Here is a 72089-nt window from a genome sequence, read left to right on the forward strand (position 1 = left end):
TTTTCTGAAATTTCAACAACCAATATAGAAATTTGATTTGGTGACATATAATTGAGGGAAACTACCATAGGAACTTGCTAGAGTACTAATCATGCATCAAAACTAGTTTCTACCACTTAGAACAAGCATGCAAGCTCACTAAACATGTTACCTACAGCAGCAAAATATTCAAGATATACTCAACCAAACGAAATTCTACTTGGATGGGTGGAGGAGTCACATACCGAAGAGCAAATGTGCCAAATTTCAGACAGAAATCTGGGCTGAGCAAAGAGATCGAAAAATCTGGAGTTCTGAAGCAAAAACGCGAGAGAGAGGAACTTGGTACGAGTTTTTTCGGGAGAGAGACTGTTCTGGGCGAAAGAGATGACAAAGTGGGGCAGAGGGGGACCCACACCACATGGTGGCGCGGCCACCTCCTTGGCCGCGCCGGCCTGTGGTCTGGCCCCCTCTGGTGCCCCACAGGTCATCCTCTGGTGCTCCCAGGTGCCTCGTCGAAAAATAGGACCAACGGTATAATTTTTGTGAATTTTTGAAAACTTTGAAAAATGCACATTTCTGGGTATTTAGTTTATTATTACTGGCCAGGAAAAATTTTGAAATCTTCAAATAACTAAGGGACTTTGCAAATTAAAAGTGCTACAGCAACTAGAGCAAGTGGAGGAAGAAAGAGATGTTGTTTACCCCCCTCTATGCATATAAAAGGTATTCGTTAACAAGGTTGATCAAGTCTTGTCACCAAATAAATTTTACATAGCATAAGAAGAAATAAACCTCAAATCAATCATGTTACCTTGAATTGTATTGATATGGATCCAATCACGAGAGTTTGATATTCTTCTTTAGGCTCATATATAGGACAATCAATAGTTCCCACTTTGATAGTTCTCACATTAGAAATAGTATTAACTCCACACGCTTTCTCAATCCTCTTGGGAAAATAAACGGTATGCTCCCTATCATCAACATTGAAAGTAACCTTTCCTTTATTGCAATCAATAACAGCCCCTGCGGTGTTAAGAAAAGGTCTCCCAAGAATAATAGACATATTATCATCTTCCGGCATTTCCAACACAACAAAATCAGTTAATATCAAGCAGTTAGTAGTAACTTGAACAGGAACATTCTCACATATACCAACAGGAATAGCAGTAGATTTATCAGCCATTTGCAAAGATATATCAGTAGGTATCAACTTATCTAAGTAAAGTCTCTTATAAAGAGAAAAAGGCATAACACTAACACCAGCTCCCAAATCACATAGAGCAGTTTTAACATAATTATTCTTAATAGAACAAGGAATAGTAGGTATACCTGGGTCGCCCAACTTCTTCGGAACTTTGCCATTGAAAGAGTAATTAGCAAGCATAGTGGAAATTTCCTCATTGGGGATTTTCCTTTTGTTAGTAACAATATCTTTCATATACTTTGAATAAGGTGGCAATTTAATAGCATCAGTCAAAGGGATTTGCAAGAATAAAGGTTTCATCCAATCGCAAAATTTATTATAGTGTTCTTCTTCCTTTGATTTTAATTTCTTAGCAGGAAAAGGCATTTGCTTTTGCACCCAAGGTTCTCTTTCATTACCATGTTTCTCAGCAATAAAATCTTCTTTAGTGTACTTTTTATTTTTAGCATGCTTTTCAGGTTCTTCTTCAACCTCTTCTTTATCAGGAGTATCATTCTTATCATTATCATTATCATTATCATGTTCATTACCACTTTCAGTTTCAGCATCAGAAATAGAAATACTATTTGGATCATTAACAGGTTCAGAGGATTCTACAACATTTTTATGTTTCTTCTTCTTTTTCTTCCTAGAATGAGCACTAGGTTCAATGCGTTGAGAATCTTGTTCAACTCTTTTGGGATGCCCTTCAGGATATAGAGGATCCTGTGTAGAGACACCACCTCTAGTTGTTACTTCATAAGCATGTTTCTCTTTAGAATTATTCCCTAACAAGTCATTTTGCACTTTAGTGAGTTGATCAATTTGAGTTTGAATCATTTGAAAATGTTTAACAAGCATCTTAACATCATTGGAGGTTCTCTCCACAATATCATGCAATTCACTAATAGCTTGAGAATTTTCCATTAAATGATTCTCTACTCTCATATTAAAATTTTCTTGCTTAACAATATAATTATCAAACTCATCTAAGCATTGTGCAGGAGGTTTCGAATACGGAATATCTTCCCTAGTAAAGCGTTGAAGGGAGTTTACCTCAATCATGGATGAAGGGGAATTATCTCACATATATCTTCAATAGGAGGTAGATTCTTCACATCTTCAGATTTAATACCTTTCTCCTTGAGAGACTTCTTGGCTTCCCTCATATCTTCATCATTCAATTTAATTAAACCCCGCTTCTTCAATATTGGAGTTGGAGTCGGTTCAGGCGTAGTCCAATCATCATGATTCCGGCTTATTTTAGCCAATAATTCTTCAGCGTCGTCTGGAGTTCTTTTCCTGAAAACACAACCAGCACAACTATCCAGGTATGCCCTAGACTCAATGGTTAGTCCACTATAAAATATATCAAGTAAATCATGCTTTTCCAAATCATGCTCAGGTCGAGCTCTAATAAGAGAGCAGAATCTCGACCAAGCCTCGTGCAATTTCTCTTCATCTCCCGATTAAAATTATAAATTCTCTGCAAAGCAATATGTTGAGCACTAGCAGTGAAAGTATTTGCGGAAGAAAACATCAAGCAATTCTTTCGGACTTTTAATAGAATTAGGTGGCAAATTATTATACCAAGTTTTAGCGTCATCCTTTAATGAGAATGGAAATATTTTAGCAACAAAGTAAGTACGCATCTTAACATCATCAGAAAACAAGCTACTAAGAGTAGATAGCTCAGTCATGTGTTCAACAACACTTTCTTTTTCAGTACCACAAAAGGGTGTTTTCTCAACAATAGCTATATGAGATAGATCAAGAGAAAAATCATAATATTTATCCCTAATGTTTATAGGAGATGTGGCAAACTTAGGATCAGGAGACAGTTTATATCTAATAAAGATGTTCTGCAAGCAACTTTTTAATTTTTCTTGCATCTGTAGTAGCATTGCATTTTTCAATAAAATCATCATTAAGCTCCACATAATCTTCCTCAGGATCATCACTAAAATAACCAAGTTCAGGTGAACTAACAGGTGTAGTAGCATTAGGAGTTTCAGTATTTTCAATTTGTCTAGACCTAGCAATTGTAGCATCTAGAAAAGATCCCAATGAACCACTATCATCAAGCACAGCAGAAACATTATCAATATTATGAGAGTGTTCAGATTCAGCAGATGTACCCGCATGCGAAGCATGTGGCGGTGAAACAAGTTTATCAATCACAGGTGGTGAATCAAGAGCAGCAGAGGTATTCAGAATTGTACCTTTTCTTGTAGTGGATGGTAATATGGCGATCTTAGTATCGCGAGGTTTACCCATGATGGAGAATTTGCAGCGAACAATATTAATCCAAGTGAACTTCCAAATAAAGCTATGCTCCCCGGCAACGGCGCAGAAAATAGTCTTGATGACCCACAAGTATAGGGGATCGCAGTCTTCGAGGGAAGTAAAACCCAATTTATTGATTCGACACAAGGGGAGACAAAGAACACTTGGAAGCCTTAACAACGGAGTTGTCAATTCAGTTGCACTGGAAACAGACTTGCTCGCAAGGGTTTATCGAGTAACAGGTTTATAGCGATAGCGATAGTGAAATAACAGCAGCAGAGTAACAGAGACAAAGCAGTAGTGATTTTAGTAAACAGCAGAGATTAAAATATCTGTAGGCACGGGGACGGATGACGGGCGTTGCATGGATGAGAGAAACTCATGTAACAATCATAGCAGGGCATTTGCAGATAATAATAAAACGGTGTCCAAGTACAAAGCAATCAATAGGCATGTGTTCCATATATAGTCGTGCGTGCTCGCAATGAGAAACTTGCACAACATCTTTTGTCCTACCAGCCGGTGGCAGCCGGGCCTCAAGGGAAACTACTGGATATTAAGGTACTCCTTTTAATAGAGTACCGGAGCAAAGCATTAACACTCCGTGAACACATGTGATCCTCACATCGCTACCATTCCCTCCGGTTGTCCCGATTTCTGTCACTTCGGGGCCATCGGTTCCGGACAGCGACATGTGTATACAACTTATAGGTAAGACCATAAACAATGATTATCTTGATGAAACAATAACATGTTCAGATCTGAGATCATGGCACTCGGGCCCTAGTGACAAGCATTAAGCATAACAAGTTGCAACAATATCATCAAAGTACCAATTACGGACACTAGGCACTATGCCCTAACAATCTTATGCTATTACATGACCAATCTCATCCAATCCCTACCATCCCCTTCGGCCTACAGCGGGGGAATTACTCACACATGGATGGGGGAAACATGGCTGGTTGATGTAGAGGCGTTGGCGGTGATGGCGGCGATGATCTCCTCCAATTCCCCGTCCCGGCGGAGTGCCAGAACGGAGACTTCTGGCTCCCGCGACGGAGTTTCGCGATGTGGCGGCGTTCTGGAGGGTTTCTGGCGACTTCGACCTCTCCCCTGACGTTTTTAGGTCGAGGCCGATAAATAGTCCAAAGGAGGGCGTCGGAGGCCGGCCGAGGGGGCCACACCACAGGGCCGCGCGGGCCCCCCCTGGGCCGCGCCGCCCTATGGTGTGGGGCCCTCGGGCCTCCACTTCAATTGCCCTTCTGGCTCCGTTAGTTTCCTGGGAAAATAGGGCCTTCTGCATAAATTCCGAGGTTTTTCCCGAAAGTTGGATTTCTGCACAAAAACGAGACACCAGAGCAGTTCTGCTGAAAACAGCGTTAGTCCGTGTTAGTTGCATCCAAAACACACAAATTAGAGGCAAAACAATAGCAAAAGTGTTCGGGAAAGTAGATACGTTTTGGACGTATCAGTCATCCTTGAGGAAAATTCTTCGGGTCCTCCTTGACGAAAAATTCTCCGGGTCCTCCTTGAGGAAAATTTGTCGGGTCCTCCTTGAGGAAAATTCGTCGAGTCCTCCTTGAGGAAAATTCGTCGAGTTCTCTTTTAAAAACAGTTTCGCCGGGTTCCTCCCTGAAGAAGATTTTGTCGGGTTCATCTTTGAAGACAATTTCATCAGGTTTATCCTTGAAGAGATTTTTGTAGGCGTAGTTCTTCTTTTGTGAACCTGAGATGCACAGTGAAGAAGTATGGCACAGCCCCCGAGTGTCGGGTGCGGCGAAAGTAAATGATAATCAACTTTGTGTAAAATAAAGGAACACTTAGCTTATTGGGCACAATGTTGTCGATGCGATGAAGTCTTCGAGTGCGGGGAAGAAGTCGAGCCGAAGTAGAAACCACCAAATAGCGAAAGTAGAAGCCGCCATATTATTTGATGAAGAAATAGCCAAGCCCCCGAACACTGCTGGGGTGATGTCATGATTGTTGCTTTAGACGTCGTGTCACAATTGTTACTCGTGGCGAAGTCGTTGTTGAGCCCCCGAGTATTATCCGTGTCGCCGAAAGAAGGCCATTAAGGATGAAATACTGAAGATGAAATCTAAGATGAAGTACTTGGGATGAATCCATATTAAAGATTACACCATCAAATATGAATCATATATTGAAGATGAATCCGCCTATATCATAGAGGATAAATCCATTGACCCGAAGAATCCGGTAATAACCATAGAAGATGAATCTGTTGATATTATAGAGGATGAATCCATTGACCCGAAGAAAATAGTTCCAGTAATAACCATGGAAGATGAATCCATTGATCCGGAAACTCATCGAGTAATATTGTATAAGTGAACCAATTATTAACCAGAGAAAACAAATCCAGTAATCCGAAGAAACTAAATCCACTGAGCCGAAGAAGATAAGGCCACTAAGTCGAAGAAAATAATTCCACTGAGCCAAATAAAAATAAGTTCACTGAGCCGGAGAAGATATATCCAGAGCCGAAGAAAAGAAATTCACCAAGTAACCAAGTATATTTATGGTAACGAAGTAATGGCGCAGCCCCAGTGTTTGGGTATATTTTATTGTAAAGATGTTATAACGCAGCCCCCGAGTATTTGGATGTGGCGAAATTAAATAATAGTTAACTTTTGAAGGAGGAAAACTTAGCTTTATTATCGGATGCGGCGGAGCCAACGTAAAAGCAGGTCGTGTGGTGGACGCGGTCGATGAAGTTGCGCGGCGTCTGACCGGAAGTAGTTGATGAAGAGAGCGCAGTCAAAACAGTTTCTCCGCCAAAGATAGTCCATGCGGCGGGCGTAGTCGAAATAATTTCGCCACCAGAGATTGTTCATGCGGCGGGTGACATAGGCATCCCCAATGGGCCTGCCGAAGATAGTACCCGGGATTTACTGAAGGCCCATGACTCGAAGAATAAGAAGAATCGGAAGCCCAAGTTGTTGTTAAGGAAAGCTAGAGTTGTATTAGGAGATAATATTTGTAATCTTGCGGGATGAGTTGGAAACCCTCCCGGACTCTATAACTTGTACAATACGAATCCCTCGGCTCCACCTCCTATATAAGGGGGAGTCGAGGGACAAGGAGAGCATCGAATCATTGTCTCACAAACCCTAGTTTTCATATCATCGAGTACTTTTCGGCTGAAACCTTCGAGATCTACTAGCCCTCTACTTCCAACTAAACCCTAGTCTACAACCCGTAGGCATTGACAAGTTAATCCCTTGTCAATTGGTGCCGTCTGTGGGAATTAGAGGCGTCAAGGATCTGATTTCGATGGCACGTTCAAAATCGTCGACTTCATCAACAGCAAGCAACACGATGGATCGAGGTAAACAGATCGCAACTGGTCCTGTTGATTTTGTTCCTCACCCGCCCTCCCGTTTGGATGCATATGCGTATCTGGAGGAGCCTATGGAGATGACGTTCGGAAGATTCCACTTTCGCGTCGATAAAGAGGGAACGTATCGTCTCGAAATTCCGATCTCATCGGGATTGTCGGCGGTCGATTCCGATTTTTCGAGCTCAACATCGTCAATCGAGTCAGGCGAAGAGGAGACTTCATCGCCACGCTTCATCAGCACCAGGGCAAGCGAAAAGCTTGCCAAGATCTTCAGCGACATGTCCTTCGAGTCATCCGCGGACTCCTATATAAGCGATGACTCGAGCAGTGTCGACAGCTTTAACTTCATCGACAAATCCACTACAGTGGGCAAGGTCTTCACCAATCTTTATGATGGTGTCACCAAACCCAGCACCGATCTGAATACAAAATACCATCAGATTTATGCCATCGGAGAGCCAAGCCACGATCAGGAGGAAACGTCTGAGGCTTTCGACGATTTGGGAAATCCATACGTCGATCCCTCTGATTTACGACGAGGTCTAGGCAACAAATATGTCGGACCTACGCCTCGTGTCAGGGTTCAACTCACGCAAGCAGCATGGGATAGAGCCGCAAGAGCTATGGATGGCTCAGAACCAATGGCCACAACAGCCACGCCAGAAGAGTTGCAAGCCTATCAATATAGGCTCGCACGAGCTGCATGGGAATTGGAAAAATAGACAGCTGCCCTGAACAGAAGAAAGGAGGCAGCCTCCGCGTCAAGCAGGCGAAGGGCAGAGCTGAGTCGACAATCTGGAACCTCGGGAGATAGCCACAGGGAAGCTCGGAACAGAGCAAGATCAAGGTTGCAACATATACCTGAAGGAGAAAGAGAGCACTTGGTTCAAAACCTCGACATGTCTTTTATGTCGATAGACACGAGAGAGAATATTATCCCCAAGACACCAGAAGCTGGGTATATGGCGACACAGGCCTTTATCCTTGCATCCAGGCCACCTCCAGGAGATCCAAGGGAGGCACTGTACAACATGGCAATGGCAGGAGTCGGAGCCATGGGAACGGCGTTTGCATCAACACCTCCGGAAGGAACAGCTAGGCAAAATAGTCCACGACCTGCGGCAGCAGCAGCGGTTCCCAAAGGAACAAGCGGAGCAAGAGACACGGTAGCGCAGGCAAGGGTGGACAGAGCACGGAAAGTAGAAGGGAACATCGGCATTACCCAGAACTAAACGACGAGGACATGTGCGGTCTGCCATGCTTCACGAGGAGAGTCCGAAAAACTCGAGTCCCTTCAGGGTTTAAACTGCCTGATAACTTCAAAAAATTCGACGGTCTGCAAGATCCAGAGGATTGGCTAGTTGATTACCTCGAGACGGTGAAGCTTACAGGAGGAACCAGAGCAACAGCTATGCAAAGCATCCAGGTGCATTTAAGTGGAGCCGCGCGATCTTGGATAAAAAAGCTTCCTCCAGGATCTATCGACAGCTGGGATAGCTTCGAGGACGTGTTCGTCAAGAATTTCCGGTCCACCTGCAAAAAACCTGCATCGCTAGAGGAATTGAGGGCGTGTCGACAAAATCCAGATGAATCAATGAGGAAATACATCCAATGGTGGAATATCATTAAAAACTCGGCAGAGAATATATCTGACGAGAGAGCGATAGATGCGTTTGTCGCAGGAATCAGGCGAGGAGATTTTGTCGAGGATTTGGGGAGAACCAATCCAAAGACAGTATCCGCATTAATGGAGATAGCAAACAGATGGGCAGATGGAGAAGATGCTGTTCACAACAAACGGCATAGGTCACCAGAGGAGGACCGCGGCCGAAATTATCAAAATAGACGATAATTTCCTCGACAGTACTCGGGCTATGACGCTCCTGGACAAATTTCGGCTGGCTTCCGAGCAAGCGCCAGAGGAAACAATAGAGATGATTATCAGAGGAGCAGCGAGCAGCGAGGCGACAACAGAGATGACTCTCGAAACAACAGGCAAAATACAGGGTCAAGGTTTCAGAGACCTTTCGTGTCTCCCGAGGAGATGATGAACGGGCCGTGTCAGATGCATTTTTATCTCGACAATAACAGAAAAAGACAGTCAGGACACTTGCAAAAGGATTGCCGAAATTTCTAGGCAATGTTAAGGTGGGCAGGGCATGCCAATGCTCAGGCAGCGCCCAGAAATCCTCAAGGACCCAGGAGTGAGATTCACCTGCCACCTCCTTCCGCAATTACGGACGATAATCGACATCAGCTCAGAATTGTGGCAGCACCTGCACCACCGCCTTATGTTGATCCCAATTCCAACGGAGCGGTCTCGATGATTCAGAAAGGCAGGCCACCAAATAGAGCTCAGAAAGTAATCTCGCGACAGGTGTTCATGGCAGAGAAGATGCCTCCACCAACGGTTGAGTATCTAAATTGGTCAGGGCAAGATATTGGATTCACAATAGCGGATCATCCACAACAAGTTCCTCGACCAGGGCAATCAGCACTTATCTTACCAGCAGTAATTGCAGGATTCGAGGTATCTCGAGTGTTCATAGATGGCGGCAGCAGTTTGAACCTTATGTATGCAGATACATTAAGGAAGATGAATATATCCCTAGCAAACCTGAAACCAACCGACACGCGATTCCACGGTATTACACCGGAGAAGCCAAGTTATCCGCTGGGGAAGATTAATATCGATGTCCAGTTTGGGACCCGAGAAAACTACAGAATAGAGAAGCTGGAATTTGAAGTCGTGGATTTCCCATCACAATACCACGCTTTGTTGGGGCGCCCAGCATATGCTAGGTTTATGGCGGTACCACATTATACGTACCTGTTATGGAGGATGCCTGGACCTAAGGGACCAATCACAGTCAAAGGAAGCTTTGCGCTAGCCGATAAGTGTGATAAGGATTTTCATCGACTGTCAGAAACCTTCGGGATGCAAGCAGAGTACATGGCGTCAAGGCTCATGACTGACTATGATGTGTTGCCAGATGTAGGAAGGCCAAATAAAGAATCAACTTTCAACACTGAGAAAAATTCTAAGGAGGTGCAGATCCACCCGACAGACCCGAAAAAGACGATGTCCATTGCAAACGACATGGACCTCGCATAGGAAAGCGCGCTCCTCGAGTTCCTCCGTGAGCACTGGAAAATCTTCGCATTGTGTCCAGCTGACATGCCAGGAGTACCCAAGGAACTTGCCGAGCACCACCTAAACTTGGATCCATTAGCGAGACCAATCAAACAACCCTTGCGGCGTTTTTCGGAGCCAAACCGCAGAGCTATGCTGTCAGAAATCGATCGACTAAGAGAAGCTGGTTTTATCAAGGAGCTGCATACAGAGGCCACATGGGTGGCAAATCCAGTGTTGGTGCCGAAGAAAAACACTAAAGTCCTTCGCATGTGCGTCGATTTTACGTGTCTGAATAAACATTGTCCAAAGGATCACTTTCCCCTCCCGAGGATCGATCAAATTATCGACTCCACGGCAGGATGTGAACGTCTTTCCTTCCTGGATGCATATTCTGGTTACAACCAGATCATATTGAAAGAAGAAGATGAAGTCAAAACAGTGTTCATCACACCTTATGGCATGTTTTGCTATAAAACAATGTCTTTTGGTCTGAAAAACGCGGGAGCAACATACCAGAGGATGATGCAGAAGTGCTTAGCAACACAGATTGGGAAAAATGTGCAAGTATACATCGACGATGTCGTCATAACATCAAAAAAGGGGACAACGCTAATCGAGGATCTGAAGGAAACTTTCGAAAACCTCGACAAGTTTTGCCTCAAATTGAACCCGACGAAGTGTTCTTTTGGTGTCCCTGCAGGAGAACTTCTTGGGTTTCTAGTTTCAGCAAGAGGGATTGAAGAAAATCCCAAAAAAATCCAAGCTATCGTAACAATGAGGAAGCCAACAAAGTTGAAGGAAATACAGAAGTTAACTGGGCGAGTCGCAGCTTTAAGCAGATTTGTCGCCAGACTGGGAGAAAAAGCGTTACCGTTCTATGCTTTAATCAAGCAAGGAGAGAAATTCCAGTGGAACGAAGAGGCCGATAGAGCCTTCGAGGATTTGAAGCGCACAATTTCGACACCACCAATCTTGGTGGCGCCGAAAGAAAAGGAACCTCTCCTATTATACATCGCAGCCACACCTCAGGTGGTTAGCACGGCGCTAGTCGTCGAAAGAGAAGAAGAAGGGAAACTCCATGGAGTGCAAAGGCCGGTATATTTTATCAGTGAAGTTTTATCGCCTTCCAAACAGCGGTACCCGCAGTACCATAAGTTAGCATATGGAGTATTCACGACAGCAAGAAAATTGCGCCACTATTTTTCGGCACACCCGATAATAGTGGTCAATGAAGCACCTCTATCACATATACTGAACAATCCAGAAGCTACAGGGTGTGTCTCCCTTTGGGGAATAGAACTTTCCCCTCGGGACATCACGTGTGAAAAAAGAAAAGCAATCAAGTCGCAAATTCTGCCAGATTTCATTGCAGAGTGGATGGAGCTACAAAATACAGGACCCCCAGATTTGTCGAGAACTTGGACCATGAACTTCGATGGATCCAAGAGAGTAGAAGGAGCTGGTGCAGGAGTGATACTCATATCACCTGAAGGCGACAAATTAAAGTATGTCCTACGGATGACGTTCCCAAACGCATCTAACAATGAAGCAGAATATGAAGCTCTTATACACGGGATAAAGATGGCGAAAGCTTGTGGTGCAACTCGACTAAAAATCTTTGGCGACTCACAATTGGTAGCTCAACAGGTTATGAACCAATGTGATGCAGTCAATGATAGCATGGTCGCATACAAGGAAGTGTACAACGAGCTTGAGAAGCTGTTTGATGGATGCGAAGTAAATCACATCAGTAGGCTGAGCAACGATGAAGCCGATGTTCTTGCAAACATCGGGTCGCAGTGCCTTGCAATCCCGCCAGGTGTGTTCTGGGAAGAGATAGCTGAGAGATCTACAAAGCCAAAGAAGGCGCAGAAGAAGAAGAAGGAGGAGAAAACTTCGGCGCCTCTCAACGAAGCCCCAGACGAAGAAGAGGACCAGGAGCTGGTGATGATGGTAGAAGTCCCATGGATGCAAGCGTACATATCGTATATCCTAAGGAAAGAAATACCTGACGACCCAGACGAAGCAAGGCGAGTTATTCGACGATCCAAAGCCTTCACAGTGGTCAAAGGGGAGTTATACAAGCGAAGTATTTCGGGCGTGCTGCAAAGGTGCGTTACACCCGAAGAAGGAAGGATAATCTTAAAAGATGTACACGAAGGAATATGTGGTCACCACGCGAGCAGTCGAGCTATTGTGGCCAAGGTTTTTCGAGCTGGATTTTACTGGTTAACAACAATCGAGGATGCAAAATAAATAGTACAGACCTGCGACGCGTGCCAGAGATTCGCTGCAAGACCCCACTCTCCAGCAGCAGAGCTGATGCCAATACCATTGTCTTGGCCCTTTGACCAATGGGGTCTCGATATGGTGGGAAAGTTACACAAGGCTTCGCCAGGAGGATACGAGTACATGTTGGTTGCTGTCGAAAAATTCACCAAGTGGATAGAAGCAAAGCTGATAAATTCACCAGATGCAGCATCAGCAATAAAATTCGTGAAGGGCATCGTTTTTCGATTTGGAGTATCTCACATCATCGTCACAGACAATGGTAGTAACTTTACGTCCAAGGAGTTCAAGGCATACTGCACAGAAGTAGGCATCAAATTACACTTCGCGTCAGTTGGGCACCCGCAAACCAACGGCCAAGTCGAGAAAGCCAATGGTATCATCTGCAACGGTATTAAAAAGCGCCTGCTAGGACCCCTTGAAAAGGCTCGGCATACCTGGCCAGAAGAATTGCCAAGTGTCCTGTGGAGTATTCGAACAACACCAAATACGGCGACGCAAGAAACTCCGTTCTTTTTAGTCCATGGAGCTGAGGCAGTACTACCGATCGAAATAGAGCATGACTCCCCAAGAGTCACAGAGTATGACGAAGAAATGTCAAGAAGAGCTTTGGAGGACGACGTGGATGCACTCGACGAAGCTCGAGATGAAGTACTCTCACGAGTCACCAAGTACCAGCAAGACCTAAAAAACTACCGCAGTCGACGATTGCGGCCAAGATCTTTCCAGGTCGGAGATTTGGTTCTACGGCTCAATCAACAAAGTACTGAAAAGCTCGAGTCACCATGGCTGGGCCCTTACGTCGTCACCGAAGTAATCGAAGGAGGAGCGTACAGGATCAAGGACAAGAAGATAGGGGTTCCCGAGAAAAACCCCTGGAACGTGGCGCAGCTCAGGCGTTTCTACGCTTAGAGCCGAAATATAGTCCTCCTTTGTAAAAATACAATGTACTGAAACGCCCGCGAGTTTTCAGACGCACTATTTTCCTTTTCAGGGCACCGAGTGGGGCTAGAAAGGTTTTTAACGAGGCGGGCTCGCGGTGCTGCAATATAATAAAAGATAGTGATGAGATACATCTTTTTTCTTCGACACGCTCGGGGGCTAACGCCTTCGAGGGTACAAAATATACACAACATAGATGAACTCAACTTGCAAAAAATATTTCGCCTTGGTACAAAACACCTCGCCAAATAAAAAGAAGATCAGGGGCTAACACCCATAAATATAGTATACTCAATTGCCTTGGTTTAAAACCTCGCAAAAAACAATATAGAAAAGTCGCCACCAAAACACTCGGGGGCTTGACGATCAAAAATAAAAAATACATATACATATTTGGCGGCTTTACAATATAGATTATGCTCACAACATACAAGACGCAACAATGGAGAAAGTACAACAAGATAAAAGAAAAATCCTCAGTGGATGCCTAGCACATGATCTATGGTTATTCGCTCATTTGTAGCACGAGTACTATGCTCAGCATAGCTACCCTTCACGAAGAACTCAGCATCCATCCGAAGAAGTTCATCCATCATATCTTCTGCTACAGGAGTCACAATGTCAGGCCATGGATCGGCCGTGACTGGGAGAGGAGAGCGAGCAAGGAGGAAGAAGGGGGCTAGCGAGGCCCAGACGCCGCCGTGAGCTTGCGAAGGAAGAAGTATACAGTGAAATATAAATTATATTATTGCTTGGTTTCCACCCATCCACCCCTACCTGTCTCTTATAGCCACGAGACAGGCCCAAGCAAGTTCATTACAAGAGATAAGGTTTAATTAGAGACAACAAGCTTAAGCTAATGACTAAGGAACGTGGCCCTCGTCAGGCCGTTGGATGTGCTCGCAATGGTCAGGCCTGACAGAGCCCCCCCTTGAGACAAGACTTCAAGGCTTGAATTCTGGAAATGCCTTCTGCATGAACGAGACATCCTCCCAGGTGGCTTCTGTTGTTGTCATGTTTTCCCAGTGTACTAACCATTGTGGTACTGGTACCTCATAATCGCCATCCGGAGAAGGACCTGGGACAATTCGTCTCTCCAAGACAGCTAGTGGGGCTAGTTTAACCTTGCCATCTGGAGTAACCAAAGGAAGTTTGTCATGAGGGACTGCCTTGCTTCCCAAATGCTTCTTTAGCTGTCTGACGTGGAAAACATCGTGGATCTTTGCTGTTTCTGGAAGTAGTAACTGATAGGAACCTTTGCCTACAATTTTCAACACTCGAAAGGGGCCATACCACTTGGAGGATAACTTGATTGGGTTTCCTCTGCCCAGAGCGTTCTCTCTGAAGGGTTGCATCTTCAGGTAGACAAATTCACCCACTGTGAAGGATCGTTCTGTTCGATTTGCATCAGCATATTTTTTCATCCGTTGTTGTGCCTTTGCCAGATTCTTGTGTAACAGAGAGAGCATGGTTTCCTTCTCAGTTTCCAACGTAGAGGTGTCCTCAGTAGTGGAGAGAGGCAATGGAATCTGTTGGAGTAGTGGAGGAGGATATTCATACAATGCCTGGAACGGTGTCATTTGGATGGATGTATGGAAAGAGCACTTATACCACCACTCTGCTGCTGGCAACCGTACACTCCATTTCTTAGGTTGATGGAAAACCATACACCTGAGATATTGCTCTAGGCACTGGTTCACTCGCTCTGTTTGGCCATCAGTTTCAGGATGATGGGCAGTACTGTAATTGAGTTGGATGTTGAAAGCAGAGAAGATTTCCTTCCATAGCTTGCTAGTGAATATTACATCCCTGTCACTAGTGATACTGGCTGGTGGACCATCCAACTTGACAATATTTGCCATGAATATGTCAGCAATGGTTTGAACTGTGTAAGGGTGAGAGAGGGAAATGAAGTGTGCATATTTTGTCAATCTGTCCACCACGACTAGTATGACATTCTTTCCCTTTGATTTGGGTAAACCCTCAACAAAGTCCATGCTGATGTCTGTCCATTTCTGTTGTGGTGTTGGCAGTGGGTTGAGTAGGCCAGGGTATGGGAGCTTCTCTGTTTTGGATATTTGGCATATGGGACAGGATGCTATCTGTTCTGTTGTGAACTGGAGTAGTTTTGGCCAGAAGAAAGCTTGCTTGATCTTGTGGTAAGTTACCTTAACTCCAGAATGGCCACCAAATAGGGAGGAGTGGAAGGTGTCAAATATTTTACTTCTCAGAGTGGTGGAAGAGCCAATATAAATCTTCCCCTTGTACCTGAGGATTCCTTCCTGGAGAGTGTAGTTGTTGTGGCTGTTAGCATCGATTGCTATCTCTTGTAGTAGCTTAGTGCAGTGGGCATCATTTTCATAAGAAGCAGATACCTCAGTTAACCAAGTGGGTATTGCTGAAGATAGTGGCAAACACTCCAGTGGGAGGGAACAGACAGACAGATAGTCTTCAGCTGTATCTGGTTGGTATTGTCTGGACAGGGCATCAGCCACTGTATTTTCTTTGCCCTTTTTGTACTCTATGCTGTAATTAAACTCCAAGAGTTTCAGCATCAACTTGTGTTGGATACCTTCCAGAAGTCTTTGGCTACTGAGATATTTAAGGGCTTGTTGGTCAGTTCTGATGATCACTTGATTTCCCAAGAAGTAATGCCTCCATTTCTTTAAAGCATGTAAGATTGCTAGAGCTTCCTTCTCATAAATGGACTGTGCACTATTTTTAGGACCCAAACACTGACTGTAGAAGGCAATTGGTTTTCCCTCTTGCATTAACACAGCCCCCACTCCAGTACTACAAGCATCAGTTTCAAGGGTGAAGGGAAGCTTGAAATTTGGTAGGCGTAAGAGAGGAGGGGTGGACATGATGTGCTTTAATTGTGCAAAGGCAGCAGCTTGAGGTACACCCCACTGGAAATTATCTTTTTTTAGTGCCAGGTAAAGGGGTTGGCAAACTGAAGCATAACCCTGGATAAACCTTCTGTAATATCCTGTTAGTCCAAGAAAGCCCCTCAGTTGCTTGGGTGTGGTAGGTGTTTTCCAGTCAACAATGTCCTTGATTTTCGATGGGTCAGTAGCTACCCCTTGACCTGAAATGATGTGTCCCAAATACTCCACTTGTGGCTGTCCAAAACTACATTTTTCCAGCTTTGCCTTCAGTTGATGTTCCCTGAGAATAGCCAGGACAGTTGCTAGGTGATGTTTGTGTGATTCCTTGTCTTTGCTGTATACTAGGATATCATCAAAGAATACCAATACAAAGTGGCGCAAGTGCTTTGCAAATATGCTGTTCATCAACTCTTGGAATGTAGCTGGGGCATTACTGAGACCAAATGGCATCACACGGTATTCATAGTGTCCTAAGTGTGTGGAGAAGGCTGTTTTGTGGATGTCTTGCTCCTTCATACGAATTTGGTGGTAACCAGAACGAAGGTCCAATTTGGAGAATATGACAGCTCCATGTAGTTCATCCAAGAGGTCCTCGATTACTGGAATGGGAAATTTGTTTTTGACAGTCAGGTCATTCAATCCCCTAAAATCCACACATAGATGCCAACTCTTGTCCTTTTTCCTGACTAAGATGACTGGAGAGGAAAATGGACTACTGCTGGGTTGTATTTCCTTGTTCTTGAGCATTTGCTTAATGATGAGCTCAATTGTGTTCTTCTGGTTGTGTGACATCCTATAAGGGCGTATATTGGGAGGCTTGGCACCAGGGAGTAAGGGAATTGAATGATCAGTGCTTCTATGAGGAGGTAATCCTTCTGGTTCTGCAAATACATCCACAAAAGCTTGCAAGATATCCTGGAATTCTGCAGGAGTGGTTGATTTCTCAAGAGCTGTGAGAGTTGTTTGCACCTCCTCCATATTATGCAAGATGTATCCAGTGGCCTCATCCTGCAACAACTTGGAACATTGTGCTGCTGAAATGATCATGTCATCGTTAGGGAATGTATGATCAGTAAATGTATAAGCTTGCTCTTCATGAGTCAGAGTGAGAGTTCTCTGGACAAAATCAAATGTAATAGGATTGTGGAGCTTGAACCAATTGACTCCTAGGATAGCATCTGATCCTCTGAGTTGCAAGATGCGAAAATCTGCTACAAATGTTTTCCCTTGTATCACAAAAGGATAATTGTAAACCACATGTTCAGATAGTAATTCCCCACCCCCTGCCACTTTGACTCTTCTGGTAGGAGCAGCTGTCATTGTGACATTATGGTCCATGGCAAACTGCTGATCAAGGAAGGTATTAGTGCTGCCTGTGTCAGCTAGGGCCACCAGAGGTACTCCAGACAGGTGTATGAGTAGAGATATGGATGCTTCAGTGGTGTCTCCAGTATATGCAGCTGCTGAAATATGCATGATATTGTCCATGTCTTGTTGTACCCCTGCTGCATTTGGTTGAGGAATAACTAGCAGTTGTGGTGCTTGCTGGGCTAGGATAGGTTGAATCCCTTGATCCAGAATTTCTTCAATTAGTGGCTGGTGAGGGTCATCCTCCTCATCAGAGTGTCCAAGCATCATGACTGCATTCAGAGCACGTTGCATACCTGTGCATCTATGACCAGGGGTGTAATTGTCAGGGCAGTACCAGCATTTCCGAGGTACTCATGGACGACCATTGTAGTTGCGGTTAATGTTGTCTCTGGGGAGGACATTTCTTGCCTGCTGGTTTGGAGGAGCTGGGATTAAGGGCATGGCACACCTGACCGCTAAGGTATTGGAATTGGAGGCCTTTTCTTGTTGCCGAGCCAACCAATAAGCAGACAGTAACTCCTCAGGTCTGTGGCAAAGGACAGCATGTTTGATGTGTTCTTTGAGGCCGCTGATGAAACGATCAACGAAGAAATCCTGTGGCAAGTAAGTTCTTCCCCTTTTCATGACCTGCATCCAAGATTCATATTCATTGATATAGCTGTCCACCGTGGTGTGCTGTTTGAGAGCTTGCAGCTGCTCCATTGGATCAATGGTAACTGTATCAGGGAACCGTTCTATGAGCACCTTGCATAACTCTGCCCAAGATATTTCATGCAAGTCCAAACCAGAGCTGCTGAGCCAGATTTTTGCTTGACCACGAATGTGTGCAATACCCCATTTGACTCGCATTGTACCAGTTATACCAATCAATTTGAAGATATCTTCCGCTTCGAGTATCCAAGCTCGTGGATTGTCACCACTGAAAAGGGGTAACTCCACATGAGGAGTCCGTAACTGTGGCTCCTGGTAGTTGGTGTTGTAAGTGACTTGTTGGTGCAGAGGTTCGTCAGTAGGGGTTTGCCATGGTGGTGCTCTGGAGTAAGTGTGAGGTGATGGCATCACCGCATTTCGTGGTTGAGAGTAGGTGTTGGTAGCACACGGAGAGCGTCTGTTGGTTTGTGCCTGGTGTTGTGGGTCAGTTTGTGGTGGAGAAAAGGTTGTGTCTTGGTGGTAGTATTGGGGCTGGGTGGTAGGATTCGTGTGCTGAATGATTTGGTGGCTGGAGGATGAAGCCTTCTCTGTATTTGATGTTGAATCAGGATTTGGAACCATAGAAGCTTTTTGTCGAGCATCTTGGTCGACTGGTGGAACGGGGAGTTGCTCTGGAGCGAACTGACCAAGATTTGGTGGAAAGGAGCGGTTTTGCGAAGAAATTGGGGTGGGTGTGGGTGTGTCGACCTCCGGGATGGGTGAAAGGATGGAACTTGGGCGCGGTGGAGGTGTGATAAACTCTCTGCCATTACCTCGGTGTTGGGAAGGAGCGACTTGCGTACCTTGCTCGGGTGTGAGCCGGTTGATGCTCGTTTGCATCTGCGACATCATCGTGGCGAGCATCTGCATCTGGTTGTGCATCGCGTCGAGAGAAGCTGCTGTCTCCACTTGATGTTTCTGCAGACGGCGACCCACCGAGCGCGCGTCGCAGTCGGCACGCAGCTGTGCTCGGATCGTGGCGAGCTCCGCATCCGTGGATGAAGCCGAGTGGGCAACCGATGAAGGGCGACCACGCTCGCGAGACAGAGATCGAGATCTGTCCGACGGCATGGCAGTGGCGGCGGCGCGAAGTGTGGGGTTTTTGGGCTGGTTGTTCTGGGGTGGATCTGTGGAGATGAGGGTTTGGGAGGGAGGGAAACGCCCTCAGCTGTAGGTCCGGAGACCGTCGGCTACTGATACCACTTGTCAGGCCATGGATCGGCCGTGACTGGGAGAGGAGAGCGAGCAAGGAGGAAGAAGGGGGCTAGCGAGGCCCAGACGCCGCCGTGAGCTTGCGAAGGAAGAAATATACAGTGAAATATAAATTATATTATTGCTTGGTTTCCACCCATCCACCCCTACCTGTCTCTTATAGCCACGAGACAGGCCCAAGCAAGTTCATTACAAGAGATAAGGTTTAATTAGAGACAACAAGCTTAAGCTAATGACTAAGGAACGTGGCCCTCGTCAGGCCGTTGGATGTGCTCGCAATGGTCAGGCCTGACACACAATATCATCAATTTTGCCCATGTTTCTTTTCCTTTTTGACATCTTGGCCAGGCACTTGGAAACAACTTGATTCATGGGCAATTTTGGATAGCAAATCTTGCGCCAGCAGATAGTTGGGCGCACACAAAGCCATGGATTCGAGGGGCATCTCGAAAATTTTCCATCAAAGCAGGAAGAGTTTCTGGCATCTTGTTGCGCGGAAACATGGTCCCATAAACTAAAAACAAGGTCCTTGTACAGAAGTCGAGGAAATCACGGACCTGACCCACGCGATCTTGGAATCTGACAATTTGGCGAGTACGCTCAGGCGTAACCCAAAAGTTAGAACCATGTTGTGCAGCAAGTCTGAGTAGTACATTGGCTCGAGCCTCAACACGTTGATCTTCGGCAGCAGTATCCAAAAATGAGCCTGTCTCAGCGGAGAAATTATTAAAGAAGGAAAAATCGCAGGAACGACATCAATCATGGTTAAATGCATGAAGCATACCTGTCATATCCAGGCTGGCGTCAGTCATCAGTTGTAGCATATAATTTTCTCGAGAAGAAGCTTCGGTAGCCTCAGCAACCGCGGCATCCTTCACAGCCACAGCATCCTGAGCCTGTTGAAGAGCAATTTTTTCCCTCTCTCAAGATCTTCGAGACTGTTCCATTAGTACAAGCATTTGTTTTTTCATGGATTGAAGTTGCTGGCGAAGTTCTTGCAAATCTTGCGAGGAGGGTTTACTTGAAGAACCTTCGATAAGGTTATCATCGACAGGAGTTTTCTTCGAAAAGGAGGAAGCAGGAAAAGTATCGGCAGGATGAGGATTTGCGGAGTAGTTATCAAATATCAACTGGAAAAGAAAATTGCAGTATCAATGATCACGCAACATAGAATTCCATTGATCTTCGGGAAATTTACATAGATATTACAGAGGGAGTTTTTCAAAATAATTACTACGACAGTTGTCGCCAAAGCTACTGCGACAACAACATCAAAAGAAGCAGTAAAAATAAAAACAGAAAAAGATAAGGGCATTCTACTAGACCTCCGGCTTCGACGAGCTAGGAGCAGGAGTGGGCTTGAATCCAAGATAAGCAAGGATCTTCTTTGTGTTGGGCTTTGCAGCCCTAATCAGTGATTGCCACTTCGTGGTCTCCATCTCCTATGTGTCGCCAACTTTGGTCCAGTCGATGTTTTGCTGGCTGTCAGCAACCAGGGCGACAGTGCTTTCAACGGCAACCTTCATATTTTCTTGGCGAAGCTTCAGTCCAAGATCTTCTGGAGGATTAAAGCACTTGGCAAGAGCAAGGAAAGTCGTGGGTTCCTTTTTCTTTGGGAAGAAGTAGGGGAAGAGCCGCAACAATCCTTCCTTGGCCTGATCAATGCCGTCGCGTGCTTCTTCTCCGTGAAACTCGAGGAAAGCAAGTGCGTCAAGAAGAGGATCATTGTCGGGATCTTCAAGTTCATATTCTTGAGAGGTTTTCCCTGTCGAGGCAAAATAGCTCGGGCACTTACTGACAAAGCGGCGGCTTTGAGAATCCAAGCGCTTGGTAACCGCTTCTTCACGAACAGATTGTGCGGTTTTGTGCTCGCTCAAAGCAGTTTCGGCGTCATGAAGCCTCTTTTGAAGTTCTTCGACACCAGCAGCGTCGGCCTTGGCCTTGTCAGCCTCTGCCCTAGCCTTACTAGCATCTGATTCGGCCTTCTTAAGAGCCTCCTCACTTTGCTCTAATTTTTGAGCAAGTGTGTCGGCACGCTTGTTGGCCTCCGCCAGTTTTTCTGCCAAGATAGTCAAGTCCAGTCAAAATCAAGACAAGAAAGGAGTAAGAAGGAAAGGATAAAGAGAAGCAAAAAGACATTACCTTCAGCTTTGCTAGCGTACTCGCGGTACCCAACGAATTGGGCACCGAAGCCGATGAATTCCTTAATCAAAGGCTGTTAAAAGAAATATAGCAAAATAAAGCGTCGGTAGGGGAAAAAGTGCAATAGCACCAAATCAAAGGAAGCAAACAGAGAAAACATCGACAGCATCAGAAAGCATTTAAGGACTTACATCATCCAAAAGAGGAGTCGAGGAGCTACCCAATTGTAAGGTAGGCTCCGTGATTGTTTCAACCCTCGCCCTTTTTGGTGAAGGGACAAGGGGGCTTGCAGGAGGAGTAGGTGCGTCAGTGTTTTGTTGAGGAGGCGAAGATTCTTCTCCTTCAACTTGCACTTCAGAAACAGCTAAAGTATGCGACGTACTCGTTCGAGCAGTCGCATCAATAGCTGGCATTTCTTCCTCGTCACCACTACGATTAAACGACGACAGCATAATAAGCAAGATAGATAAAAGTATTTAAGAATCAAAATAGCGAGAGCCAAGGAGTAACTTACGAACTGACGAGGGCGTCAAGGTATGGATCGAAAGCTGCCTTCCGACGTGAAGGAGCAGCTTGTTCGGCTTTGGAGGTGCCGGAATCTTCGACATCAGTCCTCTTCCTTTTGTTCTTTGGAGAAACAGCAGGAGGAGGAGATTGTGCCGATGTGGTAGCCTCAGAGCCAGCCTCCTTTTCAGAGGATCCCGCAGATTTTCGAGAACCTGCGGGTTCACTCTCAGGACAAGGAGCATCTTGGTTGTCAACAGTGACAACGGCTCGTTCTTCGACTTCCCCACCTTCAGGAAGGGGAGGAAGAGAGACAATATCTGGATGGTTCTGTACAAAGCAAAGAAGGATGTCAATAAAGGAGTTATGCAAAGGATGTCAGCAAAAATAGAGAGTCGACAAAAGTTACCTTGGGAAGCGCATTGGTGGCGCTGTATGGTTTTACCCGACAAGAAGAGGGGACAGCATCTTTTTTGCTGAGGGAGGAAATTTTCCGGACGAGTTTTTCTAAGTCCTTGACCAGCAAATCCACCGACAGGCAATCCACATCATTGTCGCCAGCATACTTCCAGAGGGGATTTTTGCGAGCCTGCAGAGGCTGCACTCTGATCCTAAGGAAATACGCCGTGATTTGGATACCCGACAGTTCTTTACCGCTGGTGCTTTGGAGCTCGTGGATGCGGGTCATTAGTGCCTCCGTCGCTGTTTTTTCTTCCTCGGTAGCCTCTGCATCCCAGGAGCGGCGGCGGTAGATTTTCTCGGCACCATCAAAAGGAGGGATGTTGTCTTCAGCACATCCATGGTTCTCCTCATGGATGTACAGCTATTTTTTGCGCCACCCTTGAACTGAGTCAGGGAATTTGACATCGAAGTAATCGACATCAGGGCGAACGCAGATAATAACGCCGCCTATGTTATAGGCGACATTGGGAGAGCCATTGCGGCGACAAAAAAAGATGCGTTTCCACAGCGCCCAGTTAGGCTGGACGCCGAGAAAGGACTCGCAAAGGGTGATGAAGATGGAAATATGGAGGATAGAGTTGGGAGTAAGGTGATGAAGTTGCAGTCCATAAACAAAAAGCAACCCCCGAAGAAAAGGGTGAATGGGGGCAGAGAGGCCGCGGATGAGATGATCGACGAAACTAACCCGATACTCCATTGGAGGGGTTGGGTAGCTTTCTTCGCAGGGGAAGCACAGCGCCTTTGGCTTCTTGCTGATCCCCAGTTTCTTCAGGAGGTTGATGTCTTGGGCGGATATTTTGGATCTCTCCCACTCAGCGCTCCCTAGATCTGCGGAAGCCATCTTGGATTCAGGAGTGCTGTGCCTGATCAATCTGCGCAGTGGCATCAACAATGGCACATGAACACAATGTGAGAGTGGTTGAGCTCAGGGAGTTATGGAGCGCAAGAGGGGATTTTTGCAGAGGAGAGCAGAGGAGCGGCGCGAGCGAAAGTGCTGGAGGAAGAAGATGAAGACCTTAAATAGAGGTGCGGCGAAGCGGCGTACCGTTGGATGGAAAAAGTGTGCGGCAGATGATGTACACATGGAACAGGGGTAAAAAAGTAATTTCACCCTGGAAGAATTACAGTGCGTGCGCCAGGAAAAGCGCAGGACGTGTGTCCCCCACTTGCACGACGTGTCAATACGATGCGTAATTTGGGCCCGCAAGGCAGTGAGGGAGAACTTCTCGCGATTTCCAGGAACAGCGGTCGTGGCTATCGTCAGCAATGATGTCATCTTAGCAAAGAGAAAATTTCGACTCAACAGTTTCATAAAAAATGCGACAGCAAAAGATATTGGAGAGCCTTTGATCAAATACAAGTTTTTGATCAAATGCTCGGGGGCTACTTCGGAAAAATGAAAAATTCGAGAAAGACAAAATAGAAATGGTGTGAGCCTATGATCAAATACAAATATTTGCTCATAGCCTCGGGGGCTACTCCCATTGGGAGCGCTATTCGCGCACCCGAGAGATTTGAAAATTTCGGGAGAGAAAGAAAATATAGCGACATAAGGCGTGGAGCCTGCACCCAAGCACAAGTCCTTGGCTGTAGCCTTAGGGGCTACTCCCATCGGGAACGCTATTCGCGTGCCCGATGAAATTACAAAAAAGAAAGATAGAAGAACAAGAGAGTATATTTCGAGTTATAAGTAACTCTACATATACTCCCATCGGGAGATCAATATAAGTCATCCGTTGACTCAATAAAATGTGTCATTCCAGCAGCCGAATAAGCACTCGACAATATATTCTCAGAACGCCAAAGTTTAGAACTATTTCTGAATGCCGCAGAACTTTGCGAAGGTAAGACCCCAGATCCGTTCTGTGTGGCGTGGCGCCGTCTCTGACGTCGGTTTGCTACTTTTATCCGTATCAACAGATACGAAGAAAAATCCTAACGGACGCGTTAGGTACCCGATAAATATGACTGGGACTCGACAGAATGGTAAGACCTTAAGCGGCACCTGTCGAAGTTTACACCAGTATCCCGAGATCATGTCCAGGGACGTGATCTTGAAGTAGGTTTTTGCGGATTGCCACTAGAGCAGTTAACTAGTACCTGATCCGTCAGATGAACTAGCCCCAACTACCATTATCCCTGTACAATATAGAAATTCATATGAAGAAATATAGAGAAGTTTAAAGCTGGCGAGTAAATATAAACAGTGGAGATTTTCCCTGACTCTACGATTCAAGCAAAATCTCGGGGGTACTGACATAGGCATCCCCAATGGGCCTGCCGAAGATAGTACCCTGGGTTTACTGAAGGCCCACGACTCGAAGAATAAGAAGAATCGGAAGCCCAAGTTGTTGTTAAGGAAAGCTAGAGTTGTATTAGGAGATAATATTTGTAATCTTGCGGGATGAGTTGGAAACCCTCCCGGACTCTGTAACTTGTACAATACGAATCCCTCGGCTCCACCTCCTATATAAGGGGGAGTCGAGGGACAAGGAGAGCATCGAATCATTGTCTCGCAAACCCTAGTTTTCATATCGTCGAGTACTTTTCGGCTGAAACCTTCGAGATCTACTTGCCCTCTACTTCCAACTAAACCCTAGTCTACAACCCGTAGGCATTGACAAGTTAATCCCTTGTCAGCGGGCGCAGTCGAAATAATCGATGAAGAGGTCGGGTGAACACCCGAATATACCGGGTCTGTAATGTCGGGTCCGCGGCAGGCGAGCCCCCGAGTATGGCAAGTGCGCGACAGCTAGCGCGGTCGACCGAACAGAGTAATCAAGGTTTTGCTTTAATCTGCAGTTATATTACGATGCAAAAAACCTGCGCACAAACAATAGTACGAGCCGAAAAATATTTGGCAAAATAAAATTTTGAGAGTAGTAAATAATTGGAAGTATAACACCTGGTCTTTTTTGTGTCGGATGAAGATGGCGTGTTGTCGAAGTCGAAGGTCGTTAGGCCAAAAGTAGTCAAGACGAACGGACGCGCCGGACCGAGTCACACGGCGGTGTCGCATATTTGTGATGAAGATGAAAGTGAGCACGCAAGGATTGTTGACGTAGAGTCCTCGAGAGAAAATATATGGCTGCAATTATTGGGTCTGTTGGCTGTGCAAAAAATAGCAATCTGACAACTTGATAGCTTCTCCATGCATCTTTCTTCCACAATTATTTCTTCTGCCATCATTAGAGCAAGTATAATAAGTCCTAGTCAGCTGGCTATAAGGGTTAAAATAATATATTCATGCTTAGTTGGAGGAGAGAGAGGAGGAGAGAGAAGAGGAGTGAGCTCTCATGCAAGAGCCAGCTCTAGCACGTGCTCCTAGGCACTTTGTGAGAGTGAAATGTGAGCCATCCAATGATAAAGTAGTACATAATTATAGCTCACTATTATACATGTTGGCTCTATGATAGCTACAAATGACATGGCACATGGATTATAGCCAGCAGCTGACTATACTATTAAACTTGCGCTTAGAGCTTGATTCGTAAATATTACGTACGTATGGTTAGAAAATAAAGTAAACAGAGTAATCAATGAGAGAGATTAAGTGGCCTGCAGCGGCTGCTGTTTTTGAATCCTGTAGTCCCCCAGTCTATTTGGTTAGCCTTCTTTTTCTTCATCGTGAAATGCGGTTGAGTCATGTACAAACACGGCTTGATCGACTTTGGATGTATTGGATCGGGAACCACGGCGTGACTGAAAATTTCCGTTCTTGCAGGTTGATCGTCGGCTTTGAACTATGCGGCAGATGTAATCTACCTGATTGTTGTTGATGAAGGATCCCGCCCAGATGACGAAATCCAGCGTCGCGATTCCCACAGACGGCGCCAATTGATGAGGGAACACCTCGTCAATGCCTACGTATTGTAGACTTGGGTTTCGGGAGAGAGCGACGATGGAGATTCCGGGAGCGAGATTGGGTACACGATTTACCCAGCTTCGGGTCCTCGGTGGAGGATCCCTACGTGCCGCTAGCAATCCAGTATATGATCATAAATGTGTTTACAAGGTGTCGTCGTAGGCGGAGCTATGTTATCTATCTATTCTCTATATGTTGGCCTCTATCGGGTGCCCTAGCTGGCTTTATATATGCAACCAGCCTAGGGTTTTACAAGAGTTCTAGTCGACTACTTCTTCGGGTTGCCTTCTTGGGCCTTCTCCATATTGAGCCGAGCCAGGTATACTAATAATGGGTACCCGAAGGGTATGCCCATGTCAGTTGGTACTGCTTCTTTTTGACTTGGTATAGCGGTTCATGGTTGATTTGTATAAACATCTTACAACAGTAAACAAACTGAGTCCATAACAGTGTAAGAACAAATGGCCAAATTGCTTTTCAGTATTCATGTCTTGAGCCTGTGATGCCTTCTAAGTTAATAGGGAAGATAAATGGGCAATGGAAAGACTAAACTTGCAGCTTCCAACATTGCTATTTTAGCTGTGCATGTAAAACTCTCAAATAGGTAAGTATATGATGTGCCAAAACATGTTACTGCAGCAAGGCAACCACTTGGCTTAACCATGTATTAGTAGCTGCTAGTAATGTTCGTTTAGCATAACCATGTGGTCTGGTCCTGCTCCCTCTGTCCAATCTCTTCGTTGGTATTGCATGTTTTATTCAAGAAACCTACGCATCAGGTTAACAAACACAGAGAGGAAGCAGAACAGAGAGGTCCGCGCTTGTGTCTTTGATGTGAAAATAATATTATCTGTATGTTGTTTTTCACACTTCAAAGAACGAATAACATTTATCTTGCATGCTTGTTTTTGATGTACTAATTTCATTACTTTTGTTTCTCAGGAGAAGTGCCAAAAGATGGTTAAGGCCCCCTTCTTTTAGGCTTCTAGAGTAGCTTATAGGTTTCTACAGAAGCCCAAAAGAAATGTCTGCTTCTAGAGTGATATACTAATTTCACTAGTTTTGTTTCTCGGGAGAAGTGCAGCAAGGAGAATTCAATTCCTGTCTACTTCAGTTTCAGAGCTCGGATACATACTGTAGAAATTCAAGTCTCTACAGTTGTTTGTGGGTACTGATGTGGGGACGCTGTTACATTTTAAGAAATATGCTTGCTCTTAATTTTACTCTTATTGTATTGTCGTTGGCCGTCAGTTCATACATGATTTATTTTGCATCTAATTATGGGTGTTTTACTTCATCCACAGAAATAATCACTGTAAAACTTTTGAGTGTATTATCTCTCCCAGATCTTCCTTTTGAATGCACAAGATTACCTTATTTTCAGTCAAGATGAAGTAGCAACTTTCCATGTTTGAATTCAGGAGTACTGTAATGTTGTTTTTCCATGTTTGAATGCACAAGATTGTCTTATTTTCAGTCAAGATGAAGAAGCAAGTTTCATGTTCATCTGCTATTGTGATGTTGATCTTGAAGAAATAAGAAAGCTTCAGGAAAGGATTGTTCAGAAAAATGTCTTGTTTCGCCTTGTTCATCTGCTACTCTACTAGTCTGCTTGTATTGTTCAGATTTTTCTCATTCTGATGTTTGGTGCTGAATATCTGTGTAGTTCTGGAGCCTTCGGTCGGATCTTGGAGCCTTCTTTTTCCACTCGTCATGGTGGCGAGGAAAAAAGGGGTTTCCTTGCCCCTGCCTGGTGGTGTCCAGGTCTGCAGCAGGGGAGCGACGATGCTTCTCCTGGGAGCTTCCTCATGACGGCGAGCCCGCTGTTGTTCTTCATGGTCGAAAGGCGACCGCTCCCACCTCAGGCGTCGGTTACGGTTTCTTCCGGCTGCCATCAGATGGTCTTCTACAACCTCCAGGCTGCTATGCCATTTCGGAGGCCCTTCGGCTCTAGTGCAGCAGGCTCCCGCCTCCACGTCCCAAGTGGTGTCGTCCCCGGAGACGTTGAGGTTGGCTGTGCTAAGCTCCAGTTTCGTCACGGTGGAGAAGGAGCGGGACTTGATTGCTTTTTCCAGTTTTATTTTGAGGTCCTAGATGCAAATTGTAAGGGCTTGTGTGTATTTTCTTGTGTACTTGAGGCCCTATCTGTAAGATGTACTTCCACCGACGAAAATTGATGAAGCTCTAGGTCCTTCGGGACCGACCCCTGTTCAAAAAAAAAAAAATTCTGATGTTTGGTGTTCTGTAATAATGTATTAGTGTTAAAAATTTAATATTGTGTTGTAACGAAGTATTACTACTAAACTAATTAATCTTTATTGTATAAAGAAAGCTGACAGTTTTTTTTCTTCATCCGAGTTAGCTAGCGATCAGGGTGCTAGCTAGTGATCAGGATGAAAAACCAGCTAGCTAGCGGACCGAGTGCTGCATCTGTCCCTGGTGTGAACACAGAATGAGACTGTCCCAAAAACACAGGATGAAACGCTATGCGGGACATGCGGGCAGGCGCCGCAAAACGCAATAATGCTAAATGGGCTGCCGTGTTATACCACTTAATCATTGCGGGCTTGTGCGTCCCTTCTTAGAGGCATCGTTTTTGGAGAGTCTGTACTTCAGGTGTTGTCTTGGCGGTGGATGTATTGCTGTTGTTAGGACCCGAGATACTGTAGTTGGACTTTTGTTTCTTAGTTTCTTTTCCTTTTTTTGATTGTATGCATCCGTAGTGCCATTAGGGCGGTGCGTTGTTTCAGAGGCTGTGTGTAATTGATATCGTTTTGATATTAATATATTCCCTTTATCGAGAAAAATGTGGCCCCCTGATACGTCTCCGACGTATCGATAATTTCTTATGTTCCATGCCACATTATTGATGATATCTACATGTTTTATGCATACTTTATGTCATATTTATGCATTTTCCGGCACTAACCTATTAACGAGATGCCGAAGAGCCGATTCTTGTTTCTGCTGTTTTTGGTTTCAGAAATCCTAGTAAGGAAATATTCTCAGAATTGGACGAAATCAACACCCAGGGGCCTATTTTCACACGAAGCTTCCAGAAGACCGGAGAGCTAACGAAGTGGGGCCACGAGGTGGCCAGACCACAGGGCGGCGCGGCCCAGGTCTTGGCCGCGCCGACCTACGGTGTGGGCCCCTCGTGATGCCCCTTGACCTGCCCTTCCGCCTACAAATAGCCTTCGTCGTGAAACCCCCAGTACCGAGAGCCATGATACGGAAAACCTTCCAGAGACGCCGCCGCCGCCAATCCCATCTCGAAGGATTCAGGAGATCGCCTCCGGCACCCTGCCGGAGAGGGGAATCATCTCCCGGAGGACTCTACGCCGCCATGGTCGCCTCCGGAGTGATGAGTGAGTAGTCTACCCCTGGACTATGGGTCCATAGCAGTAGCTAGATGGTTGTCTTCTCCTCATTATGCTTCATTGTCGGATCTTGTGAGCTGCCGAACATGATCAAGATCATCTATCTGTAATGCTATATGTTGTGTTTGTTGGGATCCGATGGATAGAGAATACTATGTTATGTTGATTATCAATTTATATCTATGTGTTTTTTATGATCTTGCATGCTCTCCGTTATTAGTAGGGGCTCTGGCTAAGTTTTTGCTAGTAACTCCAAGAGGGGGTATTTATGCTCGATAGTGGGTTCATGTCTCCGTGAATCTGGGGGAGTGACAGAAACCTCTAAGGTTATGGATGTGCTGTTGCCACTAGGGATAAAACATTGATGCTATGTCCGAGGATGTAGTTATTGATTACATTACGCACCATACTTAATGCAATTGTCTGTTGTTTTCAACTTAATCTTTGGAAGGGGTTCGGATGATAACCTGAAGGTGGACTTTTTAGGCATAGATGCATGCTGGATAGCGGTCTATGTACTTTGTCGTAATGCCCAATTAAATCTCACTATACTCATCATATCATTTATGTGCATGGTCATGCCCTCTCTATTTGTCAATTGCCCAACTGTAATTTGTTCACCCAACATGCTATTTATCTTATGGGAGAGACACCTCTAGTGAACTGTGGACCCCGGTCCATTCTTTACATCTGAAATACAATCTACTGCAATTGTTCTACTGTTCTCTGCAAACAATCATCATCCACACTATACATCTAATCCTTTGTTACAGCAAGCCGGTGAGATTGACAACCTCACTGTTTCGTTGGGGAAAAGTACTTTGGTTGTGTTGTGCAGGTTCCACGTTGGCGCCGGAATCCCTGGTGTTGCGCCGCACTACATCTCGCCGCCATCAACCTTCAACGTGCTTCTTGGCTCCTACTGGTTCGATAAACCTTGGTTTCATACTGAGGGAAAACTTGCCGCTGTACGCATCACACCTTCCTCTTGGGGTTCCCAACGGACGCGTGCTGTACGCGTATCAAGCTCTTTTTCTGGCGCCGTTGCCGGGGAACGAAGAAAAGTTACACCACAAAGATTTTCAACTCCCACGTCAACAGCTCTTTTTCTGGCGCCGTTGCCGGGGAGATCAAGACACGCTGCAAGGGGAGTCTCCACATCGCAATCTCTTTACTTTGTTTTTGTCTTGCTTTATTTTATTTACTACTTTGTTTGCTGCATTATATCAAAATACAAAAAAATTAGTTGCTAGTTTTACTTTACTTGCTATCTTGTTTGCACTCTATATTAAAAACACAAAAAAATTAGTTACTTGCATTTACTTTATCTAGTTTGCTTTATTTACTATTGCTAAAATGAGTAATCCTGAAGTTGAAGTTCGTTCGTTTAAGCAACAAGGGGGAGAATGTTTAAGAGATGCTTGGTATAGAATTAGTAATGCCCATAATAGGTGCACTAAGAAACACTCCACCACTATTTTACTCAGGAATTTTTATGTTGGTATCTCTAGCTGGAATAGGTATGTTCTTGATTGTCTCGCGGGAGGTAACTTCCTAAGTACTCCTGCCCTAGAAGCTAGTTGCATTATTGAGAGTTTATTTGGAATACCACATGTTAATGAAGTTAAAATTGAAACCTCTCTTGAAGATGTCATGAAAAAGTTGGAAACCATAGAACAAAACCTTCCAAGTATTGATACTACTTTGGGAGCATTACTTGATAGCACTGATAAACTTGATAAATCTCTAGGTGGAATTAATGAGAAAATTGCCATTTTGGAATCTTGTGCTATTCATGATAATCAAACCCAAAGGATTAGTGAACTTGAAGAGGCTATGGGAACATTGGGTTCACCATTTTCATCTATAAAATTTAGAGAGAAAGCTTATGTGGGTAAGGAGCAAAAGTTCATGTATGTCTCTAAGGGGCCTAAACCAAAAAGCTATTATAGGCCTAAAATTGATAAAGCTCTTAAAACCACTATAGATAAGGGTGCATCTAAGACACCTAATGGGATAGATTTTGAAAATAATGTTGATGCTTCGTCTCTTGATAACACTTGATACACACTTTCTGCGCCTAGCTGAAAGGCGTTAAAGAAAAGCGCTTATGGGAGACAACCCATGTTTTTACTACAGTACCTTTATTTTATATTTGTGTCTTGGAAGTTGTTTACTACTGTAGAAACCTCTCCTTATCTTAGTTTTGTGCATTGTTGTGCCAAGTAAAGTCGTTGATAGTAAGGTTCATACTAGATTTGGATTACTGCGCAGAAACAGATTTCTTTGCTGTCACGAATCTGGACCAAATTCTCTGTAGGTAACTCAGAAAATTATGCCAATTTACGTGAGTGATCCACAGATATGTACGCAACTTTCATTCAATTTGAGCATTTTCATTTGAGCAAGTCTGGTACCTCAATAAAATTCGTCTTTACGAACTGTTCTGTTTTGACAGATTCTGCCTTTTATTTCGCATTGCCTGTTTTGCCATGCTTGATGGATATTTCGATTCCATTGACTTTCAGTAGCTTTGTGCAATGTCCAGAAGTGTTAAGAATGATTATGTCACCTCTGAACATGTATATTTTAATTGTGCACTAACCCTCTAATGAGTTGTTTTGAGTTTGGTGTGGAGGAAGTTTTCAAGGATCAAGAGAGGGAGATGATACAACATTATCAAGGAGAGTGAAAGCTCTAAGCTTGGGGATGCCCCGGTGGTTCACCCCTGCATATATCAAGAAGACTCAAGCGTCTAAGCTTGGGGATGCCCAAGGCATCCCCTTCTTCATCGACAACATTATCAGGTTCCTCCCCTGAAACTATATTTTTATTCCATCACATCTTATGTCCTTTGCTTGGAGCGTCGGTTTGTTTTTGTTTTTGTTTTGTTTGAATAAAATGGATCCTAGCATTCATTGTGTGGGAGAGAGACACGCTCCGCTGTTGCATATGGACAAGTATGTCCTTAGACTTTACTCATAGTATTCATGGCGAAGTTTCTTCTTCGTTAAATTGTTATATGGTTGGAATTGGAAAATGATACATGTAGTAATTGCTAAAATGTCTTGGATAATGTGATACTTGGCAATTGTTGTGCTCATGTTTAAGCTCTTGCATCATATACTTTGCACCCATTAATGAAGAAATACATAGAGCATGCTAAAATTTGGTTTGCATAATTGGTCTCTCTAAGGTCTAGATAATTTCTAGTATTGAGTTTGAACAACAAGGAAGACGGTGTAGAGTCTTATAATGTTTACAATATGTCTTTTATGTGAGTTTTGCTGCACCGGTTCATCCTTGTGTTTGTTTCAAATTGCCTTGCTAGCCTAAGCCTTGTATCGAGAGGGAATACTTCTCATGCATCCAAAATACTTGAGCCAACCACTATGCCATTTGTGTCCACCATACCTACCTACTACATGGTATTTCTCCGCCATTCCAAAGTAAATTGCTTGAGTGCTACCTTTAAAATTTCTAATTCTCTACCTTTACAATATATAGCTCATGGGACAAATAGCCTAAAAACTATTGTGGTACTGAATATGTATTTATGCACTTTATCTCTTATTAAGTTGCTTGTTGTGCGATAACCATGTTCCTGGGGACGCCATCAACTACTCTTTGTTGAATATCATGTGAGTTGCTATGCATGTTCGTCTTGTCTGAAGTAAGGGAGATTTACCACCAAAATGGTTAGAGCATTGCATAATGTTAGAGAAGAACATTGGGCCGCTAACTAAAGCCATGATCCATGGTGGAAGTTTCAGTTTTGGACATATATCCTCAATCTCATATGAGAAAATTAATTGTTGCTACATGCTTATGCATAAAAGAGGAGTCCATTATCTGTTGTCTATGTTGTCCCGGTATGGATGTCTAAGTTGAGAATAATCAATAGCGAGAAATCCGATGCGAGCTTTCTCCTTAGACCTTTGTACAGGCGGCATAGAGGTACCCCTTTGTGACACTTGGTTAAAACATGTGCATTGCGATGATAATCCAGGTAATCCGAGCTAATTAGGACAAGGTGCGGGCACTATTAGTATACTATGCATGAGGCTTGCAACTTGTAAGATATAATTTACATAACACATATGCTTTATTACTACCGTTGACAAAATTATTTCTTGTTTTCAAAATCAAAGCTCTAGCACAAATATAGCAATCGATGCTTTCCTCTTTGAAGGACCATTCTTTTACTTTTATGTTGAGTCAGTTCACCTATCTCTCTCTACCTCAAGAAGCAAACACTTGTGTGAACTATGCATTGATTTCTACATACTTGCATATTACACTTGTTATATTACTTTACATTGACAATATCCATGAGATATACATGTTATAAGTTGAAAGCAACCGCTGAAACTTCATCTTCCTTTGTGTTGCTTCAATACCTCTACTTTGAATTATTGCTTTATGAGTTAACTCTTATGCAAGACTTATTGATGCTTGTCTTGAAGTACTATTCATGAAAAGTCTTTGCTATATGATTCATTTGTTTACTCATGTCATTTACATTGTTTGGATCGCTGCATTCACTACATATGCTTACAATAGTATGATCAAGGTTATGATGGCATGTCACTCCAGAAATTATCTTTGTTATCGTTTACCTGCTCGGGACGAGCAGGAACTAAGCTTGGGGATGCTGATACGTCTCTGACGTATCTATAATTTCTTATGTTCCATGCCACATTATTGATGATATCTACATGTTTTATGCATACTTTATGTCATATTTATGCATTTTCCGGCACTAACCTATTAACGAGATGCCGAAGAGCCAGTTGCTGTTTTTGGTTTCAGAAATCCTAGTAAGGAAATATTCTTGGAATTGGACGAAATCAACGCCCAGGGGCCTATTTTCACACGAAGCTTCCAGAAGACCGGAGAGCTAACGAAGTGGGGCCACGAGGTGGCCAGACCACAGGGCGGCGCGGCCCAGGTCTTGGCCGCGCCGACCTACGGTGTGGGCCCCTCGTGACGCCCCTTGACCTGCCCTTCCGCCTACAAATAGCCTTCGTCGCGAAACCCCCAGTACCGAGAGCCACGATACGGAAAACCTTCCAGAGACGCCGCCGCCGCCAATCCCATCTCGGGGGATTCAGGAGATCGCCTCCGGCACCCTGCCGGATAGGGGAATCATCTCCCGGAGGACTCTACGCCGCCATGGTCGCCTCCGGAGTGATGAGTGAGTAGTCTACTCCTGGACTATGGGTCCATAGCAGTAGCTAGATGGTTGTCTTCTCCTCATTATGCTTCATTGTCGGATCTTGTGAGCTGCCGAACATGATCAAGATCATCTATCTGTAATGCTATATGTTGTGTTTGTTGGGATCCGATGGATAGAGAATACTATGTTATGTTGATTATCAATTTATATCTATGTGTTGTTTATGATCTTGCATGCTCTCCGTTATTAGTAGAGGCTCTGGCCAAGTTTTTGCTAGTAACTCCAAGAGGGGGTATTTATGCTCGATAGTGGGTTCATGTCTCCGTGAATCCGGGGGAGTGACAGAAACCTCTAAGGTTATGGATGTGCTGTTGCCACTAGGGATAAAACATTGATGCTATGTCCGGGGATGTAGTTATTGATTACATTACGCACCATACTTAATGCAATTGTCTGTTGTTTTCAACTTAATACTGGAAGGGGTTCGGATGATAACCTGAAGGTGGACTTTTTAGGCATAGATGCATGCTGGATAGCGGTCTATGTACTTTGTCGTAATGCCCAATTAAATCTCACTATACTCATCATATCATGTATGTGCATGGTCATGCCCTCTCTATTTGTCAATTGCCCAACTGTAATTTGTTCACCCAACATGCTATTTATCTTATGGGAGAGACACCTCTAGTGAACTGTGGATCCCGGTCCATTCTTTACATCTGAAATACAATCTACTGCAATTGTTCTACTGTTCTCTGCAAACAATCATCATCCACACTATACATCTAATCCTTTGTTACAGCAAGCCGGTGAGATTGACAACCTCACTGTTTCGTTGGGGCAAAGTACTTTGGTTGTGTTGTGCAGGTTCCACGTTGGCGCCGGAATCCCTGGTGTTGCGCCGCACTACATCTCGCCGCCATCAACCTTCAATGTGCTTCTTGGCTCCTACTGGTTCGATAAACCTTGGTTTCATACTGATGGAAAACTTGCCGCTGTACACATCACACCTTCCTCTTGGGGTTCCCAACGGACGCGTGCTGTACGCGTATCACCCCCCGCAGAGCGTCCCATTTGCAGCCTGATTTTCTAACCTTCCGTCGGTAGCCATCAATCGCCGGTAAGACGAACTAAACCAAGATATCAGCTCAGCGGTCTCCTCTTTTTTTTTCCGGGTAAATAGACCTTTATTATGAAGTAGGAATTACAGATAGCTCAAGCTGAAGCTCCTGAATGAACATCATGGCCTGAACCGGGCCAAACGACAGTTCTCTCCTCTGCCCTCGCAAGATTTGTGAGAAAGTGACTAATCCTAACCTCTGAACGGTCTACTTTTACAAACTTACGCAATCTATCTTGATTAGATAAAAGCCTAATATCAGAAATGATGTTTAGAAATGGTGAGCGATCTAGTGATTTTTCTGAAGCAACACGAATAACCTGGGAGCAATCCGACTCCACTATGACAGGTAACGGACTATGTTCAAGGCTAGCTCCAAGCCCTCCTTACAAGCCCACAGCTCTGCTTCAACAACTTCAACACAACGCGGCAAAAAATGACATGAAGAAACAATGATATTCCGATCGGCACCTCTAAGCACCATGCCACACCCTACAGTGTCTTCAACCATTTTAAACGAGCCATCAACAGTTAATTTAACCCATCCATCAATCCAACTGCGACCTCCTCGAAACCTCGCTCTCGCTCTGATACTACTTGTTAATGTCGAATTCGCCAAATCTATCTATCGAGATAAGTAACGCAATTCGGTGAATGCCTACATCAGCTGGGCATGCTTTACGGGTGCTCCTCCCCAGATGCTATCACAGTACCGTCAATGACAAGTCCGCCAAGGTGTACGTACACATCAGATCTACAACGTCATGCCGGTCCAGCGCCCCTACCACGGGCACCGGGCTGTTCCCGAAAATCGATCTTATGTATAGTCTATTTTGGCTAATCTTTGTGCCTTTATATATTAGGTCAGGTTACGGAGTTCGACTTCAACACGTAACCTGCTAAATTAATTACAAGTCCAAATGTAGCATACTCGTACACATATTAGGCACAAATCCCAACATTGGTAAAAAGTAAAACTGATGTCAGCGCGGTATGTTTCATAAAATAATTGTGGTTTAATTATTTTTCAATTTTGTTTCAGAATTTTGTGAGGTACTCTTGCCTGAAAAGAGGTTTTCTCATTGTAAAAGACACAGCATGATTACTGGCCATAAAAGACAATTATATAAAAAACCCAAAATTACATCATGGTAGTAAAAAATAACTCAGAGTCTCAATGCCTAAGATATGAAGTTACAGGTTGAGCGAATTAATCATTTCACTTCTCGATCGAGTATTTCTAAACTTCATGATCTAGTAGCCCATATCTAGCCGTGGTGAAAATGGTTGGGGTTCGCGAGCGGTGAGCCTGGCACCAAACCGCCACCCCGGTCGCCGAGCATCCTCCGGCCTTCCGTGGCGACGGCGTCCATGGCGAGGAGGAGCGCAGCTACAAGCACTACAACAGGCACTAGCACCCTCGCTGTCACCGCTATCGCGTACATGCTTCTCCCGGTCGATCTTATTCTCTCGACCCATATTGCTCCACTTTATAGACACACATATAATGGGTTTCGTCAATGGACCAGACACACACAATTCAACTCCGCGTACATACCACACGAAAGTCTAGTCGTGATGGTGTGTGTTCCGGGCAAACTTCTGACTGGAAATATCAAAGGTCATCGGCGCCACAAACACGCTGATCGAATCGTCCAATCTGTTTTGGCCCCTTGGGCACGGTTGACCCTCTTTTCACAGCTTATCAGCATCAACCTACACAGGACTAATATGGTCTTTGACTACAACGAGAAAATCTCTTTTGTATTGCACGTTATAAACTTGTGCATACCTTAGATTTTTTTTTTTTGAGAACACAGTACAACGTAGACGCTCACAAACACGCACGTACAACCACCCCTATGAACGCACGCATGCACACCCTACCCCTATGAGTACCTCCGAGGAACTGAGCCGCCATATCTTGAGGTTGACGAAGTAACCACTGGCGCCTCGTTGTTGACAGGCACGTCACCTACCACTGAAAGCATAGCACCGATTAAATCCTGGAATAAATCCAGGTAAATGCAAACACCCATGCCAAGTCTAGGACTTGAACCTGGGTGGACTGGTTCGACCACAAGGGACCTAACCACCAGAGTCAAGCTCTGTTTGCATGCATACCTTAGATCCGAACTCATAGCGAAAATACAAATCCAAACTATTCTATGTGTCCTGCCCAATAGGCTTTTGCACTATCGCCATAAGGTCCCCCTGCCTTCACAGGGTTCCAACGGGTGAAGCTATATGAGGACATGTGTGTACAAACGTACTCCATCCGTTCTAAAATAGTCTACATTCTAGCTCCAAAATTTGTTCTAAAATACTCTATATTCTAGCTTTTAGTCAACAACAACACTAAAAACAATGTGGTATTGGTATGCAGCTACTAAGAAGGGAGGTATTGGTATCATTATTCGTGATCACAAAGGTTTTACGATACAATCAACGTGACGGTTCCTTCCTAGATGCTTAAGCGCGGAAGAGGCAGAAGCAATTGCATGTGTAGAAGGTTTGAACCTCCTTGTTCAATTACAATGTACTTCTGCGGTGGTGGAAACGTACTGCTCAAGAGTTGTAGAGGTGATGAATATCAAGATGATGGATCGCTCGGCAAGCTGGTTAGTGTACTCGGAGGGCCAAGAACTTTTGAACCTCCACCAGAATCTCTCGATTACTAAAGTAGGTCGTTTGTGTAATAGGGTAGCACACGGCCTAGCTCTTCTAGGTAAAAGTGGGGTCTCTGGTTCTATTACAGGGTCAGTACATGTGAATGTGGCCAAGTTGATCATGGAGGAGGGTAGTTTTAGTGGGGTAATACCCTCTAGGATGTAGTTCCCCTGATCCTGATGTAACCATTCTATGACTTTGTTGCAGCAAGTTTCTGACGCACTCTTTTCCTTACCAGGGTACCTAAGGGGACTGGAAGGTTTTAATGAGACGGCTTGCTTGCGTAATATATTATGGTTCATCTTAAAAAAAAAACAATTTCGTTTTGCTCATTTTATTGGAGGTTGTTATTTTCAATGTTGCTTGAATTGGTTGTTCACATATCTAAGTAGTACTAATAAATGCAATACTAATTTGTCTCATTTTTTCTAGAATATAGCCTAAATCATAACGGAGGACTACACCCATTATTTTTGAGAAAAACATGAATAGATGTGTATATATAGTTCAGATATATAGAAAATCTACATTAAATAAATTAGAAAGCATGACTAAACAATGCTTTTTACACAAGTGTGTACATCCATTATTTGGATGCTCCCTCCACCCATGGTTCCAGGCGTATCCCAATAGATCTCTATCGCACGCCCACATAAATTTGGCGAGTGCGCACTGGAAGAACATATGGTTGGAGTCCTTCCTACGCAGAAGACAATTACCATAAGACGTCTCGTGCCTCTTCCTGATCGTTTGTTTTTATGCCACACATGATTTCTCTAGGCATAATCGTTTGTGATGTGATAGAATAAAATTAGATGAAAATTGAAAAAACTAGCCCACTAGTTTAAGATCGCACTCTAATTTGCCCCGCACTACTGGTCCTTCTTCTTAGACTACTCCTCGCCATCGATAAGTTAATCCATGCAATAATAGACATGTTTCATGTGCTGGCGTGTGCTGGTGGGTGGCATGTTTGGTGGAGCACGTTGGAGCGTACAGGGTGGTGGGTTTGGTGGTCGGGAGAAATCCGTGTCGGCATGTCCGACTCCGATGCGGCGACGCCTGCGGGTACCGCCTTCCTTCCTGAAAGGCGTCGGATGTATCCCTCCCCAATCCCTTCCGCGTACCGGGGGAAACCCTAGGCCTAGTCCGCCAGCAGCGGCGTCGTCGTCGTTCCCTTGTTGAAGGTGTTGCTTGGTATGCGGCGTCTCGGCGTGCTAGGAGCGTGGTGGTACTTCTCCGGAGGGCGCAGCGGTTGCGGAGTCATCCTCGTTTTCGTCAATCTGCCGGTGTCGGCATTAGTTTCTTTTTTTCTTTTCTTTGTCTTTTTGTTTGGGCTTGGTTGTGCTGCGGCCCCAGCTGTTTCGTTGTATCGGTTGGTTGCTATATTAATATAGCGGGGTGAAAGCCTATTTCGAGGAGGATAATAGACACGTTTCTAAACTAGTTGTGCGACACGCTGACTTTTACATTTCTAATCCGTTGCACGTGTTTCACTGGTTGTGTGGGATAAATACATACTATTTAGGCCCAACAAACGTAACCTACCAACTACATAGTGTATATCTAGATCAGTAGTGAGACCACTCTACTTGACAGCTGCCCCAACTCTTTAGGAGCACATAGTACATCTTGTCTCAATAAACTCACCTTATCGGCGATGTGAAAGCAAGAGCTAGCTTCTTGAGGCCTTCCTCACTGAAATGCCGATGACCTCACCGGCGACCTTTTCGTCATTGACTCGTGCATCTCCGGGCGGTCAATGGAGGTGCCGCCGATGCTGCCGGTCAACCTGCCTAATCCTCCCCTCTAGCGTGCCCAACACCAGCCATGTGACCGCCCTCCAGAAGGTATACATGTATGTTTTTAACTCATATTTATAGTACGGATCTGCGCAATCAGGAATACCGGCTTCTTATACTCATTAGCTCAAGTGTGTTTGATAGGATCAATGAATTTGCTCAAATATCTCAATGCTTTCGACTGGATCTATGTGTTAGATATACATTAGTGTGTATGGACGGATTGGACTATATGGACCGGATTTTTTTTTAGAAAATGAGGATATGTTCTATATTTGTTAGATATTGTGTACTTGTGACCAGACCTGTGCAATGTATCGGAATAATTTGTTGATGTGGTAGAAGTTGATTGGTTAGAACATGTGGTAGTAGTTGCTCTATTTTTATTACTTTTGTGACACTGCATAAGAAGGTTTGGTTACCGATTTTAATTAATGTTATCACCTTCTACTAATAACATGTCGAGAAAGATGTAACCAAGAGAGAAGGCCTTCGAGGCTTTCTTCAGAGTACTCCTCGTCCTCGAGTTGCAGCAAAATCATCTCGCTTGTCTGCTTCTCGGTGTAGCTGATGATCTACTAGACCATAATAGCGCGTTGCCGCGCCCATCCTTTTAGACGATAGGACAATAAAATAACCCAAAACAAGGAAAATACTAAGCTGGACATCTTTTTTCCATTTTACTATCATATAATTATACATGTCCATTTTAACGCTTTGATTTATACCTCCATTGCACTATCAACATACTCCAAAACAGAACTGATAATTTAGTCTTGCTCAAGGAGCATCACTCTGTGGATGAATGACATTTACATGAAACATCGATGTAACTATTATTCAAGCCAAAGCATCTTGGTGGAGCCATGTTTTTGTGGGTGGTACATAATTTCCCAAGATGTCACAACATTGCCGAATCTAAGTTATAAACTGCAGCTTTGTAACAAGAATCAAGTACCTTAGTCACTTATCCTCGCACTAATTTCCACGTCAAAGTAATCACACATAAGGTTATTCTTGTACTTCACAAAATCAAAGTAAGACTATATATGTGAATACTTCATAAACATCAAGCCAAAACAAGGTTACTCTTAGTGTAATCAGTCCAAGAGTACCTAGAGAAAGCGGACCAACTACCAACTGATTACTATTGATATTTGCATATTTGCTGGTTGTTATTAGGTCTTTAATTGATTTATATTTTATAAAAACCAACACGCGGATTTGAAATATACACCATGATGACAACCATTTGCCAGTTGGGTAGAAATTGCAGTTCACATATACAAATAGTAGTATTGCTTTACACAAACAACATCTAATCTATAGAAGAGTATTTTTTATAAATGTCTTGTCTTTGCCTCTTTTTGCATGCTTTGGCCTTTGGTTACGCCTGATGACGCGTGAAGCACACGTCCATTGGGAACCCCAAGAGGAAGGTGTGATGCGTATAGCAACAAGTTTTCCCTCAGTAAGAAACCAAGGTTATCGAATTAGTAGGAGATGAAGGCCACGTGAAGGTTGTTGGTGAAGGAGTGTAGTGCGGCGCAACACCAGGGATTCCGGCGCCAACGTGAAACCTGCACAACACAATCAAGATACTTTGCCCCAACTTAACCGTGAGGTTGTCAATCTCACCGGCTTGCTATAAAGAAAGGATTAAACGTATGGTGTGGAGAATGATGTTTGCTTGCAAAGAACAATAGAGAACAATGGTTGCAGTAGGTTATATTTCAGATGTAAAAGAATGAACCGGGGTCCACAGTTCACTAGTGGTGTCTCTCCAATAAGATAAATACATTATTGGGTGATCAAATTACAGTAGGGCAATTGACAAATAGAGAGGGCATAACAATGCACATACATATCATGATGACTACTATGAGATTTACTTAGGGCATTACGACAAAGAACATAGACCGCTATCCAGCATGCATCTATGCCTAAAAAGTCCACCTTCGGGTTAGCATCCGCACCCATTCCAGTATTAAGTTGCAAACAACAGACAATTGCATTAAGTATTGTGCGTAATGTAAACAATACAAATTTCCTTAGACAAAGCATTGATGTTTTATCCCTAGTGGCAACAACACATCCACAACCTTAGAACTTTACATCCTTTGTCCCGATTCAATGGAGGCATGAACCCACTATCGAGCATAAATACTCCCTCTTGGAGTTACAAGTATCAACTTGGCCAGAGCCTCTACTAGCAACGGAGAGCGGTTATTAACAATTAAGTAAAGCATGTGTATCTCCAACAACTGATATAGCATGTGATAACCTCCCAACAACCCAACATATCCCGATAACAGATCGAGATAAACAACAGAGCCTAAACATGCCTACGACTCGCAAGGCTCAAACATCAAGCAACGGCTATGGGTAAGGAATGATACATATAGGATTATTATGGTAAACAAGTGGAATAGGACACATGACTCGATAAAGAAGCGCAACTTATGTATAGCAGAGCGAGGGAGAGCAAAATATAAAATAGGTGAAGAGGGAGGGCTCGCATGTGGAAAGCTACAGAAGAACTTGTCGGAGAACTCGTCGTATCTCACATCAACACTTCGTGATCCTATCCGGGAAAAAGCAAAGTACTACAACAAACAACGGATGCACCACTTACTACTAAGAAAGAAGAATCGGCATGATCATGATATGATATGCATGTCATGGCAACAATGATGTAGTGCGACTTATCCAATTTAAGCGGAGTCGGAACTCCGGCATGCAAATTAAGTTGGAGTTGCATTTTCTACTGGCAAAGTTAAGTGTTGATTAGCATGGCATAACATGGCAGGGGTGCTCTACTTCAATATCAAACGGAGCGGGGAAACCCTAGTTGGATATCCGAAATACTCCGCATATATGTTAGGTGAACATGCACGACTATCAACACGCGACATGATGCGGGATGCAAACAGATGAGTGGATTGCATATTCATGTTCATTATGTTTTTTTGATCAATTTTCATATATAAAATATTTTATTTTGAGTTACGGTTTGCAAGTTATGATTTTTGCAAGTTTAAACAATTTCTGGATATTTCAGAAAAATAAAACAGGCAGGGGGCGAATTTGCTGGACCTGCGTGGTCCTGGGCCGGATCAGGTCTGCTGCTGGCGACGGATAAAAGAGTAGCGCCGGAGAAGGAACCTGGGCCAAGGCCCATCGGCGGATCTGAGAGGTAAAAAGGTTGGTTAAAATCGCCTCCCTTTGGGATTTGATCACAGGACCTACAACTTGAGGGATCAAGGAACAAACCACTGGGTTAGTGCCCCTAGGTTATCACATGTTTCCAGTATTAAGTTGCAAACAACAGACAATTGCATTAAGTACTGTGCGTAATGTAAACAATACAAATTTCCTTAGACAAAGCATTGATGTTTTATCCCTAGTGGCAACAGCACATCCACAACCTTAGAACTTTCTGTCACTGTCCCAGATTCAATGGAGGCATGAACCCACTATCGAGCATAAATACTCCCTCTTGGAGTTACAAGTATCAACTTGGCCAGAGCCTCTACTAGCAACGGAGAGCGGTTGTTAACAATTAAGTAAAGCATGTGTATCTCCAACAACTGATATAGCATGTGATAACCTCCCAACAACCCAACATATCCCGATAACAGATCGAGATAAACAACAGAGCCTAAACATGCCTACGACTCGCAAGGCTCAAACATCAAGCAACGGCTATGGGTAAGGAATGATACATATAGGATTATTATGGTAAACAAGTGGAATAGGACACATGACTCGATAAAGAAGCGCAACTTATGTATAGCAGAGCGAGGGAGAGCAAAATATAAAATAGGTGAAGAGGGAGGGCTCGCATGTGGAAAGCTGCAGAAGAACTTGTCGGAGAACTCGTCGTATCTCACATCAACACTTCGTGATCCTATCCGGGAAAAAGCAAAGTACTACAACAAACAACGGATGCACCACTTACTACTAAGAAAGAAGAATCGGCATGATCATGATATGATATGCATGTCATGGCAACAATGATGCAGTGCGACTTATCCAATTTAAGCGGAGTCGGAACTCTGGCATGCAAATTAAGTTGGAGTTGCATTTTCTACCGGCAAAGTTAAGTGTTGATTAGCATGGCATAACATGGCAGGGGTGCTCTACTTCAATATCAAACGGAGCGGGGAAACCCTAGTTGGATATCCGAAATACTCCGCACATATGTTAGGTGAACATGCACGACTATCAACACGCGACATGATGCGGGATGCAAACAGATGAATGGATTGCATATTCATGTTCATTATGTTTTTATGATCAATTTTCATATATAAAATATTTTATTTTGAGTTATGGTTTGCAAGTTATGATTTTTGCAAGTTTAAACAATTTCTGGATATTTCAGAAAAATAAAACAGGCAGGGGGCGAATTTGCTGGACCTGCGTGGTCCTGGGCCGGATCAGGTCTACTGCTGGCGACGGATAAAAGAGTAGCGCCGGAGAAGGAACCTGGGCCAAGGCCCATCGGCGGATCTGAGAGGTAAAAAGGTTGGTTAAAATCGCCCCCCTTTGGGATTTGATCACAGGACCTACAACTTGAGGGATCAAGGAACAAACCACTGAGTTAGTGCACCTGGTTTGGATTAAGAGAAGCCACCCGACATTTTGAAGCAAAATGAGGCGGAGATCTAAGAAACGGACAACTCGCAATCGAGCGTTGATCTGAGGATTCCGAACGAACCGGGACTGTTGACGTGTATAAAGTAAATTGCCTAGTCCTTTCCATCAGTTCGGATTTTTGGTTCAAGTGGTTAGTGCATGAAGCTTAACATGGTATCAGAGCCCCAGGTCTCGAGTTCAAATCCTGGCTTTCACAATTTATTCTAAAAAATCCTCGCAGCCTCCTGCCGTGTGTATCCGGCCTTCCGCTGCCTCTTTGCCTTTTTACACGTGTTGACTTGTCTTCTCGTCTTCCCGTCACACGTGAGAGGGGGTGTTGACATGTATAAAGTAAATTGCCTAGCCCTTTCCGTCAGTTCGGACTTTTGGTTCAAGTGGTTAGTGCATGAAGGTTAACATGGACGGAGAAGTCGACGTCGGGGATGTGCTTGGTTTGGCCGGAGAAGCACGAGGGCGGCCGGAATTTGACGATTTTCTCGCCGGACTTGGAGACGGAAATGGCGAATTTGCAGACGGACGGATAGGTTCCGAGTCGATTCCTTGCGCCAGGATGTAGAGGGCGACGAGGCGAAGCTCCTGGTGCCTTCAACTCGGCGAGGGGCAGCCTTGAGTGGCGGCGCCATGGTGAGGTGGAGGCGGTGCTGTACGGGGGTGTTTCTCCTTCGTTTTCTTACAGAGTAGAGAAAAAGCAAGGTGGAGGGAGGTAGGTGGCGGCGGTGTGGATGGGAGAGAGTGCTAGGGTTTGCTACGGGCTCGAGCGGGATTAAAAAGGGGAGGGGAAGGGAGCATGTGTCGTGTGGGTGCGGTGGTGGTCACGCCACCGTGCGTGCTCCCATCGCAGTCGAGGGAGAAAGGGAAATGGAGAAGAGGCTGAAACGAAGGGGTATGGGCCGGATCGGGCTGCAGGGAGGAGAGGGGAAGATGGACCAGAGGGAGAGATAGGCCCAGGGAGAGAGGGGAAGGGGTTTTAGTTTTATTTAGCAAGTCATTTTCTTTTATTTTCCAAACTGTTTTGGAAATCAATTTGAAAACAAACCAAAACAGGACCACTTTATTTGAAATCTGAAAACATTGAAAATAATTTTGTTTTGTTTGATACCTTTATAGATTAGGGTTTTATTTTAAAAGAATGGACAAGGGGATGGTTTATTATAAAACCCATGTGAGAGGGAAACCGAAATAGTTTGGGTTTGTAAAAAAATAATTTTATTTATTAAAATCATGGATGATATGATGCATGATGCATGATGATGCATAAAAAGGAAAAGAACAAATAAATCTAATAGGGGGTGCTACCCGTGGTCGTTACATTGCCCAAAACCCTAATTGTATTACTATTGATGATTATTAATAGATGACGGATTTTTTGAAGAAAAAATCCGGCAGGAAGATTATACTCGACCGGAGACTCTCAACTGGTTGGCGATGCAGGGGTGTAGCAACATAGCGTGTGCTCATGAGTCCTATCAGGATGGAATGGTAACAGTTCGAAAACGCCTCTTTGCCTACTTCACGAAAATGATAGGGTTACTCTCAGTTACTGACGGACTGATTTAGAGCATCTCCAACAGATGTGTGGTAGCGCCGCATGCTAAAAAAATTACAACGCCGTTTTTTCAGTTTTAGCGTGTGTGTTTGCGAATCACTTTACCAGGCGCTGCATAATTTAATAAATCGCTATCAAGCGCTTCACCAGGTGGGGTAAAACGCAGCGCGCATCAGGGTTTTGACGCTTGATCAAATACAATATGCAGCCACATGAACACAAACAATGAAATATATGGAGACATAGTTCAAGACCACCAACTAAGAAACATAGTTCATGCAAAAAGTAGTAACTATCGATGACCATTCATCATCACCATCTTCTTTTGCACCTCCATCTTGTTTTTCATCTTTATTTTGAACTTCGGTTGTGTGTGCATTAGTAGAATGAATTGGAGGGGTGGTATGAAGCCATCATTGGGAGTAGCCATTGATGGCATTGGAGAAACCATTGACATGAATCCACCCGGAGAAGCTCCCATGGCACCCATTCCTACATTCCCTCCCATGTCTTCCATTCCTACAATTGAACTCATCCCTCCCATGGAACTCATTCCTCCCATGCCTCCCATTGTACTCATTCCTCTCATGCCTCCCATGCCACCCATGGAACTCATTCCACCCATGCCTCGATAGCATCCCATGGCTCTCATGGTACTCATCCTTTTATGCGCCAAGATTTGATCACACATGAGGTTGATGTACTCCTTTTACCTTTCGTCCAGGTTGGATGTGTACATCAAAAAGAAATTCTTCCTTTGCTCGATGAGGCGTTGATTCTCCTCAGCCGTGGCCCTCTACTCCTCTAGTGCCAACCTTCTCTCGTCGGCGGCCGCCCTTCGCTCATCGGCCGCCACCCTCCTCCTTTCGGCCTCGGCATCTTTTCTCTCTACTCAACTTCCTCTCCTCTACCGCATCCTTTCTTGATTGCACCATATCTGCCATAGCTTCGTTAAAATCTTCATCTCCAGACTTCCTCCTTGCTATTTTAGCTTGTTTCTTTCCAATTGGTCTTCCCCTTGTTGTTTTTGCAATCGAGTTAGGAGTTTCTTCACTTGATGATGAATCTTCAAGGCCAACGACACCATCTATTGTTTCCTTGATTGCTTTTCTTTACTTGATTGGGCCTTCTAATCCATCATGATTCCTCCACTTTTGTTCATTCTTAAGTTCACTCCAACAATGGTACAAAACAATTTTTTCCCTTCAACCATCTTGCCCTTCTTGTTCGGCTTAGGATCTCCCATGAATAAATTATGGAAAATCTCGTTCTACATAAGTAAAAAATCGTTGTTAGTGCAAATAAAACAAATAAACAAGATGAGAGCAACAGGTAGTGCAGATAGAACTTACCCTATCTCTCTCATGGTACCACTTGGGTTTATTTTGTCAACATCCCCAACCATTTTGAACAATCGGTGTTGATAACTTTGGTCCTGATGGAAACTTGACCACTGACTTATAGTTTGTAATTCTTGCCCAGTATGTATCTTTTGTTTGATCCGTTCCGGTAGCCGGATCCATACCCACCTTGCACCGTTTTGCAAAGCAAAACGTCTTCTTCGGCAGCAGAGTTCGCCGACTGTCCCTCCTTCGGTGCATTGACCAAACCCTCACCATCCGCATCCACTCCATATGTACCACTATCAAGATGTATAGACGAATAATTAATTAGACCCAACATTCATATGTGACATGAATGTCTCATCATCAACAGTACATACGAATTGCTATCAAATTCTATTCATTCACACAAATACTATTCATCTAAACATGTATGTAGCAAGGAGCAAGTCCATACTCTGCTGTCATATCGTCGCCCATGTTGGGCGCGCCTGAATCCGATGCAAATGCCTCCGGTGGCGGCGATGGTGGAGGAGGCATCCGTGGCGCCATCGCAGCGACAGGCTCCGTGGCAACCTTCGACTTCTTCGGCCCCGTTTTTTCTGCACTGCCGCGGCCACCGACGACCACTTCGTGACTGGTTTCTTCATCGGGGGAGGTGTTGCCGGCGTCGGCGCAGCGCTTTCGGTTGCTGATCTTAGCGCCATGAACAGTTTCCGCACGAGCGATGTCCAGGGATGTCACCAGCCTTCGGACGCTAGGGTTCTCCGTCGCCACCGTGGGAGAAGCTTCGGCCGGCGGATCGGAGTTCACGCCAGCGGAATCCAGCGGGAGAGGAGTGGAGCGGCTTGCCATCGCCGGTGAATCGTGCGCGTGGAAGCGAGAGAGGGAAAAATCAGGAGCGTAAGAGGGGAATGGTCGAGCGGTTGGCTTTCTCGCGCTCGTATTTTCCTTTACAGCGTGGTGCCGCGCGCCAAATATGCACAAAAGATGCAGTACACAGGGCCACAAATTCGCGCACGCTGGAAAAAAATAGCGCGCCGCGCTATAGGCTCTTAGTTGCTACTCGAAGGAATGGTTTTGGAGTACCATTGGATTACCAGGGGATTTTAAAAGTCCTCATTTTCAGACAGTACGCTTCTTAAAAACTGGAAGCTCCGCGGCTTCAGTTCTTTCATCCCCGATCAACTGAAACATGTCAAGTAGTACCCGGACTTTTAAACACACTTCTACTAATTCCACAATTACAAGAACAAACGAATCTCAAAACGTGACCACTGGATACATATGTACTGCTTGGAAACTTGACCACTGACTTATTCTTGACTCTCTGGTGTGGTGTTTTATGGACAGCTCAATGTCCTCTCCTCTAGACGTGGTTTCTTATACAGATGCCAGCCATCGATGAGCTCGTCTCAAAACACCACTATGGCGGCGAGGGCGTAGGGGAGGCCGGCGGTTTGAGATCTGGATACTGCGCACACACGCAAACGGAGATTAATGAGCACATGCTGCACTGGTGTCGTCTTTCAGGTGTGTTTGTTTGTAGGACGAGGCATATTGAAGTTACGGAATAGTATGTATCGCTTACACTCGCATATGGAGAAAGAGGTCTGGGCTTTGCTGGAGGCGGTTCTGTGACGGCTTCTGCTACCACTGGCGAGGTAACTTCTACCGGGGATTCGGTTGCCGCTGCAGCCTCAGCCTTCGCCTCCGCCTTGCCCTCTGCAGCAGGTGGGGTTGGGCTGGATGGTGGTTTGAGATCCGCGTACTGAAATACAGAAATAAAATGGTGAAAATGGTTAGATTGGTTAGGTTCCTTTGTGCAAATAAACAGCACCGCAGCATTGCTCACGTTTGTATATGGTGAAAGTGGTGTCGACGCTACGGTCTCAGGAGAAGATTCTGTGCTTGCTTCTGCAACTGGTACAGCAGCTGGGGCTGCTTCTTCTACTGGTGCAGCAGTTGCGACGGCAGCAACTGGGGCTGCTGCTGTTGCTGCTGGTTGGCTCTTAGCTACACCAGAAGTAGGCAACAAAGCCTGACCGATTTCCTGCCGATGAAACAACCGACAAACATTTTACTATGAAAAACAAAGCAATTTTGCTCACGTTTTGATGGAAGGCATCATAAAGTTGGACATTGTTTCTGAAACTTCCAGCCTGACAGCATTGGCATGTGAAATAGTGCATATGGATCATCTTAAAAAAAAACTTATAGATATGTGGGTACAACATGAATCGGCAAAAAAGCTATTAATGGCCATATAAAAGATTCGTATAATTCTAGAACATTTGTAGTTTAGTGGATGCATCTTGCTCACCATACCAATACAAAAGCATTACATTCAGATTTATCTTGTACGGATAGTTGCTACTACTCTGTTCCAAACTATAAGAAGATTTGGAATACTAGTTTAGCCTTCCAAAAACATCTTATAATTTGAAACAGAGGTAGTATTTGCGGTCCGTTGGGGAGAAAAATATTAAGGACAGGAAAGAGTTTAAAACAGTAACACAAATACCCTGGCAGAAGGTGCATCAACCAAGGTAAAACCAAACAATTAATAGCTGAACCGGATGATTTTCAGTCCAACTCAACAGAAGAATGCCCCACTAATATTGGGTTTTGACTCTTGAAATGTAGAACCTAAAGATATTAGTGAAGAATAAATAAAAATGACAAAGCGAAGGCGTATCTACAAAAGTTATATTTTTTCCTAGAATAAGTGGAGTTTGTTTCCTAGGACATGTCTGCTGAGAATTCAACATAACTATCAGCAAACTGATTCATTTAGAGCCCAACTCGAGAAAATGAAACTGATATTACTGAAATGACAGGTTAACACTAAGCATCCAGGAGGTGGCTAACTACCTTAATTTCATCAACAAGCTCCTTTGGAGCAACCTTTTTGTTAAAGAAGTCATCGATCTGTTGTAGGGTCTTCTGTCGGTCCTGTGAGCGGCACAGATAGGTAGTTCGTCAGCAAAAACATCTTCTGTACGAAGGAAAAGATTGCCATTCATATCTCTGAAGCCCACTGAGAAGAGAAGAAGGAAATAAGCACCTCGGCATACAAGAGCTTGTTTACCACCAGCTGGACAATGGCAGCTGAACCCAGAAACTGCAGCACGGTTTCTATCTGCAGTACATAGCATACATGATTTGCAGAAGGGAAACTGAAGCAACTCATCAAGATGCGAAAGCATGATAAGTATTAGAAACCTCTGTGTAGGCCAGTATTCCGAAACCAGTAGCGGCAGCAAGACCAATAGTGACGGGCAAACCTTCTGAACCATCCTGTAAATTAACGCATGATAAACTCAACACTGTACTGACACATAAATATTAATCAACAAGAACATGAGAACATAAATGTGGAGAAGTCAAGCAGAAGTGAAGGTAGACAAAAGAAAGGTATAGTTGATAACTCACCCCAAATAGCTCACCAAAGTCCAAACTGAATCCCTTCTTGGGAGCAGTCCAGGGAAGATTACTGCTCTGCAGTAGATCACTAGCAAATGGTGACATTTTGCATAGAGAATATAAATGTTAAATACATGTTAGCAATGAATATAATCTCGGTAAAGCGTAAGTACCTGCCATCCTCGAGGTCCATCTGCACCATCCTTCACTGCGAAAGCAGCTTTGTAACCATTGGCTGTGACAAGCTCAGCAACTAGCTCAGAGTTCCCATCGAACCTGGTTTCCATTTTATTCACGTAAATGTTCGGAAGGACAAGAAAATAAAATAATGTAAATTAAACATTCTTTGCAAATTCCATACATTAAACATGATCTCATTCTTGTTTAGAAAAGAATGTGGATAACTGTAAGCATAAAAAAGAATAAATGTGGACAAACTGATCGCATTTTTATTGTTATCCGTTGGTCAAAACGGATGATTAAATATGTGCCAGTTCTTAACGGGACCGCATCTTCATTCATAAACACGGGAAACTGAGTTATATTTATGTAGTACAAAAGTCAGAAATGTTTTGAATTCTCCCTGATGCAACAATATGTTCTGCATTTATCTAGTGACTTGTACTCTTTACTATTCAATCAGTGCCATCTTGATGAACTTCATATTTATTACTAGAATCCACTTCAATGAACGCCATTTAGAAGCATTGCCAAATGACAATGTGCTAGGTGTTACCAACATCCTTTTCCTCAAGTCAATGAGCAGGTGCAGAGCATCAGGAATACATGGCTGGGCACAAACCTATGAGGATTCAACCCAACTAGCTAGTTTTTAGATTTTATTCATGTAAAATGGGTTATGATTATCATCTAGTTTATTTTAAATTTTGAGATCTTAACACGACATAATTTTGCTACTGGTTTTCTTAGCTGGTAAGAGTTAAGAACTGAATCCGCTAACTAATAACTATTATCTCCCTTCTGAAATGTAGTATATTTTGAAATTAGATTTTCAAAACATACTACATTTTGGAATTGCGTTAGTACAAAATAATGGACATATATACACAAAAGAAGCAAACACATTGCAGGTGCTTCTCACTTGTCAAGGATGATCAATGTGGTGTTCTCGGGGTCCTTGAAGCGCAGCTCAAGCTTCTTGAGGAAGCCGTTCTTGTCTTCCCCGTCGTAGGGCACGGCCACGGCCTTCTTCTTGGCCTCCCGGATGTCCGGCGAGCCGGCCTCCCGGGCGTCCTTGATTGGCCTGATGTCGACGAGCTGCGCGCCGGGCTCCTCCAGCAGCGTCTGGTACGCGGCCTTCCCGGACACGGTGCCGTACGGCTTGGAGGCGCCGCCGAGCAGCCGCGAGACGAAGAACGGCACGGCGACCACGGCGACGCCCGCGGCGACGACGAGCGGGTTCTGGGCGACGAAATCGGCCAGCCCGCCGAGGCCGAGGTCCGGGAGCGCGAAGCCGCCGTCGCCTCCGCCGGCGGTGTCGGTGGAGAGCCGCAGCATCTCCTCGTAGGAGAGAGGAGCGGCGAGGGCTGCGCCGCCGCCCGCGAGCCCGAGCGCGGCCGCGAGGCCTCCGGCGCGGGGGAGGCGCCTATAATTGCTGGGCCGGCGCCGGGCGCGGGCGCGCGGGGGAGTCAGCGTCGTGGGCGCGGCGGAAGAGACGATGGCGGCCATTGCATAACCGGTGGCCTCCGGTCCGGCGATGTCGGCGGGAGCGGCGTTTAGGTGGCGGGAGGAAGTGGTGGTAGTGGGTGGCAGGTTCGGGTCCGGGGGAGATGAGGAAGGGGGTGAGCTGGGAGGAGGCAGCAAACGGGAGGAGGCCAGGTGGATGAGGGGATCAGACTCGTGGCCATTTCACAGGCTGCCATTTCTCGCGACCTCCGCATCGGCCGCTTTTTGGGAGTGACAGGAGTGTAGTACGCGACGGCGACTGCGCACGTACATGTGTACTACAGTACTCGCCGCCGGCCGCCGGCCGCCGTGGTGAAAACCTACCCCACTTTCGGTGAAAAAATCGCATTATTCAGTTGACACACTCATTTTAATTGATGGCTCTCAAATTTTAACTTTTTTTCTCTAACCTTCGATGGAAGGCACACCGCACACCCTGCGCGCCATACGGGCCGGTCCCAGTTAGGTGCGGGTTTCCTCTTTTTTACGTTGTCTCTTTTCTTTTTTGTTTCATTTTCCTGTTTTTGTTTTCTGTTTTATTTTTCTTTTGTCTTTTTTCTGTTTCGAAGATTATTAAATTTGAACGCATTTTATAATTTGAACAAATTTATAATCTTGAACGAATTTTGAAATTTTACAAATTTATATTTGAACAAATTTTGCAATTTGAACAAATTTTTAATCTTGAATGAATTTTGAATTTTGAACAAAATTTTAAATTTCGAACAATTTTTGAAATTAATTAAAAAATCATTTTAAAAAATTGTTCAAATTTAAAAAACGTTCAGTTTCAAAAATTGGTCCAAGTTAAAATTGTTCAGAATTTGGAATTTTTTATTTTTCAAAAGTATTCACATTCTACAAAAAAATAGAAAAGGAAAAAAGAAACAAAAAGGAATCAGTTACCTGATGCCGTTGGGCCGCGGCCCAGCAGGCCACCTCACGCCTGTAGGGGTGTGCGGTGCTCGCACCCGGTCGGTGTACACCTCATGCCTGGTCGGTGTACAGCATCACCCGGCATTGTGTGGAGATGGAACCTAAGTGGCGGAGCCAGCAGGGTGGAAGGTTGGGCCTGCCCCACCCTAAGATTTGGCCCAACCCATGTACCATATATAGAAAATAAGCAAAAAATGAAAAAGCCTAACCTAAGTTGGGTTCTGCCCCACCCTAACAAAATGAGCTGGATTCTCTCTCAGGGGTGAAATACCAAGATGTGAACATGCTGGCTATGCCGGCTATGGAGGATGGCGTTTTTTGTGCATTGTTAGTTTCCTAGAGTTGAGGAAGTTTTTTCAGAGTTGAGTTGTGATCCCCACGGACATTCATGGTGCTATTGCTGTCCCGGACACAGATGATGCTATTGCTGCCCCGAGTCTCTATTTTCTTCGACGGGATCTTTATTTTATTTTTATTTTGCTTTTCGGATATGTGCATTCTTCATGTCTAGACTTTATCTAATCACTGTTATTGTGGAGGGGTATAAATTGAAATATTTTTTAATATTTTGGCTTATATTCGCCAAACAGGATGATAGCAAGGAACCATGCATTATTTTTTTTTTGAACATAGAACCATGCATATTCAGTAGAGAGCTTGGCCAACACAAAAAAAAAAAAGTTAAATACATGGCGCACCAAGAACTTGTTCACGATGTGCTAATACACTCACAAACGAGCCATCTTGCTATATCCATGTAGCCGCACGCTATTCGTCCTGTCCGCTCCCGCGAGCGGCAGGGCGAACCCTAGATCGGGCCGCCGCCAGCCCCTTCCCACCTCTTCCTCTCCCCCTCGCCGCCGCCAGAGGGCGTCCCCGGGCAAACCCCCCGGGGCGGCGGCGGGGGCTTCTTCTCCCCCTCGCGTGGTGGTGGCGGCGCGGGTTGTTCCGGTCGGCGAGGGTGCGACGCTGGTCGTGTGGCGTGGCCGCTTGGCGACGGCGTGGCGGCTACGTGTGCTGGGCCTGCTCGCTCACGCCGAAAGCTTGGGTGACGAGACGGCCCAGATCATGCTAGCTGGCGCGGCGACTTCCAGGCGGCGGACCTGGGTGGATCTGGCCCGGAAGCTCTTGATCGGGGTGCTGCGGCTCGATGGACGGTGCAGGTGTTGGTTCCTCCCGGGAGTGGGTCGAGAGGGCTCTTCCATTCCTCCCCATTGCTCTGCGGGCGTGGTGCTTGGATCCAGACCCGGCGGGCGGGATGCCCGCGGGTGGCTCTGCCCTTGTGGTCTTCAGCTGACTCGGAAGGCGGTGGGCACCTGGTCTGCTTCAAGTTGATGGCGTGGTGCAGTGTGGAAGCCGGGGCGGCGTCCATGTGTTGGAGATATGCCCAAGAGGCAATAATAAAGTGGTTATTATATATCTTTATGTTTATGATAAATGTTTGCATACCATGCTATAATTGTATTAACCGAAACATTGATACATATGTGTTATGTAAACAACAAGGAGTCCCTAGTAAGCCTCTTGTATAACTAGCTTGTTGATTAATAGATGATCATAATTTCGTGATCATGAACATTGGATGTTATTAATAACAAGGTTATATCATTGATGAATGATGTAATGGACACACCCAATTAAGCGTATCATAAGATCACGTCATTAAGTTCATTTGCTATAAGCTTTCGATACATAGTTACCTAGTCCTTCGACCATGAGATCATGTAAATCACTTATGCCGGAAGGGTACTTTGATTACATCAAACGCCACTGCGTAAATGGCTGGTTATAAAGGTGGGATTAAGTATTCGGAAAGTATGAGTTGAGGCATATGGATCAAGAGTGGGACATTGTCCATCCCGATGACGGATAGATATACTCTGGGCCCTCTCGGTGGAATGTCGTCTAATTAGCTTGTAAGCATATGAATGGTTCATCAGAGATGACATACCACGGTACGAGTAAAGAGTACTTGTCAGAGACAAGGTTGAACGAGGTATAGAGATACCGATGATCAAACCTCGGACAAGTAAAATATCGCGTGACAAAGGGAATCGGTATCGTATGTAAATGGTTCAATCGATCACTAAGTCATCGTTGAATATGTGGGAGCCATTATGGATCTCCATATCCCGCTATTGGTTATTGGTCGGAGAGAAGTCTCAACCATGTCTGCATATTTCACGAACCGTAGGGTGACATACTTAAGGTTTGATGTCATTTAAGCAGATATGGAATATGGAATGGTGTTCGAAGTTTTGTTGGGTGTCTCGGATGGGATCCAGGACATCATGAGGAGTTCCGGAATGGTCCGAAGAATAAGATTCATATATAGGAAGTCATTTTCTAAGTTTGAAAATGATCCGGTGCATTTATGGAAGGTTCTAGAAGGTTCTAGAAAAGTCCGGAAGAAATCACCATGGAAGGTGGAGTCCCGGAGGGACTCCACCTAGCATGGCCGGCCAACCGAAGGGTGGAGGCGTCCCAGGTGGACTCCACCAAAGGTGGCCGGCCACCCCCCCCCCCCCCAAGGAAGGGGTGGGAGTCCCACCTTGAGTAGGAGTCCCACCTTGGGTAGGTTTCGTCCTTATGGCAAGTTTTGAGTTGGGGTCTTATTCGAAGACTTGGAGTAAAACTCTTGGGGGTTCCACCTATATAATGAGGAGCAAGGGGAGGGGGCCGGCCACACCAAAGCCTCTTTGGCCGCACCCCTTAGTGGCCGACGCCCCCCTCTCCCCAAACCCTAGCCGCCCCTCCTCCACATATCTCTCCCGCAGCGCATAGGCGAAGCCCTGCCGGAGATCTCCACCAGCACCGCCACCACGCCGTCGTGCTGCCGGGATTCCGAGGAAGATCTACTACTTCCGCTGCCCGCTGGAACGGGGAGAAGGACGTCTTCATCAACAACGAACGTGTGACTGAGTACGGAGGTGCTGCCCGACTGTGGCACCGTCAAGATCTTCTACGCGCTTTTGAAAGCGGCAAGTGATCATCTTCTGCAACAACGAGATCTAATCTCGTAGGCTTTGGAAATCTTCAAGGATTAGTCTCGTGATCCCCTCGTTGCTACCATCTTCTAGATTGCATCTTGGCTTGGTTTTCGTTCTTGCGGTAGGAATTTTTTGTTTTTTATGCTACGAATCACATCAGTGGTATCAGAGCCATGTCTATGCATAGATTGGTTGCACGAGTAGAACACAATTGTTTTGTGGGCGTTGATGCTTTGTTGTCTTTAGTTCGTGTACTTTGCATCTTGCGGCATGGTGGGATGAAGCGGCTCGAGCTAACTTTACATGACCGCGTTCATGAGATTTGCTCCACGCTCGACATGCAACTTGTATTGCATAAGTGGCTTTGCGTATGTCTGTCTCTCCCACCATAGTGAAGATCCAATTTACTCTTTCTATTGACAACACTAGTATCACCATTGTGGTTCATGTTCGTAGGTAGATTGGATCTTACTCGAAAACAAAATTAGAGACGTCTAACTTGTTTTTGCGGGGTTTGGTGATGTGATGTGGCCATGATGTGATGATGAATATGTATGAGATGATCATTATTGTATTGTGGCAACCGGCAGGAGCCTTATGGTTGTCTTTAAATTTCATGTTGAGTATTATTTCAAAGTAGTTGTAATAGTTGCTACATGGGAGAACAATCATGAATACGGCGCCATTGACCTTGACGCTACGCCGACGATGATGGAGATCATGCCCGTTGATGATGGAGATCATGTCCGTGCTTTGGAGATGAAGATCAAAGGCGCAAAGACAAAGGGGCCATATCATATCACATATGAATTACATGTGATGTTAATCCTTTTATGCATCTTATATTGCTTAGATCGCGACGGTAGCATTATAAGATGATCCCTTTCACTAAATATCAAGATAATAAAGTGTTCATCTTTAGTATGCACCACTACTAGGGAAAAGCCTATAGGTGGAGGCAAGTTGTGCCGGCGCACCACCTTGTGCATGCGCCGGTGGAAAGGATTGCCGGCGCACCACATTTCAGCCGCGCCGGCGATGAAGAGATACTGCCGGCGCACCTCGGGGAAAGGCGCGCCTGCGCTAGTTCCTTGCATGGCGCGGGCGGATTCGGGCCTGGCCGAAGAATGAGTGCCGGCGCACCGGCCCAGTGGTGCGCCGGTGGAAAGTTTGCTATTGCCGGCGCACCCCTGGGCCGGTGCGCCGAAATGATTCTTGGGCCTGGCCCGGTTGTGATATAGCCGAAAGGGGTATATGTTGCCGGCGCACCATGGTCCAGGTGCGCCGGCAATAACCTGGCAGTTATTTCAACCACCAACCAGTTAGCCCACTCACTCACACACTCACTACACTCCACTTCTCCACACAAACCCGAGCCTTCTCCCAACCCAGCTCATTTTTGCCCATTTCTATCCCCAATTTCACCAATTTGACCAAACCAAATCAAAATTTTTGAGCAAATCTTCCCTTCCTACATGCATCTCCCACATCCCCCTATGTAGATCTAGATCTACTATCCCGCATTGACCGCTCAATCTAGATCTAGATCTAGAAAGTCGGCTTCCATACGCCATTGTCGCGGCGCGTCGTCTCGATCTTATCGACGAATATATCAAACAAATAGGTGATTAATGAACAAATTAAGGAATGAAATCGATGTATGTTGGACATTTGAAGAAAAGCTCTCGTGTGTGGCATATATATATGTTGTGCTTGTGCTTGTGTGTGTGTTGGCGTTGAAAATGAGTTGCCAACGTTGCGCCGAAATGTTGATTCTTCAAGTTTCCGTTTCGGCACATTTCTGGCGCTCCTATGTCCTACCGTGTAGGAAGGTCATGCCGAAATTTTCCGTGAAAACTACCGACGGATGCATGGTTCTAATGAATTATGTAATCTTACCATGCAGGCGATAATGGTTATCGAGATGAGTGAAAGCATCGTGATGAGATATCTGAAACACGCGATCATCGACATGTATGAAAATAACCGCACGGAGGTATTGTGTCCGTGCGGAGATGCAAACGAGGGAAATGGTTTGACCCGTATTCAGGCAAGTTGCAGGGGCACCTGCTCACTAATGGTTTCATGCATGGACACACTCAATGGATGAGTGATGATGGCGCGGAGGTCAATGGGGCGACGGCGGCAGGTGGTAAAAATGGGCGGCAAGAAGGAGGGCATCATGATACTGATGACGATGAAGAGTTTGTCGCACATGACGATAACCTTGACGACGACAATAACCTTGACGACGACAATAACCTTGACGACGACGAAGAGGTGCCGCTAGCTTCAGTCGTGCGGGACCCTCATCTTCAAGATCTGCTTCTCGAAAAGACGAAAGGCGCCAAGCGGAAATCAAAGCTTGAGCAACTCGAGATAGACTCGAATACTCCGTTGTACGACTCAGGTCGCGGGTTGGGGGAGTCTCGCTTGAGAGTAGCTCTCGATGTGCTGCAGATGAAGGCGAAACACGGATGGACGGACACAAGCGTCGACGACATCTGGAATACGTGAAAGATCTCCTTCTGCCGGGAACACGTGTCTGGTAGTCTAGCCGAGGCCAAGAGAATCACGTGCCCTCTCGACTTACCCCACGAAAAGTATCACGCTTTGCATCAACGATTGTATCATGTATCGCAAGGAGCACATGGACAAGACCAAATGTCCTGTGTGTGAAGCTGAACGGTACAAGAAAGGGAAGAAGAAAGCTCCTCGGAAAGTTGTGTGGTACTTCCCGCTCGCCCCCCGGCTTCAACGGTTCTACGCGGACCGCAAGGAAGCAAAGCTCATGCGGCGGCACGCGAGAAAGAAAGGAGGCGGTGTTGAATGATAAAGAGCGGATTGAGCACCCGGCCGACGCACCCTTCGGATGCAAGCCGGTGGAAAGCATTAGACAATGAATTCGGAAGTTTTGGGGCAGATCCGAAACATCAGGTTGGGTGCGAGCACGGACGGATTCAATCCGTTCGGAAACCAGAGCAGCACACATAGCACATGGCCCGTGTTTGTATGGATCTACAACCTCCCGCCCTAGCTGTGCATGAAGAGGAAGTACATACGAGATGAGTATGCTAATTCAAGGGCCGACACAGCCAGGAAACGATATCAACATGTATCTCGAACTATTAAAGGAGGAGCTTGAAACGTTGTGGGCGGAGGAAGGGGTAGATACATGGGACGCCGTCGCGGAAGAATATTTCCCTTTGAGAGCCGCGTTGATCACGACGGTGCGGGACTACCTCGGATACGGTTACATTTCGTGCCGGGTGTGCCATGGACACAAGGCATGTGTCAGGTGCATGGAAGAGACGATGTTTTTGCAGCTTGGTAAGGATGGCTCTTCGAAAACAGTTTACATGGGGCATCGAAGGTGGCTACAGAAAACTGACCCGTGGAGAAAGCGTGGAGATCTGTTCGATGGTACAACTGAACCCCGAGGACCTCCACGTAAGAAGAGCGGCGAAGAGATCGATACATTACTGAAAGGTTGGAAGGAGTGCCCTGCGCCGGGAAAGATTCGTCAAAAGCCTGGAGAGAAGAAGAAGAAAAAGGAAACGACGCCGCTCATTGGTGTATGGAAAAGGAGGTCCGTGTTTTGGGACTTGCCGTCTTGGAAAATTCTCGATACACCTCACTTTGCCTTGATGTCATGCATATTACAAAGAACGTGTGCGAGAGCTTGCTTGGCACTCTTCTCAACATGCCGGACCGGACCAAAGATGGGCCGAAAGCAAGACAGGACCTGAAAGTTTTGGCCATCGGGGAAGAGCTTCGATCCCGCCGGCCCAAGAGGGACGATCGGAGGAGGAGGCGGACGGCGGTCGAAGCGCAAAAGGATTAAGCAGCCGGACTATTCTTGTCCCCCTCTGCTTCACTTTTAGTCCGGCCGAGGTCGATCAATTTTTCAATTGCCTTGTAGGAGTCAGAGTGCCCTTCGGTTACTCCGGGGTAATAAGCAGATACATGGACCCCAAGAAACGAAACTTCAGCGGCATGAAGTCTCATGACTGTCACGTGATGATGACGCAGATTCTTCCGGTTGCAATCCGAGGTATAATGGATGACCATGTCCGTGCAACGCTGACTGGGCTCTGTAACTTCTTCGACGTCATAACTCGGAAGTCGATAAGCGTGAAGAAACTCGCAAGGCTCCGGGACGAGATCCTGGGGTTCCGATGTGAGAGGGAGATGTACTTCCACTTTGCATTCTTTGACGTGATGGTCCATCTGTTGGTCCATATAATGGATGATATCGTCGATCTAGGGCCGGCATTCTTACACAACATGATGCCGTTTGAAAGAATGAATGGGGTCATTAAAGGATACGTTCGTAACAGGTCACATCCGAGATGGAAGCATCGTACGGGGCTGGCTCACCGAAGAGTGCATCTCTTTACGCACGAATTATCTAGACATCGAGGACCCTGTTGGTTTGCCTCAAAACAAGTACCTCCGTAGGTTCGAGGGAGTAGGCCACAAAAATGGAAGGAAGGAACTGCACGTGCACATGTCTGGTCGGAGTTCCGACTTTGACAGGGCCAACTTAGTAGCGCTACAACACATTGACTTGATCGATCCTTGGTTGAAAGAGCACAAAACCATGATAGAGAACAGTGGCAAGCCGATGATGACGGAAGCAGAAATATACAGAGAGCACAACTCCTCTTTCGCGCTGGTTCAAAGACCACATTGTTGCTAATCCCCCACCAATGGATTCGACAAGGATAAACTAGTATTGGCCTTGTCACATGGCCCCGCGCCCAACATCATGACTTACCAAGCGTACGATATCAACGGGTACACATTCTACACGGAAGAAAAAGACAAGAACAGTGTTTACGAACTCGGGGTAACGATGGATTCCTGGACGGGTGACGTAAAGACTAGATACTACGGAAGAATCGAGGAAATCTGGGAGCTTAGCTACGGCTGGGGAGAAAGTGCCGATGTTCCGTATCGGATGGGCTAAGAGCGTCAGAAAAGAAGACCGGTATTTCACCACCATGTTTCTACCCGAAGCCAACAAATCAAAGTCCACGAACGCCACCGCGCAGAATGAGCCATGGGTACTGGCAGAACACGTGCACCAATGCTTCTTCATAACCGACCCATCCAGGCCTAGCCGTGTTATCGTGAGGAGAGGCAAGAGGACCATCGTCGGAATGGATGGAGTCGCCAACGAGGAAGACTTGAAGGACAAGTCGGAGACCCAATGATGGAAGAATCCGAGGACGAAGACACAACATACACCACAAGAAGAAGCAGGACCACGCTACCGAGGTCGGGTCGACCCTTCAAAAGAAGAAGTCACGACACGGGGCTAAATTATTCAACGACGAGCAAGAAAAGCAAGAAGAAAGCGAAACACTCTTCTCAATCGATGATGTAAAACTTTATTTGCAATGTATAACTCATATTTTATGTATGACTAATTAATATTGTGTTGGTCAATATTTTGTGTATGTATATATAACTCATATTTTTTTGTAATGCCTAATTAACTCATATTGCTTTGTTATTGCTTTGTAATGCCTAATTAACTCATATTTTTTGTATGTATAGGATTTGTGGGAAAAGAAAATAAACATAAAAGAAAGTGAAAAGAAATAAAGAAAAGAAGAAAAAATAAAATAAAATAGAAAAAGGAAATGTTTTAGAAAAGGAAAAAAATAGTATAGGATTTGTGTTGGTCAATATTTTATGCATGCATGTATATATAACTCATATCTTCATGTTCTTACATTGCTTTGTTATTATCTTAAAAAGATAAGAACATAAATATAATGCATAACTCATTTTTTGTATATGATTTGGGAGGAAAGAAAATAAACATAAAATAAAGTGAAAACAAATAAAGAAATGAAGAAAAAGTAAAAGTAAAATAGAAAAGGAAATGGCCGGGGGCTGGTGGGGAGCTAAGTCCCACGTATAGCCGGGCCCATGTTATTGCCGGCGCACCACCTGTTTGGTTCGCCGGGGGTAGCGTTGTCCCGGCGAACCAAACAGGTGGTGCGCCGGCAATAACATGGGCCCGGCTATACGTGGGACTTAGCCGCACCGCGCGACACTTCTCTCCCTCCCCATTCGAATTCCCCAATCGACGAACCCTAGCTAACCGCGCTGTTCTTCTCTCGCTGCCGCCACCGTCGACCTCGAGCACCGCCGTCCTCACCCGGGCGTCGCCACACCGTCGCCTCGGAGAGGAGGATCGAGCGAGCGCCGGCCACCGTCGCGGCGGAGAGGAGGATCGAGCAGGCGCCGGCCACCGTCGCGGCGGAGGAGGAGGAGGGCGTCGCACACGCGCCGGCCATCGTGTCGCCACCGTCGGTAAGAATCCGCCGGACCTCCTCCACCTTCCCCTCCCCCTCTTACTTCCTCGGTCCCTCCCCCGATTTCCCCTCTGTCACATTGGAATTGGATGCTCCGGTTACTGTCCCATTCAAATACCATGCCCTAATTTTTGTTCTTGCATGCGATAGTCGAATTTTATCGACAACATGTACAAATTAACTCAATTTCACCGATTTACTTGATGAATTTTAGTTTTTACTTAAAGACAGGAGCATATTTATTTTGTCAGTTCCTTGTCACCGATTGGGGTAACTACCATCTATGTCATTTGCTTGAAAATGACACGGTGCTAAGTTTAGACATGCCATGTATTGTTATTTGATTTGTCTGTTAGAACTCCATCGACTTGCATTGCATTGGTTAGATAAGGTTTAGTTGGTGTTTTGTGGTGGCTGTGTAGCTCATCTAATTGCTACATGCTACTGGTTGATTTAGTTGGTTAATCAAAATGAAAATGGAAATGGTTTTGCTAAATGGTTAAATGAAAATAAAATGCTCATGCTTATGCTACTGCAATCAAGTTGAAAATGAACTTTATATATGTTGGTTTTGCTAAATGGTTAAATGAAAATAAAATGCTCATGCTTTTGCTAAATGGTGTTGCATGCTCATGCTAATAATATGAATGAAATTCATAGGTTAATTTGTTCTCTGGTTTGAAAAAGGAAAATGAATGCTAGCGAGTATGTTAGTTCTTGATTAAATGCATTCTCTGGTTTGCTAGGTAAAGAAGCAGCAGGTTTAGCTCACCAAACCATTTATAAAAAGAAAGTGAAAATGCTAGCATCTTGACTGGTGTTCTCTGGTTTAAAAATGCTAGCATTTTGGTTATGGTACTGCCAATTCATATAAAGTTCATAGGAGAAAAGAATGCTACTGCATTTATTCTCTGGTTTCATAATGGTTCATGCTATATATATGAAATGCTCTCTGTAATTTTTCAACTAGAAATAAAATGATGCGGTAGCTTTAAATGATATAGCAATAAAGTTGAAAATGAACTTTATATATGTTGGTTTAGTTGGTTTAGATGAAATGCAAATGAAGTAGCTAGCTACTTTATGCTACTTTATGAAGTAGGTTTAGTTCATAAAAAGAACAAGTGCTGTTGAAAAAAGAAAATAAAATGCATGCTACGAATTAAGAATGCTAGCAGTAGCAAGAAAATTCTTTAATAAAAATGCATGCTACTGTCAAATTATGTTAGCAATAAAAATAAAATGCTTTAATAAAATGCTTTATATACTAAGTGCTGTTGAAAAAGAAATTGAGTTGGGGTTTTTTATTATAGTGTATATGAAATGCTGATTCTCATGCTCATGCTCACTGCCAAAAAAGAATGCTCTCTGGTTTTGCTCTCTGGTTTGCTAAAATGACACATGTGAGCTTCTCTGGTTCATTTAAAAGAAAATGAAAATTGGTGCTATGTTCCTTATCTGGTTCATTTAAAACAAAATGAAAATGATAAGGTACCTAGTGTATTTTGTATAAGTGGGTACAAGCTCTGTTTGGCACTGTTTTAATTATGTAGCCAGAGAGTAGCATGGTGTTGATGTACAAGCTCTGTTTGGCCTTGTTTGTTGGAGAAGACACATGTATCATATATGTGAATTTCTGTTGTAATTAAGTAATGCTGCCAGGGATGCCAGGGATGTAAAATGCTCACTATCTTGGTTGTAGTACATGCAATGCTGCTTGCTACTATTTGCTACTATTGTTGCTGCTACATTTTGAGTTATGTAACTTGAGAGTTAAGATGTTTCTGCTACTATTGTTGCTGCTACATTTTGAGTTAAGATGTTTCTGCTACTATTGTTCTGCTACATTTCTGTTACAGGGATTGAGTTGCTATTGAGTGCCGGAATGTCGATTCATTTCCGTTCCGGCAATTCTAGCACTCGGCATGACCAATTTTTAGCAAAGGTCATGCCGAATTTTTCCGTGAATTCTAACTCTTTTTCGTCTTCTATTAGTGCAAGCCACCATGTCGTCTCAAGAAGAGTTAGAGGAGCACTACAATAGGCACTTCTTTAGGACGGAGGAGGATGCCGAGGCCGCTGGTGTTGGCGGCGACGAGGACCATGAGATGGAGGATGCCGGCTGGGGGTAGTGCCGACGAGCCGAGCGGCAACGAGGCAAGCGCCGCCGCCGGGGTAGTACCTACGAGCCTAGCGGCGATGAGGCAACCGGCGCCGCCGGGGTGGCGGCGAGACAAGCGGCGACGATCCTAGCGCCGCCGCCGGGAGTAGTGGCACCGGGACAAGTGGAGCCAAGAGGCCGCGGAAGGCAAGGCGCCAAAACACGGTCGGCACCGGCAGAGACACGATCACGAGAGGTGGACCCCGCCGATGGTTTGCCGGTGTTGCCTAAGGATGTTGCCAAGGGGTACGGCAACCAGGCGGCATGTATCCTCCGAGAGGTCGTCAATCTCAACGAGACGGACCTCCGAGCTGAGAGCAAAGCGCCTTTGCGAGCCCAGCTCATTGCGAGGTTGCACGCACGATACAAGTTCCTAGGCGACTACGCCTCCGAGTCATCAAACCAACAACATTGTGAACTCACAAGCCCTCCTGAAGTTCACCAAACCCCTCAGCATCTTTAAGTACTTGGTGCGGAGGCTGAGTGGTGAGGGCAAAGGTTTCGAAGGGGGCCACTCCGCCTTTCCGCTTGTCACCCGGGCGGACTTTGATGCTTTTGTGGCCAATGAAGAGCTACAAGCAACCAAGAATCGCAAGTTGTGGGGGAAGGAAATGCGGGAGCTTAACATCGGCAACCACAACCTTGGGAGCCGTGGGTACGAGGGAAAGGAGCCCTATTGGGCGAAGGAGGACGAGGCGTATGTAAATGCCGGCATTGAGAACCCCTGGCTCAAGTACAAGGACCCGCTTGAAAGAAGATTCATCAGGTCCCGGTACCATAAGAAGAAACTAACCGGGGAACTTGTCACGGACCCGAAGGTCGTAACCGACATAATTTGGTTCACGAACGACCGAGAAGGTCTGGCGTTGGAGAAAAAGCTGGTAAGCAATTTACCGGTTTTATTAGATCAAGTATCGTTCATATAATAGTAGCAACATTTCTAAATGGTTCGCGTTTCTTCCGCAGGAAGAAGAAAGACAAAGACTTTCTCAAGCCTCCCAAGGTGACGAAGGCTCCTCGTCCCAGGCCTCGACGGGCAGGGTAGCACAGGACAAGCCTCTCGTACGGGCGCTAAACATCGTTAATGAGCATTCACCGACGAGAAGGCCGCATAGAGGCCGTGTGGCTGGCGCCGGTACAGGCTACAAGCATGGTCACTATGGCTTGTCGTCTGCGGCCGATAAAAATGCGCGTAATGAGAGGAAGCAGCGGGAGGCGGAGGAAATGAGGGAGTCAATCCTAGCCCAAGTCCAAGCTGGTTTGGTACCGCAACTGGTACCGCAACTCAAAGCTACACTCGTACCTGAAGTCAAAGCTGAAGTCGCCGCTGGAGTCCAAGCAGATTTCAACGCTATGCAAGCGTGGTATGAGGGTGGCAAACAAGGCCCCCTCGAAAATGCAAGTGGTTAGCTTCAACGGCAGCAACTCGATGGTGCCGCCGTCCGCCGGCAATGACAATGTTATAATGGAGACTCCTCCGGCCGCCGGCAATGTCGCTGGTGCTAGGGATTCACCGTCCATGCCGGGTAGCAGCCCCTCCGTCACTTGCACGCCCGCCGCCGCATGTGCTGGCCCGTCGACATTAGCCGAGCTCAACGCCCTCACGGTAATTAACTAATGTGTACATCAAGTTAATATATTAGTTTCGTCATCCTTGCCCTCTCTCTAACGCCATACACATGTTCTCGCAGGCGCTCTCGACGCCATGCACCTTTTTGATGAGAGTAAACGACGAAATCAAAGACGTCGCGAGGGGGTCCATCATTCGGCCCCTGGATAAGAAGTGGCACACACGAGATATGGCGGATGACGTTTACCGGGTTGAAGTGGATCGGGCGTTACCGGGCTATGAGGATTTGTTTCCTCCTAATCAACCGCATGGTGCCGATGACGATAGCCCGTTGAATCTGGCCTCACTGAAGGGTTGGGTACTGCTATGGCCGAAGACCCTAATTCGGATCAACACCTACTCGGGGTCGACGGCAAGCAAAGACAAGCACCTTGCGGCGCCACATGTCAGCGTCCCTCCACGACAGCCAGCGGCGCCCGTGGTCATCGCCCCACCAGAACGGCCAGCTGCGCCAGAGGTCAGCGCCCCACCACAACAGCCAGCTGCGCCAGAGGCCGAGGAATATGAACGTGACAACTTCCAATGGGATATTCCTACGTCTTCACAAGTTGTCCATGAGGATGCGCCGGGCTTCAAATATGTGTGCTCCAAGAAGCTGTTCGATTCTCAAGAAACGGCTGATGAGGAGGAAAATCCTGAGGAGGTCGCCACCGCCGCCGTCAAAAATATGTTGAGCCCAAACACACTCCGTGCTACGGCCACTACGGCGATGGATGGTCCAGCACTACAACCCAAGAAGAGGAAGAGGGCAAATAAGAAGGACGCCCAAGACAAGGCGGCGGCGGCCAAATCCAAGGACAAGGTCCCACTCCTTGACAAGTTGCCAAACAATTGGCGACCTCTGCATCACTTGGGTCAACCGATGCTGCCGGAGCATGTCGTGAAGAAACTCACCCCGGATATGAGGAGCTTGCATGAGACTGTCTTGCATGTGGAGAACCTTCTTCTCAAATCAAAAGATCCTGGTTACCCTCTCTTCGTGGCGAAGGTGCCAACTGGCATGAACTTCGTCGAGAAGTACCCCGCGGACTTGTGCTTCATCCGGTTCAACGACATCTTCAGCATCTATCGCATGCAAGCGCTCCACTTTAGTGTGGTTCGCCTAGTTGCTCTTAGCATGTCTTCCCAGATTGTTAAGGAGGGACGCCGACCATCGCGATCATGGACCCCTTCTATATGCGGGAGAGCATCATCTGCAACCCTGGGGATCGCGCGATTGCCACCCGGCAGGTCGAGGATTTCATCTTTGGCGAACATTAAGAAGGGCGCCATTCTCATCCCTTACTTCCCGAGTAAGTAATCACTCGCTAGTCCCCCATTACCATTCTATCCTATATCTCCATTTGCATTTCCAAAGGTTAATCCGTGTGTTTTCCGCAGAGACAAGTTCTGCACCCTCATCGTCGTGCACCCGCAACACTCGCATGCAATCTATCTCGACTCGGGTAGGGACCGCAAGAAAGACTACTCCCACATCAGGGCCCTTCTCAATGATGCTCTCACCGGCTTCGCCAACAAGGCAGGCCCCCTCAAAGTAGAGAGGAAATCCCGAGGAGGCTTCGTCCTAACCCACACAACCAACTTCCCCTGCCTCAGGCAGTCGACGCCCGACAATGGGATGGACGCGTGGTACGCCATCCTTCAGATGCAGGAGTACATAAAGTACGCAGATGACATGTTGCTGCCAGATAATCTCAGAAACAGGTTTGCAAACATGGCGGATGTCCACGATAGAGAGATTAGAAAGAAGCTGGGTCGCATCCAGCGGTTCATTTGCACGATAATCTGCGAGGATGTCAACAATAGGTGCGGCGAGTTCTTCTACGGCTATGGTCTACCACCTAATGACGAGATAGACCTCCGCTTGGAGATGTCGCGTGATGAGAGGCCGTTCAACTCGCTTGAGGGCTGCCGTCCATTCCCCCCTAGGCGTACAACCTGATCCTACGACGGGAACACTTGCTAAAGCTTGAACGATATGTCCTTGAACTTCCGTACTGTAATAATTGTTATATATTCCCATAGAATCGACTAGTTGCTTTTATTTAGTTGTATGAATGTGCATGTGAACATGTGTCTGTAGTTTCATTTACTTTGCTATATATTTCAAGATTATGGCGTACATAGCTTAATAATTATTTGCATTTACTCGACCACTACTTGCCTCGTATTTGGAGTTCGCCGATGATTAGAATGTTCGGTCAATCGTACACTCCGGGGTGGAGCAGTGAGCCTTGGTGCGACGGCCACAAGTATCAATCTATTGTGCATCCTACCTAGCCTCACTGACTCCATCCCTGGATGTTAATATTTGTTTCGACCGACAAAGTATGAGGCACGCTTTTTAATTCGTACTACTTGTCTTCTATTTGAGTTCGCACTTCTTAATTGCATTGGCCGATGATTAAAATGTTGGGTCACTTGTACACTCCGGGGTGGGGCCAGTGAGGCTTGGTGTGAAGGCCACAAATATCAATCTATTGTGCATCCTACCTAGCCTCACTGACCCCATCCCTGTATGTTATTATTTATTTCGACCAACAAAGTATGAGGCACATGCTATTTAGTTCATACTACTTGTCTCTTATTTGAGTTGGCACTTGTTCATTGCATTGGTACTAACGTTTTACTTGTCTTGTGAATGGAGATGCCGACGACATATGTCGTGTACAAGGAGGGTTCTGGAGTCTACGACGACTGGGAGGACTGTCGGAGACAGGTGCACCGTTTCAGCGGCAACAGCTACAAGGGATACCCCACTAGGGTGGAGGCGGAAGGAAGATACGCCCGTTATCTAGCGGGAGAGATGAGGGACATGAGGAGGAACCGGATGAAGACCATGGCCTTCGTGATGATGGTCATGACCATGTTGGTCATGTTCTATGTGATTCTAGTTTAGGTTAGGACCTACATTGTGAGGTGTATGACGATACTTGTGACGACTATGTACCAAGACTTCTAACTTTGTGAAACTTCGCCGTTCGGTGTTGCATATGCACATGTGTTGTATGAATCAACACATTCCGAAACGAGACTTGCGTATTTGTGTACTGATACCGAAATGAAACTTGGCTCTCTATGTGCTTCTCATATTGCATGTAATACTGTATAAATATGAACTGCGTTGTAAATATATACTGCTGTCAAAATTGTATTGTAATATGCTGGAAAAAAGTGGAAAAAATAATTTTCGAATTAATTGCCGGCGCACCTAAATGAAACATTGCCGGCGCACGTAGCATGCGCCAGTGCTGGAAGCACTACTGCCGGCGCACCTGATAGTGCGCCGGTGGAATAGATCTTTGCCGGCGAAGCAGGGTGGTGCGCCGGCAGTAGCTGATATATCGCCGGCGCACTATCTGGTGCGCCGGCAGTGTCCGTTTATCACCGGCGCGTTCGCACCGGCGGGCTCGTGGTGCGCCGGCAATGGGGGTTTTAGGTGCGCCGGCAATGGGCCTTTCCCTAGTAGTGCACCGTTGCTAAGACTTGTCGTTTCGAAGCATCACGTGATGATCGGGTGTGATAGATTCTACATGTGCATACAACGGGTGCAAGCCAGATTTGCACACGCGGATACTAAGGTTGCCTTGACGAGCCTAGCATGTACAGACATGGTCTCGGAACACGGGATACCGAAAGGTAGAGCATGAGTCATATGATTGATATGATGAACACTTTGAGTGTTCGCCATTGAAGTTACATCTTGTCTCGTGATGGTCGGACTTGGTGTAGTGGATTTGGTTCGTGTGATCACTAAGACAATGCGAGGGATATTGTTTTGAGTGGGAGTTCATCTAGTTTAATTTTGTAGAATTAAAATTTGAACTCAATTTGTCATAAACTTAGTCTAAACTCTTTGCAAATATATGTTGTAGATCATGGCGTCCCCATCAATCAATTTTAACCAATTCCTAGAGAAAGAAAAGCTTAAAAGCAATGGTAGCAACTTCACCGACTAGTTCCGTCATGTGAGGATCTTCCTCAATGACGGAAATCTGCAATATGTGCTTGATGCACCGCTAGGTCCCCCACCACCACCTGCAGTATCCGAGGAAGAAAAGAATGTTTACGAGACTCGGGTGATTCGGTACTCTCAAGTTCAGTGTGCCATCCTATGCAGCCTAGAGGCGGAGCTCCAAAAGCGTTTTGAGCACCACGACCCTTATGAGTTGGTCAATGATTTGAAAACGATATTTCAAACTCATGCGGCCATGGAAAGCTATGAGGCTTCGAAGCACTTCTTTGGCTGTATGATGGAAGAGGGCAGCTCCGTTAGTGAGTACGTGCTCGCTATGTCCGGGCATGCGAAGAAGCTCAGTGACTTGGGGATAGTGATTCCTAACCAGCTGGATATTCATCGTGTCCTCCAATCACTGCCACCAAGTTACAAGAACTTCGTGATGAACTACAACATGCAGAACATGAACAAGGAGTTACCTGAACTCTTCTCCATGCTAAAGTCTGCTGAGATTGAGATACAGAAAGAACATCAAGTGTTGATGGTCAACAAGACCACTAGTTTCAAGAAGCAAGGCAAACCTAAGAAGGGCAACGCTAAGAAGGGCGGCAAGAAAGCTGCCGCGCCTTCTGAGAAGCCTAAGGGTGGCCCTAAACCTGATACTGAGTGCTATTACTGCAATGGGAAGGGGCACTGGAAGCATAATTGCCCCAAGTACTTGGCTGATCTGAAGAGCGGCCTTGTCAAGAAGAAGAATGGTATATCTAATATACATGTTATAGATGTCTATCTTACTGGTTCTCGTACTAGTGCCTGGGTATTTGATACTGGTTCGGTTGCTCACATTTGTAACTCGAAACAGGAACTACGGAATAAACGAAGCCTGGCGAGGGATGAAGTGACGATGCGCGTTGGAAATGGATCGAAGGTCGATCTGATCGCTGTCGGC

General features: G+C 45.4%; 1 protein-coding gene across 1 annotated transcript; it reads right to left on the reverse strand.

The window, feature by feature from the left end:
- Nucleotides 1–49159: 49159 nt before the first annotated feature.
- LOC127344964 (protein THYLAKOID RHODANESE-LIKE, chloroplastic) lies at nucleotides 49160–53279 on the reverse strand. The gene is made up of 9 exons (XM_051371347.2): nucleotides 52550–53279; nucleotides 51621–51723; nucleotides 51457–51522; nucleotides 51247–51321; nucleotides 51089–51163; nucleotides 50896–50976; nucleotides 49877–50074; nucleotides 49613–49792; nucleotides 49160–49495 (listed from the first exon to the last, which is right to left on the reverse strand). The coding sequence occupies exons 1-9, from the start codon at nucleotides 53134–53136 to the stop codon at nucleotides 49448–49450; spliced, it is 1413 nt and encodes a 470-aa protein (XP_051227307.1). The 5' UTR covers nucleotides 53137–53279; the 3' UTR covers nucleotides 49160–49447.
- Nucleotides 53280–72089: the final 18810 nt, after the last annotated feature.

The sequence above is a fragment of the Lolium perenne genome, chromosome 6, assembly GCF_019359855.2.
Source record: "Lolium perenne isolate Kyuss_39 chromosome 6, Kyuss_2.0, whole genome shotgun sequence".
In the NCBI taxonomy this organism is placed as follows: domain Eukaryota; kingdom Viridiplantae; phylum Streptophyta; class Magnoliopsida; order Poales; family Poaceae; genus Lolium; species Lolium perenne.

Excerpts from the sequence above, each read along its gene's own strand:
- LOC127344964 (XM_051371347.2), bottom strand. The coding sequence starts at position 53,136 with ATGGCCGCCATCGTCTCTTCCGCCGCGCCCACGACGCTGACTCCCCCG. Across the intron at positions 51,164-51,246 it reads GAATACTGGCCTACACAGAG|ATAGAAACCGTGCTGCAGTT; the intron begins GTTTCTAATACT and ends TATGTACTGCAG. Across the intron at positions 49,793-49,876 it reads CACTTTCACCATATACAAAC|TACGCGGATCTCAAACCACC; the intron begins GTGAGCAATGCT and ends TCTGTATTTCAG.